This window comes from Macaca fascicularis, chromosome 3, assembly GCF_037993035.2.
Source record: "Macaca fascicularis isolate 582-1 chromosome 3, T2T-MFA8v1.1".
Classification (NCBI taxonomy): domain Eukaryota; kingdom Metazoa; phylum Chordata; class Mammalia; order Primates; family Cercopithecidae; genus Macaca; species Macaca fascicularis.
Genome location: NC_088377.1, coordinates 47152836 through 47224683, shown reverse-complemented (window position 1 = coordinate 47224683; position 71848 = coordinate 47152836). Strand labels below are relative to the sequence as shown.

At 46.1% G+C, this 71848-nt stretch overlaps 1 protein-coding gene across 2 annotated transcripts; it reads right to left on the bottom strand.

Annotated features, from left to right (window-relative positions):
• Positions 1-14521: 14521 nt before the first annotated feature.
• Positions 14522-41214, bottom strand: NPTX2 (neuronal pentraxin 2). 2 transcript variants are annotated; one of them, XM_065541687.2, is made up of 5 exons: positions 40612-41214; positions 38704-38920; positions 33386-33630; positions 30889-31068; positions 14522-14864 (listed from the first exon to the last, which is right to left on the bottom strand). In XM_065541687.2, exons 1-5 carry the CDS (start codon positions 41035-41037, stop codon positions 14817-14819), a joined length of 1116 nt encoding a protein of 371 aa, XP_065397759.1. In that variant the 5' UTR covers positions 41038-41214; the 3' UTR covers positions 14522-14816. The 2 variants fall into 2 exon arrangements, with proteins under 2 accessions (XP_065397759.1, XP_005549171.1); XM_005549114.4 differs by lacking the exon at positions 14522-14864 and adding an exon at positions 28348-29771.
• Positions 41215-71848: the final 30634 nt, after the last annotated feature.

Below are 71848 nucleotides of genomic sequence, written 5' to 3'. Positions count from 1 at the left end.
ATAGATAGATAGATAGATAGATAATGATAGGCATTTAGGTGATAGATAGATGATAGATGATAGATAGATAGATAGATAGATAGATAGATGATAGACAGATAGGTTATAGATAGATGATAGATGATAGATAGATGATAGACAGATAGGTGATAGATGATAGATAGATAGATAGATAGATGATTGATAAATGATAGATAGATAGATAGATGATAGACAGATATGTGATAGATGATAGGTGATTGATAGATAGATAGATAGATAGATCGATAGATAGATAGATAGGTGATAGATGATAGATGATAGATAATAGGTGATAGACGATAGACAGGTGATAGATGATAGATGATAGGTAGAAGATAGATAGATAGATAGATAGATAGATAGATAGATAGATAGATAGACAGATAGGTAGATAGATAACTATACACATATTAAGACACATATTAAGTTTATATTAAGTTGCAGAGTCAAACCCATCCTGGTGTCAACCTGCTTTTAGTGCTTCCAGATTCCTAAGTCAAGAAATCCTCCTTCCTGCTTGCACCAGTTGGCAGTGGGTTTTCTGGCATTTGTACCTGGTATGTGTAGCAGGTGGGTCGGGTGTGGTGGGAGTTGGTGGTGGGAGTGGGGAATTGTTCGCCTCAATCTGTTCCCCTCATATGGCTGCAGCTGCTCCAGGCCCTACACCAGTACCCACAAAGTCCAGAAGAGGAGTGAGATGATTTTTGTTCCCACACACTGAGTGAAATCTCCAAGGCTGATTTTGATCGAATGTTCTCAATCCAGGGGAAAGGCCTATGCCTTCCCAAGGTCATACACTTCAAACCTCCTGCATCTGGTGACTGAACAAGGCTAGAGAGGTCTGGCGATGGTGCACTCTGACAGGCCGTCCTCTCTCCAGGGTCCCTCCAGGTCAGCCGAGGCTTTGTTGGACCTGTGGTTACAGCTCCTCTTTTCCTTCAGCTCAGCCCTGCTTCCTCCTCCTTCTTTTCACAGCTGTTGCTTCCTGATGAGTCCCTAGTTCCCCAAACTCCATATTAGCACCTGCATCCAGAGAACCCACCTGCCACGTGTGCTTTTTTCTTCCAGCTTTACTGAGGTATAATTGACAAATAAAACTTGTGTATATTCAAGGAGTACAGTTTGATGTTTTGATACACGTATGCACTGTGGGATAATCACCAGCATCAAGTTAATTAACAAAGCCATCGACACTCCCTGTTACTGCCTTTTTTTTTCCTTTTTGTGGTTAGAACACTTGAGATCTATATCTTAGTGAATTTCAAGTATACAATACAGAGTATTAACTAGCATCACCATGCTGTACCCGGGCTGGAGTGCAATGGTGCGATCATAGTTCACTGCAGCCTCAAAACCCCAGGCTCAAACAATCCTCTTGCCTCAGCCTCCCAAGTAGCTGGGACCACAGGTATGCGCCACCATGCCTGGCTAATTTGTAAATTATTTGTAGAGATGGGGGTCTCCCTATGTTGCCCAGGCTGAGCTGTTTGGAACTTGTTTGTCTTGCATTATTGAAAACTTCTACCCTTTGACCACATTCTCCCCATTTATTTTTCTTCCCTCCCCCTAGCAACCACCATTCTACTCTCTGCTTGAATGAGTTTGAAACATCCACATCTGAGTGAGGTCAATGCCGGTGAATAGAGAGACAGAAGGAAAGAGTTTCAGGATATCCTTCAAAATAGCAGCACCTGGCAGATCCTACCTCACACCTCAAGGGCCTGTGTGGGGTCCTAGGTTCATCCCTGATCCATCTCAGAGGTGAGGCGATCACTGATTCATCTCAGAGACCTTTGAGCTTGGACCTGACATTTGCCACTTCCTCTCCTCCTCACTGGAGACAGAGTGCAATCTGTTTCTGCAAAGGAAGAGCATTTTAAGAGGGTGGAAGGGCACTCACCTGTGTCAGGGTCATGTGTGTGTGTAAATCTCCCAAGGTCATTGTCGAGAGAAAGGAGAAGATACTGCAGAGGCCAGGCAAGCATGTGCCGGCTACCCTCACACTAGCACATAACATACGTCAAGTCACCTAAAGGAAACCTGAATGATATGATCAGAGACTCTAGGATTGCATAGGATTACTAGCGGTGCCCCGGGTTGAACATGGAGGTCTCCAAGGCAGGACCAGCCATCATGGCAATAGATGCCCCATGCAGATAAGCCCTGTGCATGAAAAATCTAGGATTTTTGAACAAATTGAGAAGAAGGTCAGGCGTTCAAGACCAGCCTGGCCAACATGGTGAAACATCGTCTCTACTAAAATACAAAAAGTTAGCCAGACGTGGTGGCGGGCGCCTGTAATCCGAGAACTTTGAGAGGCCAAGGTGGGTGGATCACATGAGGTCAGGAGTTCGAGACCAGCCTGGCCAACATGGCAAAACCCCATCTTTACTAAAAATACAAAAATTAGCTGGGCGTTGTGGTACACTCCTGTAATCCCAGCTACTTGGGAGGCTAAGGCAGGAGAATCGCTTGAACCCAGGAGGCGGAGGTTGCAGTGAGCCGAGGTCGTTCCATTGCACTCCAGCCTGGGCAACAAGAGCCAGACTCTGGGGAAAAAAAAAAAAAGTTACTTACAAAGATATCGCTGTCAAGGCAACTGTATTCTTTTTCAGGGTCAGCATTCTATATCCACACCGGGGTGATCATGAACACGTGCCTGTTAGACTTCCCACTGCAGGGAGGACAACTGGCCCACAGCCCCAGCTGCCTATTCTGAAATCCATCACCATGTTCACGCCAAGGCCATATGTCTTGCAGGCTGCTCCCAGCCCATGATGGAGTGTGCCGGGAACACTGAGGCAGGCCCGTTCCTGGGCCATGCAGGACTCCTCTGATGAATAACTTTGCCAAGGACACCCCACCTGCTTTGGCAAAACTTTCTTAGTTTAAGATTTTTTATTTTTTATTTTTTTGAGATGGAGTCTTGCTCCATCCCCCAGGCTGGAGTGCAGTGGCACGATCTTGGCTCACTGGAACCTCTGCCTCCCCGGTTCAAGTGATTCTCCTGCCTCAGCCTCCTGAGTAGCTGGGACTACAGGCACCTGCCACCATGCCTGGCTAATTTTTGTATTTTTAGTAGAGACGGGGTTTTACCATGTTGGTCTCGAACTCCTGACCTCAAGTAATTGGCCCGTCTCGGACTCCCAAAGTGCTGGAATTACAGGCATGAGCCACCTCGCCCTGACCTAAGATTTTTCCTACTTGTATTAGTTTCTTTTAGGTGCTGAAACACATGACCACAAACTGAGTGGCTTCAAACAACAGAAATGTATCATCCCACAGTTAGGAGGCCAGAAATCTGAAATCAAGTTGTGGGTGGGGTTTGTTCCCTCTGGAGGCTTTCAGGGAAAATCTGTTCTGTGCCTCTCTCCAGCCTCTGGCAGCTGCCCTCCATCCTTAGAGTTTCTTGGCTCCTCCGCCTCCATCTTCATATGCCTTTGCCCCTTTGTGTTTGTGTGTCTGACATCTCCCTCTCCTTCCTCTTATAAGGATGCCAGTCATCGACGTTAGGGTTGACCCCAAATCCAAGATGATCCCATCTTGAGATTCTTAATTTAATTGCATCTGCAAATAACCTATTTCCAAGTAAAGTCATATGCACGGGTACCAGGGATTAGGAATTGGATACATCTTTTTTGGGGGACAATATCCAGCCCTCTTTGTGACCCAGCCATCCTTCCTTTTACTCCTCCATAGGGACTGTCCATACCCCCAGCTTCCTCAATGCCCCTCCTCCCTGCCATCTTTCCTTGCAGGCATTTTCTGCAATAAATGTCTTGCGCATCGAATCCCATGTAATTCCACATTGCAGCCTGTTTCTCAGAGGACCTGAGGTGACACAGATAACACAGATGTGATTTTTACTTAAAAGGGATTATATGTATATTGTCCTGAAGCTTGTTTTTATTTCACTACCGAGTGTCTTGGACATCTTCCCATGTCAGTACATGCAGATCTACTGATTGTTTGGAAGAGCTGCAGAATCTTCCATCTTCGTTTTTTTTGCAGTGTTTCTCGGTGCACATCTCTGTCTAGTTTTTGTAGTGGTTGCCCTGGGTATTACAATACACACATGTAATTTATTATAATCTCCTAGTAAGACCTCATTTCAATTTTGGTCTTTTTCTCTTTCCCACTTTTAAATACCTTGGTCTTGAGTATTGGATGGTTTCATAATTTTTGTTCCAATCGTCCAATATGATTATAAAGCTCAGGAGGAGAAGGACAGTCTATTGTATGTGACCCAGATCCCTGCTCTCCTCATTGCTCCTTCTCCCTTCTGATGCTCCAAGATCCTTCCCTCCCTCCCTTCCTTCCTTCCTTCTCTCTCTCTTTCTCTCTTTCTCTTTCTCTCTCTTTCTCTCTCTTTCTCTCTCTTTCTCTCTCTTTCTCTCTCTTTCTCTCTCTTTCTTTCTTTCTTTCTTTCTTTCTTTCTTTCTTTCTTTCTTTCTTTCTTTCTTTCTTTCTTTCTTTCTTTCTTTCTTTCTTTCGACAGAGTTTCACTCTTGTTGCCCAGGCTGGAGTGCAATGGCACGATCTCAGCTCACTGCAACCTCCGCCTCCCAGGTTCAAGCGATTCTCCCGCCTCAACCTCCTGAGTAGCTGGGATTACAAGCATGTGCCACCATGCCTGACTAATTTTTGTATTTTTAGTAGAGACAGGGTTTCACCATCTTGGCCAGGATGGTCTCGATCTCCTGACCTCATGATCCACCTGCCTCAGCCTCCCAAAGTGCTGGGATTATAGGTGTGAGCCACCGCGCCTGGCCAGATTCTTTCTTTTATCTTTTATCTTTCTGTTACAAAAACTTTTTTCAGCTAAATATTAAGGGTAAGTCCACTCGCAGCACATTCTTTTTATTTTCCTTCATATGAGAATGTCTTTGTTGCCCCTTCATTCCCAAAGGATGGCTTCACTAAATATAGAACTAATGGCTCACCTCAGACCTTGTTATTGTTATACCTAGAAGTACAATATGAACCTTTTTTGGGTATATCACCCTTATCTCTACCTAAAATGCTCAGTCTTTTCTCCAGCTTCTTGAACACATGGAACATGACCTTTTCTGGCCATTCTACAAATTCTGGCTCAGCATTAATTGGTTGCTTTTTGTCCTCATTTTTGATTGTATTTCTCTGCTTCTTTGAATGTCTGGTCATTTTTGACTGGGTGCCTGGCATTGTGAATTTTACCTCACTGGGTTCTGGATAATTTCGTATTACCACAAATGTTCTGTTTTATTTGGGGATATCTTTAAGTAGTTTGGGGGCTCTGCATGGTGGCTCATGCCTGTAGTCCTAGTGCTTTGGGAGGCTGAGGTGGGTGGATCATATATATATATATATACAAAAAAATTAGCCAGGCATGGTGGTTGTATGTCTGTAGTCCCAGCTACTCGAGAGATTGAGGCCAGAGAATCACTTGAGCCTGGGAGGTTGAGGCTGCAGCAACCTCATGCCACTGCACTCCAGGCTGGGCGACATAGCAAGACCCCATCTCAAATAACTGAATAAGTAGTTTGGAAACCATTTTGTTACCAGAAAAGGGGTCTCCATCTGGACCCCAAGAGAGCGTTCTTGGATCTCACCTAGGAAAGAATTCAAGGCAAATCGCAGAGTGCAGTGAAAAGGGAGAGGTTACTGAAACCTACTTCCCTAGGGAGTAGGGCGTCCTCAGAAAGCAAGAGGAGGAATGCACTGTCTTTGTTCTAAGTTTTTCTTATATAGAAGTCTTGTCTATGTAAAGACTAAAGCAAGCTGTGTCTACATGTGGGCGGGCAAACAGCATGACACAATTCTATTGATTTAAAGAAAACTATCCTTGACATTTTAGTGGATAAGTACATCAAAGCATAACTGTAATTATTTTGAATGCAGGTATTGTTATGGGTATTGGGACATCGGGACTTTCTGTTGTTGTAGGTATTTGTCCTTGCAGGCATTACTAATCTGCTTTCTCAGCTGTAAACATCTTATGACCATGGGTCGTAACTGGCAAGGAACGTGCCTTGTTAGTCTCAAGATGGAGCTGAACTTTTAAAATGGCACTACTCTGGCTCTCTGAGGCTCTCGCTTCCCTAACCATCTCATCCTTTCAGGGCTTGCTCTTTAAGATTTGGTAGGTAGAATCAGAGAAGTGTTTAGTGTGGGGCTAATTTTCCCCCACTACTGAGGCAAGACCCTTCTGAGTATTCTCCCTGATATCCTGTGAATTATGAGGATTTCTACTCTGGCTAGAGGGAGCAGAAAGTATTCCCATTCCTGCGTGAGCTCCTTGAATTGTTCTTTCTAATCCTTTTGGGTGATTCTTCCCCTGGCCTCAGGTAATTTTCTTTCTTTTTTTTTTTTTTCTTTTTTTGAGAGAAATCTCACTCTGTCGCCCAGGCTGGAGTGCAGTGGCATGATCTCGGCTCACTGCAACCTCCACCTCCCAGGTTCAAGTGATTCTCCTGCCTCAGCCTCCTGAGTAGCTGGGACTACAGGTGCCCGCCACCATGCCCAGCTAACTTTTGTATTTTTAGTAGAGACGGGGTTTCATCATGTTAGCCAGGATGGTCTCGAACTCCTGACATTAGGTGCTTCTCCTGCCTTGGCCTCCCGAAGTGCTGGGATTACAGGTGTGAGCTACCACGCCCAGTCAGTAATTTTCTCACATACATGTGCTGGCCAGTACTCAGCTAAAGATGGCTAGAATCCCTCCTCTCTCTCTTGTTTCCTTGTGCCTGGCACTGTATTCCCCATGGGAAGGCCTACTTATTTAAGGGACAAAGAATAGCTCTTGGCTGCCTTTGAAACCAAGAAATTGGTCTTTAACTGGAACAAAAACTGAGACCAGGGCAGATAGAGCATTGCCTACCCACTGCGGGTCCAGGAGCTTACTGTGGAAACAAAGAGACCCTCCAATAGGGAGAAGGAAGGCTGAACCTGGGCTTTAGACATTGCCCGGTTGCTGGGTTGGGAATGGAAGGGGCATGGATCTGTCCTGCAGGCCGTGTGTGATGAGTAAACTGAGCCAGAGTTCATGGCTGAATTGCCCAAGGAGACATAGCTGGAGGGGACAGAGTAAGGCCTGACCCAAGCAGCCTCACTCCGGGGCACCTGCTCTTGGTCCCACAGCAGACAGCCTCTCCGAGAGTGCACGTTGCCATGTAGCCTTGGTATTTCACCAAGCAGCATCTGCCGTCATCCCCATAGGTCTCGGCTGTTTGGGAGGCTGAGGTGGGAGGATGGCTTGAGCCTGGGAGTTCAAAGCGGCAGTGAATCAGCCTCAGAATCATCTTGGAGTTCATAAGCAATGCAGAATCCTGGGCCCCCACAGATTCCCTGAGTCAGAGTCCCCAGGACGTGGCCTGGAAACCTGTAGGCAGGTTATTCTGGGCTGCGCTTTGACAGCAGCTGGATCTTAGCCAGTGTGCTTCATGGTGCAAAAGACAGAACGCCCGAAGCTCACATGGAATCGGCTCAGGGCCTTCAACCAGGACCGGGCTGCTGGGCGTGGTGGCTCACGCCTGTAATCCCAGCACTTTGGGAGGCTGAGGCGGGCTAATCACTTGAGGTCAGGAGTTTGAGACCCGCCTGGCCAACATGGAGAAACCCCACCTCTACTAAAAATACTAAAATGAGCCAGGTGTGGTGGCGCATGACTGTAATCCCAGCTACTCAGAGGCTGAGGCAGGAAAATTGCTGGATCTTGGGAGGCAGAGGTTGCAGTGAGCCGAGATTGCACCATTGCACCCCGGCCTGGGCGACGAGACAGACTTCATTTCTAAATAAATAAATAAATAAAATAAAAACTAGACTGGTGTGGTGGCACATACCTGTGGTCCTAGCTACTGGGGAGGCTGAGGCAGGAGGATCACTTGAGCCCAGGAGTTGGAGGCGTCAGTGAGCTGTGATTGCACCACTGCACTCCAGCCTGGGCAACAGAGCGAAACCCCGACTTTAAAAAGAAAAAAAAAAAAAAAAAAAAGAATGTGGAGGCCAGTGGTGTCCAGCACACACACACTATTAATTGCTATGCCAAGGTGGGTGAGAAGTCAGCCGGGTGGTCAGCCTGGAGGAGGAGGAGGAATGAACTGGGGCCTGAGGATGGGGGCAGAATACAGACAGATGGAGAAGAAAGGGCATCACCATTGAGCCACAGCCTGAGCAGAGACTGATGTCCTGGCATATTTCCAGGGACCTCCCCCAGCAGCTAGTACACAACAGGCACTTAATAATTACACAGCTGGCAATGGCGCCCACGTCAGCAGGGGAGCCCCTTCATTTCTTCCTGCTGAGCCAAGTTGTTGCCTCATATTTACAGTTAATCACTCACATCCACCCAATAGAATAGCCTGGAAATCACTCTTGGAGCAGGGCTCCAAGAAAAGACGTGAAAATTTCCATGTTCCTGCAGAAAACACGATTGACATTCCAGTTGGGCTGGCATCAGTCTCATCTTTTCCTCTGCTTCCCAGCTCATTAGAATTTAATATTGGGTTCATCCTTCCCTCAGCCTTCGCCTGGGCGTGCTTCTGAATCTAGCCGGATCCGGATCAATGGAGATGGAAATAGGGAGGACATACTTGTGCTGAAAAGGAAAGGTCGTCTGGGTCTGAAATTGCAGCTGGAAAAGCTGACCTGGCCTCTGGTCTCCAGGCACTGGGGAGCTGGAGCCTTAGGGACTGTGCTTGCCTGGGGCTCAAAATAGAATGGCCACTCCAGGCCAGGTACGGTGGTGGCTCATGCCTGTAATCCCAGTACTTTGGGAGGCCGAGGTGGGCAGATCTCTGGCCAACATGGTGAAACTCGTGTCTCTACTAAAAATACAAAAATTAGTTGGGCGTAGTGGCAGGCACCTGTAATCCCAGCTACTCGGGAGGGTGAAGCAGGAGCATCGCTTGAACCCAGGAGGCGGAGGTTTTAGTGAGCTGAGATCGCACCACTGCACTCCAGCCTGGGCAACAGAGCAAGATTCTGTCTCAAAAATAAAAAAGACTGGCCAGGCGCGGTGGCTCACTCCTGTAATCCCAGCACTTTGGGAGGCCGAGGCAGGCGGATCACGAGGTCAAGAAATCGAGACCATCCTGGCCAACATGGTGAAACCCCGTCTCTACCAAAAATACAAAAATTAGCCGGGTATGGTGGCAGGTGCCTGTAATCCCAGCTACTCAGGAGGCTGAGGCAGGAGAATTGCTTGAACCCAGGAGGCAAAGGTTGCATTGAGCTGAGATTGCGCCACTGCACTCCAGCCTGGTGACAGAGTGAGACTTTGTATCAAAATAAATAAATAAAATAAAAAAGACTGCTCACTCCCTCAGGCCTCTTAGCCTCTCCCCCAGCCTAGAAAGTGAGTGTCAGCTGGATTGATCTAGGGGTCATTTTCCCTCTTCATTCTCCTCCACTCACTCTCCAGATACTCATGGGAGAAGTTGCTGAGCCCTGGCACCGGGCTGGGCTCAGGGAGTGCACAAGGAACAAGGCAGACCCAGTCTGTGCTTTCAGTCCCACATATGGGGACAGAAAATACACAAGTAGGCCAGGAGCGGTGGCTCACGCCTGTAATTCCAGCATTTTGGGAGGCTGAGGCAGGCAAATCACCTGAGATCAGGAGTTCAAGACCAGCCTAGCCAACACAGAGAAACCCCATCTCCACTAAAAATACAAAAATTAGCCCGGCATGGTGGCGTGCACCTGTAATCCCAGCTGCTTGGGAGGCTAAGGCAGGAGAATTGCTTGAACGAGGGAGGTGGAGGTTGTAGTGAGTCAAGATCACGCCACTGCACTCTAGCCTAGGTGACAGAGTGAGACTCCATCTCAAAAAAAAAAAGAAAGAAAACAGAAAAAAGAAAAAAAGAATACACAAGCAGTCAAGAGACACACCAGAGGCCAAGCATGGTGGCTCACGCCTGTCATTCAGCATTTTGGGAGGCCAACGTAGGAAGAGTGCTTGAGGCCAGGTGTTCCAGACCAGCCTGGCCAATGTAGCGAGATCCCAGCTCTGTAAAAAACACAAAAAAATTGTCTGGGCGCAGTGGCTCCCGCCTGTAATCCCAGCACTTTGGGAGGCCGAGGCAGGTGGATCACCTGAGGTCAGGAGTTCAAGACCAGCCTGGGCAACATGGTAAAATCCCGTCTTTACTAAAAATATGACAATCAGCTGGCACAGCAGCATACGCCTGTAATTCCAGCTCCTTGGGAGGCTGAGGCAGGAGAATCACTTGAACCTGGAAGGCAGAGGTTGCAGTGAGCCAAGATGGTGACAATGCACTGCTGTGTGACAGACTGAGATTCCATCTCAAAAAAAAAAAAAAAAATTAGTTGGATGTGGTGGTAGGCACCTCTGGTCCCAGCTATTTGGGAAGCTGAGGTGGGAGGATTGTTTGAGCCTGGGAGTTCAAAGCTGCAGTGAACTGTGATTACAACAGTGCACTCCAGCCTGGGCTACAAAGTGAGACCCTGTCTCTAAATATAATAATAGTAGTAAACACACCAGATGATGATGGGAAGTCATTGTGCTCTAGAGATCATAAAGCAGGTGTGGTAATAGGGAGGGAAGGATGGGGCACAGGAGAGCGGGAGGTCTGGGAAGGCCCCTCTGAGGCTGTGTCCCCTGAGCATTTTCCTGGGTGGCAGGAAAGAGGGAGTCAGTACATGGAGATAATCTCATTCTAGGCTCTTTGCACCTTCCAAGTGCTTGGCTCCAAAGCAGGTGAATGAAGCAGTGGGAACCCAGGTGAGTAAGGAGGCAATCAGTGAGGTGCAGCAAAGGAGACAGCTCAGGAAACCCCACAGGGGGTGTGAACAGAGCACACAGGACTGGATTCTTACAGGGTGATGGCAGCTTCGGAGGGAAATTCCAAGGACAAGAGTGCCCAGGGTGCCCACTCTACCCACTCCAGATGCCTCCCTGCTCTGCGGGGCAGGGACAGGCAGGGTGCAGGGTTCAGCCGGATTCCCGGCCACTGAGTGACCCAGGCTGCCCTGGCTCTGAGCTGGTGGCCTGGCTCCTGCAAGCTCGTATCCTCGCTGGGGTCCTCCTCCTGCCGCTTCTCCACCTGGCACGGCAGGGCTGGGCACCAGGTCTCTTTGCCTGGTCCAGGAAATGTGTCTCCATTGGGGCCTGAGGTCCCACTTCTGGGTCTGGTCTCTTCTCTGCATTTCCTTCTCCAACCCTGAGGCATTCTAGGTTCTGGAGTTGTGTACTGTAGAATAACTGTGTCATCTCCCATACACTGAGTATTTGCTGTATGCCGGGTCCTGGGGGAGTCCTTTCCTTACCATGATAGCCAACCTTACAGCAGGAACTGGGGGCCAGAGATGGCCTCAGCCGTCTCTGCCACCTGGTATTCACAGCCTCTCACATATTGTAATAAGGTTAGTCTGTGTGAGCGGTACAAGACAGCAGAAGTGAGGGCGTGTCTTCCAAGGTTAGGTTATAAACCACATTACGCTTTCTCAGATCGCTCACCCTGGGAAGCCAGCTGCCCTGTCATGAGCAGCCCTTTGTGCGTGTGTGTTTTTTTTCTTCTTCTTCTTTTTCTTTTTAGAGACAGGGTCTCTCTCTGCAGCCCAGGCTGGAGTACAGTGGTGCAATCACGGCTCACTGCAGCCTCAACCTCTGGGCTCAAGCGATCCTTCTACTTCAGCCTCCTGAATAACTGGGACCACAGGTGCTCCACCATGCCTGGATAATTTTTTACTTTTTGTACAGATGGGGTCTCCCTGTGTTACCTAGGCTGGTCTGGACCTCCTAAGCTCAAGCGATCCTCTCGCCTCAGCCTCTTAAAGTGTTGGGATTACAGGCGTGAACCGCCACACCCGGCCATGAGCAGCCCTTTGGAGAGGCCCAGGTGGTGAGGAACTGAGGCCTCCTGCCGACAGCCATGCACAGAAGCCATCATGAAAAGGACTCCTCCAGCCCAGTCCAATCTTCAGAGACTGCAGCCCTGGCCAACTTTTTTTTTTTTTTTTTTTTTTTGAAATGGAGTCTCACTCTGTTGCTCAGCCTGGAGTGCAGTGGCACAATCTTGGCTCACTGCATCCTCTACCTCCCAGGTTCAAGCAATTCTTGTGCCTCAGCCTCCCAAGTAGCTAGAACTACAGGCTTGCACCACCATGCCTGGTTTATTTTTGTATTTTTTTGTAGAGACGGGTTTTCACCATGTTGGCCAGGCTGGTCTTGAACTCCTGACCTCAAATGATCCACCCACCTCGGTCTCCCAAAGTGCTGGGATTACAGGCATGAGCCAACGCATCTGATCCTGGCCAACATTTTGATTGTGACTTTATGAAAGATCCCTGAGCCAGAACTACCCAGCGAGGCCACTCCTGGACTCCTGACCCACAGAAACAGTGAGATATTAAACATTTGTTGTCTTTAGCTGCTAAGTTTTCGAGTCATTCATTACGTAGCAACAGATAGCTAATATGCTCAGCTCCTTCAGTCCTCAGGAGAAGCCTCCGCTATGCAAAACGATTGTTCTCCCCTGGTCCAAGCAGAAAATGGCAGCTCACAATCACCCAAAGAGGAAGTTGTGCAGAGAAATACAAACTTGAGGGTTTGCATCTGTTGGAGCCGGTGCCGCATCAGATCTCTGGGCTTTCCATCCATCAGCAACCACACCACCCTACTCAGCAAGCGTGACCTGGGCTGAAGGCTTAACTCCTCGAAATAAGCACACAAGGGTTCATCGCCCTGATTTCACAGATGAGCAACCACATCAGACCACCATGACTCACTCAGGGTCGCACAGCTGGCGAGGAGGGGCGCCCTGCAGGAACTCAGTCACCTGGGGTTATTGGAGGCTGGTGCCCTGCTGTGCAGGAGTGGCACCTCTTCAGGGCTGGGAGGAATGCTGGGGTGTCTCCCCAGAGTGGGTCTTTGTGGTCTCAGGCTGTCCCCCAACTCCACGGCTGCCGGGCCTGGTGAAAACCTGAAGCTTCCCCTTCCACTTCCCCAAACCCTCAGCTGGCAAAGAGCCTACAGTCTGGGGTGATGAGATGTGGTCACCTGCAGGACCGGGGTTTTAAAAAGCAGCTGTTTACCGTGGTCTTGAATTTTAAAGAGGTTTCAAGTCCAACTTGGACCCTCAGATCCGGGGATGCCTGTAACCATGGCAGCAGCTCACAACAGCAACAGCAAATATTTGCCGAAAGAGAAAGCAGGGAGGGAGGGAGACAGCGAGGGAAGCAGGAGGAGGGCTCAGCCCTGGGCACCTGCAGATGGCTGGGGGGCTATTCCTGGGTTCCCAGGGGGCACTCAGATGCCTCCAGTAACAACTCCTCTACCATCCTGTGCCTGGGTGGAGGGTGTGTCTGTGGGGGTGTCAGGATGTCTCATGCCCCGTCTTAAGCACTATTTCTCCAAGGTCTCTGCATAAAATATGCCCTCAGAACAGCATGTCCAGAGCCAGACCTCAGGTGGGCCTCCCTTGACGTAATTGTTCATGTGGACTTAGACAAGTCCTTTCTTTTACCAGAGCCTCAGTTTCCTCATCTGTGAAATGGGAATAGCAAACTGGCCTGTGTTTTCAGAGGTGTGTGGCTAAAGTGAATTCCAGGCCAGGCATGGTGGCTCAGACCTGTAATCTCAGCACATTGGGAGGCTGAGGCCAGAGGATTGCTTGAGGCCAGGAGTTTGAAACAAGCCTGGGCAGCAAAGTGAGACACTGTCTCTATAAAAAATAAAAATAGATTTTTTTTTTTTTAAGAGGGAGTCTCACTCTGCACCTAGGCTGGAGTGAGTGCAGTGGTGCAATCTTGGCTCACTGCAACCGTCGCCTCCTGGGTTTAAGTGATCCTCCCGCCTCAGCCTCCCAAGTAGCTGGGATTACAGGTGCCCACCACCGTGCCTGACTAATTTTTGTATTTTTAGTAGAGACAGGATTTTGCCATGTTGGCCAGGCTGGTCTTGAACTCCTGGCCTCAGGTGATCCACTTGTCTCGGCCTCTTAGAGTGCTGGGATTACAGGTGTGAGCCACTGTGCCTGGCCAAAATAAATAAAAATTTAAAAAATAAAATGAATTCCAGCCATCGCCGTCTAGAGCATCCTGTTGAGGGATTGCTGTAAAGACCCCATGGCTGGCTTCCAGGACAGAGTGATGTCGTGAGCTCCAGGCCACATTCCAGATAGCCCAGAGAGGAAAAGTGGCTTGCCCTGGGCCACACAGCGAATGCAACGGGACCCAGAACTTAGCTACCTCATCCTGCTGCCGTGTCAGACCATGAGGGCGCCTCCTGCCCAGCTGTCACCAGCTGTGTGGTTGTGAAGGATGGCTGAGCCAGGCTTCCCTGCAGATGTGCTCAGGGCTTAGCTACTATCTGGGTCAACGCCCTGGGTGAGCCACGTGCACGGACAGTGTCTGCTGAGCAAATTTCAGCAGAGAGGAGATGGAAATAGAACCCTGTAGGCCTAAGCCGCCGGGAAGGGACCTCGGGTTCTCCCAGTGGGGTGGTCCCTACCACCACAGGTTTCCAGGTTAACTGGTTCACATACAGACTTTGATGTATAAATAGGCCAGATGCTGTATTTATATTTAAATTACATCTCAGGGGTGAAAAATAGACTACATCTTATTATTAAGAGAATGAGGTATGCAGAGCTAGCATGTAGAAATACTACGGAGAGATCCAGGACGGAGCATCCATTTTTTCAGAAGTCTGGGGCCTTGGATCCTCACCTGTAAACGAGGGTGGTGTCCATGCTCCGAATGCCCCCCAGCTGGGAGTGAGTCCGAATATTCTCATGACACACTGGTCTGAAAGTCTCCTGGGAGGCATCTCCATCTGCCTCTTCTCTGCTGAAAGCTCATATATATTTCTCGTTTTCATTTCTCTGTTTTTGCACTGGACATCCCTAAAATAGAACAGGGAGGTAAGGCTGTGAGGAGAGATCCCCAGGCACAGACTCTTCTTGGAGGTCCCCAAGGGATGGTCCAGGCTTCAGGAGCAGGAAGCTGTTTGATGAGGCTTCAAATTTACCCTCCACATCCATGCCATAGAAAGACCTGCAACAAAGTGGCCCTTTCCACTGCAGAATTAAACCGACAGCCCACTAGGGGTGGGACACCCTCCTCATCTATGCCACATCTGGATTCCTCAGCTCTACAGGAGGCCCCTGCTTCTAACAAGCAGCTTGGGGACCAACTGAAGGGCTGCCCTGGGGAAAATGAATACCGTCTGCAGCAACTGAGCTAGTTCTGCACTTCAGGGTTGCTTGCCTAAGATGCTAGGCATGGTCATCTCCTGGGACCTCCCTACCACACAAGGCCAGCTCAGAACAGGCAGGAGATCCGGGGCCTATAGAGCATGCACCCTGAGGAAGGACATCAGAGAGTTCCTCCACTCAAGCCCACCACCCTTGGGGGCAGACAGCTTGCTCAGTCATTTCACTGTCCCTGGACAGATGTGCAGATGCAGAGTAAAAGATGGCAGACAGACCACACTCAGTTGAGGACTTATCCCCAGACTGGAAGCCACTGAACACTTGCTGGGATAAAGCTCCTGGAAGCCTCTGTCAGGCCCCTGGGGCAGGTGGCAGCTGGCAGACCTCCTCCTTGGTAGGGCTCTGTGGCCTCAGCCAGACCTTCCTTGCCTGCTGGTTGGGGCCTCAGGCCCCACCAGCCAGCTGACCTCAGCCACCTACCACCTGAGAGTGGAACTCTCTCAGCCTATCTCTGCCCCATTCAGCTGTAACACTGACCCAAGCCTTGACCAAAGGCCAACACACATCTTGACAAAGACATCATTATTGATTTGCCCAAAACCAGTAATCAATAAGCACAATAAGTGTAAATGGTCTAAATTCCCCAAGTAAAGGGCAGAGTGTGTCAGATTTCAACCCAGCCATTGCACTCCTAAGCACTGACCCTAGAGAAAATTTTTGCACACTGCATTAGTAGATATGCACCATCCAACAGTCCCTGAGTAGGAGAATGGATAGAGAACCATAGTATATGCTGTCAGAAAAGACTAGATAGCAGTGAAAAATGGTGAATTACAGCTACACACATCAGCCTGGAGAAATATCAAAAACATAATATCAAGAAAAAGAAAAGCAAGTCACAGAAGAACTCATAGAGTTTGATCAAGCAATGATATGCATGGCCAATTCTCTTATCTCCATCAAGTCTTGGATCAAATGTCATCTTCTCAAAGAGTCCTCCTCCATTGTGAACCCCCAACAATCACATTTCCATTCTCCCTTTGCCAGAGCACTTGTCATCTTCTAACAAATTACATAATTTACTTACTCATCTGTCTAGTAGTTGTCATCATTCTCCTTCCTCCGGAATGTTAGATCCGCAAAGTGAGGAGTCTTTTTCTTTTTTGTTCATTGATTTCAACAAAGTACCCAGCAAAGTACCTTGTATAAAATAGGCACTAATTAAATATTTCTTAAACTGAGTCATTGGTACACAAACATTCGTTTATGATTATTCTTTCAACTGTGCATATGCGTATACTTGGTCTGTTGTATCTATAATGTCTCATAATGAAATATACTTTAAAGATGATAAATAGGTGTGATATTTCTTGCAAGATCTGAGTCTTGAGCTGAGACACAGACTCTCCACAATCTATGCTGCCCTCTTAAGCACAGAAAGCCAGAGTTGACCATATTATTCCCAAAGGGCATGATGGCTTGTGTATGATGATGAGTGACAAGGAAATGTCAACCCGCCCCCCAGCTGCAGTCTTCTGCGATTTATTGCTGCTTGAACAGGGTTTTAAAATGTGCCTGTGAATATTTGCACTGACAACTACAGAGAGCAGAATCGCTTTGTAGAGAAAAGTAAAACAACCTGGTAAATTTGTCTTGTGCTTCTTTGAGAAAACAATGGGAAGCTCGCCGTTCGTCAAGGCCAAAGTCATATAACCCAACGTGCACGATCCCAGCCTTGACAAGCTTCTTTCCATGTTGAAATTCCCAGGAACAATCAAATCACTTCCGTGTGACTGCTCAATACCAACCCCTTGCAGAGTCATCAGCTGCTCTGTGAGCCACCAAGGTTGAGGTCAACAACTCTTCTTGACTAGTTTGGTGTGTAGCTGAAGGTAGAGCTATGGATGATTAAAGAAGTCACTATGGAAACTGCCCCTCCCTCAGCCTTAGCCAGGTGAAGACTTTCTGATATAGCAATTTGCTTAATTGGCTTCACTGTCTGTCTCTCATACTGGACTGTGAAGTGAAGACTGTGTCTCATTCGTGTAGACACTACACACAGTAGGATAATGCATGTTGAATTAAATTGGCTTATGCCTGAATGTGCTTCCTACCAGTGAGCAGTCAATGGTCTAATAAGGATGAACATGTCTGTGTCTGTGTCTTTACTTTCAAACTGTAGGGAGGCTGGGAGTACCTAGAGGCAAGGACTGTGCTTTTAATCCAGTTTTCAAAAATTCATCTTTTATTTGTTTTAGAGACAGAGTCTTGCTCTGTTATCCAGGCTGGAGTGCAGTGGTATAATCGCAGCTCACTGCAGCCTTGACTCCCTGGGTCAAGTCATCCTCCCGCCTCAGCCTCCTGAGTAGCTGGGACTACAGGCATGCATCACCATGCCTAGCTAGTTTTTGTATTTTTGTAGAGACAGGGTCTTGAAATGTTGCCCAGGCTGGTCTTGAACTCCTGGCCTCAAGCGATCCTCCTGCCTTGACCTCCCAAAGCCCTGGGATTATAGATGTGAGTCACTGTGCCCAGCCTACCCCATTTTTTATCTCTCCAGCCCTGACCTCTTCCTAAATCCAATTACCCACTTGACAGTTACACTAAAATACATTCTCACACTGAAGTCCAAAACAGAACTCTTTCTTTTTTCCCACCCCAAAACCTGCTTTTTGCCCGCTCCAACTCCCCATCAGTAAATGTCATCTACCCACCTGGTCCAAAACCTTGTTTTAGAAAATGAGACTGTGTCCAGTGGCTCATGCCTGTAATCCTAGTGCTTTGGGAGGCCCAGGCAGGAAGATAATTTGAGGTCAGAAGTTAGAGACCAGCCTGGACAACAGGGCAGAGACCTGTCTCTACAAAAAATTTTAAAAATTAGCCAGGAGTGGTGGCACACATGTGTAGTCCCAGCTACTCAGGAGGTTGAGGTGGAAGGATCCCTTGAGCCCAGGAGTTCGAGGCTGCAGTGAGCTATGATCACATCACTGCACTACAGCCTGGGTATCAGAATGAGAGTCTGTCTCTAAAAACAAACAACAACAACAAAACCTGAGATATAATTTACATGCCATCAAATTCACCTTTACTTTTAAAATGTATAATTCAGTGGCTTTCAGAATATTCACACCACACTGGCCCTGTCCTCAAACTACCATAAAAAACCCAAACCAGACTGCTTTTCCTGCTCTCTCAAGCCATTTTTGGACCTTCCTGGGACCCACCTGCTCTACTCAGAAATCCTCATTACGTGAGTGTATTAGTCAGGGTTCTCTGGAGGAACAGGACTCGTACGATAGATGTGTATATGAAAGGGAGTTTATTAAAGACTATTGACTCACAGAATCACAAGGAGAAGTCCCACCATAGCCGCCTGCAAACTGAGGAGCAAGGAATCCAGTCTGAGTCCCAAAAACCTCAAAAGTAGGGAAACCTACAGTGCAGCTTTTAGTCTGTGGCCAAAGACTCAAGAGCCCCTGGCAAATCACCCACTGGTGTAGGTCCAAGAGTCCAAAAACTGGAGAACTTGGAGTCTGATATTTGAGGGCAGGAAGCAGCCAGCACGGGAGAAAGATGGAGGCCATAGACTCAGGAAGTCCAGTCTAGGCCTTCCACGTTCTTCTGCCTGCTTTTATCCTAGCTTCGCTGGCAGCTGATTAGATGGTGTCCACCCAGAATGAGAGTGAGTCTGCCTCTCCCCACTCACTGACTCAGATGTTAATCTCCTTTGGCAACACCCTCACAGACACACCCAGGAACAATACTTTGCTTCCTTCAATCCAATCAAGCTGACACTCAATATTTACCATCACAGTGAGTAATCAGCTTTTTCACACTCTCGTGGTGTGTGTACATGTGGGGTCATCAGACTCAACATCTGAACACATTATTTTTTCCACTGAGTGTTCACACCAGCAGTCTATTTTTTTTTTTTTTTTTTTTTTTTTGAGACAGTCTTGTTCTGTTGCCCAGGCTGGAGTGCAGTGGTGCAGTCTTGGCTTACCGCAACCTTCACCTCCGGGATTCAAGCAATTATCATGCCACAGCCTCCCCAGTAGCTGGAATTACAAGCGTGTGCCACCAGGCCTGGCTAATTTTTGTATTTTTTAGTAGAGATGGGGTTTCACCATGTTGGTCAGGCTGCACACCAGCAGTCTTAACAATATTAAGTCTTCCATTAAGTAAACATGGATAACCTTCCATTTATTTTGGCCTTTAATTCTTTTTAATAATGCTTTATGGCTTTCAGAGTACAAATCTTTCCCTGGTTTTATTAAATCTATTCCTGGCTGGGTGTGGTGGCTCATTCCTGTAATCCTAGCACTTTGGGAGGCCAAGGCAGGAGGACTGCTGGAACCCAGGAGTTCAAGATCAGCCCGGGTAACATAGCAAGACCCCATCTCTACAAAAATTTTTTTTAAATTTAGCCAGGCATGGTAATGCTAACCTGTAATCGCAGCTACTCAGGAGGCTGAGGCAGCAGGATTTCTTGAGCCCAAGAGGTTGAGGCTTCAGTGAGCTACGATCACGCCACTACACTCCAGCCTGGGCAACAGAGTGAGATCCTGTCTCAAAAATAAATAAATAAATAAATAAATAAATAAATAAATGCATTCCTAGGTATTTGAATTTTTGACACTGTTGCAAATAGAAATGCTTTCTTAAGTTAATTTTAAGAAATTAAAATTTAAGATTGTTCATTGATCATGTATACAGGAGAAATACAGTAGATTTGGTATATCGCTCTTATTTTCTGCATCCTTGATAAACTTATTTATTAGCTCTAGTAAGTTTTTTTGTGGATTCCTTATGATCTTATAAAGAAGATAGTTTCACTTCCTTTACTTTTATATGACAAGAAAATTGTTTTACTTCTTACTTACAATCTGGATGCATTTTATGTATTTTATTTTCTTGCCTAAGTTCCTTGACTAAAACCTCCAATGCAGGAACAAATAGAGGTGATGAGAATAGAAATATCTGGTTTAATTCTGTTTTTTTTTTTTTTTCTTTTTTGAGATGGAATCTCACTCTGTTGCCTAGGTTGGAGCGCAGTGGCGTGATCTTGGCTCATTGCAACCTCCACCTCCTGGGTTCAAGTGATCCTCCTGCCTCAGCTTCCCAAGTAGCTGGGATTACAGGGGCCCACCACCACGCTCAGCTAATTTTTGAATTTTTAGTACAGACAGAGTCTCACCGTTTTGGCTAGGCTGGTCTTGAACTCCTGACCTCAAGTGATCCACCCACCTTGGCATCCCAAAGTGCTGGGATTACAGGCGTGAGCCACCATGCCCGGCCTCCTGATCTTATAAGAACAGCATCCAGTTTTTCACCATTAAGTCCAATGTTAGCTTTGGATTTTTCCATAAATGCCCTTAATCATATTGAAAAGTACCCTACTTTTCCTAGTTTATTGAGTGCTTTTCCCATGAAAGAGACTTGGATTTTGTCAAATGTTTTTCAGTGTCTATTGAGATTATCACTTGGTCTTTTTTCCTTCTTTTTATTAATGTAGTGTATTACGCTGATTGATTTTCTTATGTTGAACCACCCTTGAATTCCTGGAATAAATCCCACTTGGTCATGGTATACTATTTTAATTCCTATTAGGTTCACTTTGCTAGCATTTCATTAAGGATTTTGTGTCTATATTCATGAAGGATATTGGTCTAGAATTTTCTTTTCTTTTTTTTTTTTTTTGAGATGGAGTCTAGCTCTGTCGCCGAGACTGGAGTGCAGTGGCACGATCTTGGCTCACTGCAACCTCTGTCTTCCTGAGTTCAAGCAATTCTCCTGCCTCAGCGTCCTGAGTAGCTGAGACTACAGGCGCAGGCCACCATGCCCAGTTAAATTTTTTTGTATTTTAGTAGAGACCAGGTTTCACCATATTGCCCAGGCTGATCACGAACTCCTGAGCTTAGGTAATCCGCTCACCTTGGCCTCTCAAAGTGCTGGGATTACAGGCGTCAGCCACCACGTCTGGCCTAGAATTTTTTTCTTTTTCTTTTCTTTCTTTCTTTTTTTTTCTTTTTTGACAGAGTTTCGCTCCGTTGCCCAGGCTGGAGTGCAGTGGTACGATCTCAGCTCACTGCAAACTCTGCCTCCCGGGTTCAAGTGATTCTCCTGCCTCAGCCTCCAGAGTAGCTGAGATTACAGGTGCCCACCATCATGCCTAGCTAATTTTTGTATTTTTAGTAGAGACAAGGTTGCACCATGTTAGCCAGGCTGGTCTCGAACTCCTGATCTTAGGTGATCCACCCCCCTCGGTCTCCCAAAGTGCTGGGATTCAGGTGTGAGCCACATGTGCGGCCTGGTCTAGAGTTGACTTGTAATATCTTTGGTTTTGGTATCAGGGTAATGCTGTCCTCATAGAATGAGTTAGAAAGTCCTAACTGTCCTCTCCTACTTTTCGGAAGACTTTGTGAAGGATTTGTGTTAATTCTTTGATTGGTAGAATTCACCAGTGAAAACATCTAGTACTGGGCTTTTCTTTCTGGGAAGTTTTAAAATTACTAATTCAATTTATTTACTAGGTACATTCAGATTTTTTTTAAGTCAGTTTCAGTAGTTTATCATTCTTAGAATCTGTCCATTTTATCTAGGTTAGCCAATTTATTGGCATATAATTATTCATAGTATTCTCTTATAATTCTTTTTATTTCAGTAAGATCAGTAGTACTGCCCCCTCTTTCTGATTTTGGTTGTGTCTTTTTTTTCTCTTTCTTTTTCTTTTTGAGGCAGTCTTGCTCTGTCACTCAGGCTGGAGTGCAATGGCACTATCTCAGTTCACTGCAACCTCCACCTCCTGGGTTCAAGCGATTCTCCTGCCTCCGCGTCCCAAGTAGCTGGGATTACAGGCATGCACCACCACGCCTGGCTAGGTTGTGTCTTTTTTCCTGGTCAGTCTAGCCAAAAGTTTGCCAATTTTGTTAAATGTTTTCAAAGAACCAAATTTCAATTTTGGTGTTTTCCTCTATTGTTTTTCTATTTTCTATTTGATTTACCTCTACTTTAATCTTTATTATTCTCTTTCTTCGGCTAGCATTGGGTTTAGTTTGTGCTTTTCCTAGTTCTTTACTTTCTAAATATAGGCTGCTGATTTGAGATCTTTCTTTTTTAATGTAAGCATTTATAGTTATAAATTTCCCTCTTAGCTCTGCTTTTGCTACGTTCCATAAGTTTTGGTATGTCATGTTTTCATTTTAATTTCTCTCTAAGCTTTCTGATTTCCTTTGTGATTTCTTCTTTGACCCATTGGTTGTTTAAGAATGTGTTGTTTAAAGCCAGATGCAGTGGCTCACGCCTGTAATTCCACACTTTGGCCAAGGTGGCGAAGGTGGGAGGACCACCTGAGTTCAGGAGTTGGAGACCAGTTTGGCCAAAAGTGGTGAAACCCTGTTCTGCCTTTTAATTGGAGTGTTTAATACATTTACATTTAATGTAATTACTGATAAGGTAGGGTCTATATCTGCCATTTTGCTATTTTCTATTTGTCTAATTAATGTGTTTTGTGTTCCCTTATTCCCCATGACACTCTTCTTTTATGTTAAATGAGCATTTTGTGGTGTAGTATTTTAATTCCCTTGTTGTTTCTTTTAATACATTCTTTCAAGTTATTTTCTTAGTGGTTGCCTGAGGTACAATTAACATCTTAATTTATAATCATTGAACCTAGATTAACACCAACTTCATTATAATAGTAACAAAAAATTTGTTTTTACATAGCTCCATCCCCTCTCCACTCTTTTGTTCTGTTATTGTTGTACAAATTGCATCTTTATACATTTATGCCCATCAATGCAAATTTATAATTATTGCTTTATGCAGTTGTCTTTTCTTTTTGAGATAGAATCTCGCTCTGTCACCCAGGCTGGAGTGCAGTGGCATGATCTCGGCTCACTGCAACCTCTGCCTCCTGGGCTCAACCAATTCTCCTGCCTCAGCTTCTGGAGTAGCAGGGATTACAGGCGTGTGCCACCATGCCCAGCTAATTTTTGTATTTTTTAGTAGAGACAGGGTTTCACCATGTTGGTCAGGCTGGTCTCGAATTCCTGACCTCGTGATCTGTCCACCTCAGCCTCCCAAAGTGTTGGGATTACAGGTGTGAGCCACCGCGCCCAGCCTACAGTTGTCTTTTTTTTTTTTTATACTTTAAGTTCTAGGGTACATGTGCACAACGTGCAGGTTTGTTACATATGTATACATGTGCCATGTTGGTGTGCTGCACCCATTAACTCATCATTTATATTAGGTGTATCTCCTAATGCTATCCCTCCCCACCCCCCTCCCCACAATAGGACCCAGTGTGTGATGATCCCCTTCCTGTGTCCAAGTGATCTCATTGTTCAGTTCCCACCTATGAGTGAGAACATGCGGTATTCGGTTTTCTGTTCTTGCGATAGTTTGCTGAGAATGATGGTTTCCAGCTGCATCCATGTCTCTGCAAAGGACACAAACTCATCCTTTTTTATGGCTGCATAGTATTCCATGGTGTATATGTGCCACATTTTCTTAATCCAGTCTGTTACTGATGGACATTTGGGTTGATTCCAAGTCTTTGCTATTGTGAATAGTGCCACAATAAACATACGTGTGCATGTGTCTTTATAGCAGCATGACTTATAATCCTTTGGGTATATCCCCAGTAATGGGATGGCTGGGTCAAATGGTATTTCTAGTTCTAGATCCTTGAGGAATTGCCACACTGTTTTCCACAATGGTTGAACTAGTTTACAGTCCCACCAACAGTGTAAAAGTGTTCCTATTTCTCCACATCCTCTTCAGCACCTGTTGTTTCCTGATTTTTTAATGATTGCCATTCTAACTGATGTGAGATGGTATCTCATTGTGGTTTTGATTTGCATTTCTCTGATGGCAAGTGATGATGAGCATTTTTTCATGTGCCTGTTGGCTGTATGAATGTTTTCTTTTGATAAGTGTCTGTTCATATCCTTTGCCCACTTTTTCATGGGGTTGTTTTTTTCTTGTAAATTTGATTGAGTTCTTTATAGGTTCTGGATATTAGCCCTTTGTCAGATGAGTAGATTGCAAAAATTTTCTCCCATTCTGTAGATTGCCTGTTCACTCTGATGGTAGTTTCTTTTGCTGTGCAGAAGCTCTTTCGTTTAATTAGATCGCATTTGTCAATTCTGGCTTTTGTTGTCATTGCTTTTGGTGTTTTAGACATGAAGTCCTTGCCCATGCCTATGTCCTGAATGGTATTACCTAGGTTTTCTTCTAGGGTTTTTATGGTTTTAGGTCTAACATTTAAGTCTCTAATCCATCTTGAATTAATTTTCGTATAAAGAGTGAGGAAAGGATCCAGTTTCAGCTTTTTACTTATGGCTAGCCAGTTTTCCCAGCACCATTTATTAAATAGGGAATCCTTTCCCCATTTCTTGTTTTTGTCAGGTGTGTCAAAGACCAGATGGCTGTAGATGTGTGGTATTATTTCTGAGGGCTCTGTTCTGTTCCATTGGTCTATATCTCTCTTTTGGTACCAGTACCATGTTGTTTTGGTTAGTGTAGCCTTGTAGTATAGCTTGAAGTCAGGTAGCGTGATGACTCCAGCTTTGTTCTTTTGGCTTAGGATTGTCTTGGCAATGCGGGGCCTTTTTTGGTTCCATATGAACTTTAAAGCAGTTTTTTTCCAATTCTGTGAAGAAAGTCATTGGTAGCTTAATGGGGATGGCATTGAATCCATAAATTACCTTGGGCAGTATGGCCATTTTCACAATATTGACTCTTCCTATCCATGAGCATGGTATGTTCTTCCATTTGTTTGTGTCCTCTTTTATTTCACTGAGCAGTGGTTTGTAGTTCTCCTTGAAGAGGTCCTTTACATCCCTTGTAAGTTGGATTCCTAGGTATTTTATTCTCTTTGAAGCTATTGTGAATGGGAATTCATTCTACAGTTGTCTTTTAAATCAGATAGAAGAAGAAAAGAGTTATAAACAAAAAAATGCACTTACACTTTTATAATTACACACACAGCTACCTTTAACAGTGCCCTTTATTTCTTCAAGTAGATTTGAGTTACCGTCTAGTATCCTTTCACTTTCGCCTGAAGGACTCCCATTAGTATTTTTTTGTAGAGCAGATCTACTAGTGTCAAATCGTCAGTTTTTGTTTATTTGGAATGTCTTAGTTTTGCCTTCATTTTTGAAGGATAGCTTTGTCAGATATAGGATTCTTGGTTGACAGTCTTTTCCTTTCAGCACTTTGAATGTGTCCATCCCTCTGCCTTCTGGCATCCATAGATTCTGATGAGAATTCAGCTATAAATTTTATTGAGGATTCCTTGTACATCTCTTCTCTCTTCTCTCTTGCTGCTTTCAAAATTGTCTGTCTTTAGTTGGTTTTCAACAGTTTATGATATTTCTAGGTGTGAATCTCTCTGTTTATCCTACTTGGAGTTTAGGTTTTTAAAAATTGTATGTTATTTCTCTCCCCAAATTTCCAAATATCAGCAAGTCAGGATGACTACTCCCAAGTATATCCTAAATCCTTCCACGATTTTTTCTGTCTCCCCTGCTACTTCCCTAGTCCAAGCCATCATGACCTCTTACCACGACTAGTATAGTAACCTCCTCATGAGTCTCTCTACTTCTCTTTACAATGCTCTACAGTTTATTCTTCATCCACCAGGAAGAGTAGTGGGCTAACAATATTAATCACATTATCACATTCATCTGCTTAAAACGTCCAGACTTCCCATTTCACTGAGATCTCAACACAGGTTCTTTGTGATCTGACCCTACAATCTCTTTATCCCATCCACCCCTCCCCTCTCCAGTGAATGCAGCCACCCTGGCTATTTCTTCTCTTGAACATCCAAGCTCAGCTCTACCTTAGGCTTTCACACTTCCTGTTCTCTCTGTCTGTGGGTTCTGCCCACGATTGGTTCCCTCTCTTCAATTAGGTCCCAGCTTAAATGTGACCCTAGAAAGTAGTTCCCCAGTTACTCCCTATCACATCACCAGCATTTTTCTTGTTTATATATTTGCCTTCTATCTACACTTCCCACTGAAATTAATCTCCATTTAAAAGCAGAACTTTGCTATGTTGCTCACCATTGCATCTTGAGTGCCTGGAATATTTGCTGACACAAAGTAGGTGCCCCAAATATTTGTTGATAGAATAAATTATAACATCTGTGCTCAAAAGGAAGTCATCTTTTCTTTCTGAGAGCTTCTGTATAAGGAGAGCTGATGTCAAAGCCCCCAGAGGCTGGGCAGGATCTTGGTCTGCCTTTCCTATTGGTGGAGACGTGGTCCCAGGCTGCCTTTGATTTAGCTGCATTTTATTACTTTTCAATTCATTAATCATTGATCATTTGGCTACAGTTTCCATGACAACCCTTAACCAACCTGAATATTCCAACATCCAGGACAATCTCTACCCCACCCTTCTTGGAGAACCCAGTTTGCTATCAGTATTTTTCCAGCCTTGCACAAAGGATAGGAGTTTTGAGGCCGAGCATGGTGGCTCACGCCTGTAATCCCAGCACTTTGGGAGTCCAAGGCGGGCGGATCACGAGGTCAGAAGATCGAGATCATCCCGGCTAACATAGTGAAACCCAGTCTCTACTAAAAATACAAAAAATTAGCTGGGCATGGCAGGGGGTGCCTGTAGTCCCAGCTACTCGGGAGGCTGAGGCAGGAGAATGGCATGAACCTGGGAGGCAAGGTTGCAGTGAGCCGAGATCACACCACTGCACTCCAGCCTGGGCAACAGAGAGAGACTCCGTCTCAAAAAAAAAAAAAAAGTTTTGAGTGGGGGAAACTGAGGCCACAGGTCTCCTTCACATGGGAGGATCAAGGCATAAGGAACTTGCTGGATTGCATAAATGATTCTTGTTTCTGCTTGTATGTCAGGAGGACCAAACTGCCAGCAGGAGGACTGGTGTGCAGCTACGATATGGAGAGGTAGTTCTCATCTTCGGGTCAGATCAGCAAGGAACATTTTGATCCCATGTTGTGGGCTCAGAGCTCTTCCAGTTGCAGGAAGTTATCTGGTTCAGCAGGGTTTCCAAAGCCCTGATGCAAAGCGATGCTCTTGGGGGAGGCTGCGCCTGGGAAGCGAGTTGGGCCGGCTCAGCGCCTGGCATGCATATGAAATGAGGAAACCCCTCAGCACCTTTCAGGGGGAGATCTGAGTAGCTGGTGTTTCCAGCATGAAGGGGATTCAAAACAAACTGCTCTCCACCTGGTCTCAGCACTTTTGAGTTTCAAAGGTCCCTGAGCGGGATATCTGGCCTCATTTCATGCTCTACCCAACACCAGTGGTTTTCAGTTCTTGCCAAGTTATATTTCACAACATCAAAAATAGACTCCAGGAACCTCCATGATCTCCTGGTCTTGGTTTTAGAGGTTACGGCTTCCATTTCAGCCTTGGTATCAAGTACATCTGGCGCACGGTGTCAGTTGGCTCCAAGATTAGGCTCTGCTCTGCGATTATAATAGAAATTGACATTGCTACTTGGAAAAAGGACAAACTAAGTTACATTCTGCAGCTACCAAGACAGAGTAAAGCTACAAAAGTGGAAAGAGGTGGTGGTGGTGGTAGGGGGGAATCTAATGCTTGTGGAGGAGGAAAGACCGTCAACACACCTGCCAGGGCCAGGTGGCCACAGAGAGGCCGATCTGGGAGGACACAATGGCACTGGGCGCCTTGGAGTGAGCAGTGGAAGGGACAGAGCCCTCGGAGCCACGGGCCGGCTTTGAGCCCAGCTCCATCCTCTACCGGCTGCATGATCCCAAAATAGCTTTAATTGTTGTGTATTCACCTGTAAAATGGGATTCGCTCATTCAGGGAGGATTCAATGAGATGATGTCTAAAGAACACCTACACAGAGTAGACGCTAAGCAGGTACCACACCTGGAAGGCGGCTGCAGTTCTTCTAGCTAAGCTGGCTTTCCTGATTGAAAAGACAAGGGTGGGCTGGGGACAAGAAGCCCGGGCACAGCCTGCCAGGCACCCGCAGCGTGAGCCAGGCATTGAAACAGGAAGGATGGATGGCCGGACCACACCCTCCTCTAGCCATCCTCAGCGTCCCCAAACCCACCAGATGCAGGCTCCGGCAAACCAGAGCCATCATCCTTCTGCCAGAAGTTGCAAAGCCCTACCTCTTCCCACCTTCGCCCTTAGAACATGAGGAAGACAAACACAGAAGCATCTTTCAGTGCACTTTAATCGAAATTCCGTCATCAGAAGAGTTCTCGTAGCATACAATGTCAGGATGGGCATGTCGACTTGGTCCTACAAATGGAATATCCACAGATTTGCACTTCGAACATGTATGAAAAATAAAATATATAATATTTAGCTTTATAAATTTCCCCACTTTGTCACTTTATCTTTAAAATAAATGACCACCCCTGTCTAATACAGTGAGCAGCTTGGAGTCACTCAGCCAGTCTCCAGGCAAATGATCTGTTTTCTTGAGGAGTTCTGTAGGGAAATAGTTGATGAAGACAGTCCACTGCTTACAGGAATCAACATAAATTTAAAACAAGCACACTCTTCACAGTGGGCGGAACATCAGAAAATGGGAGCCTTCTTCTAATGGCTGTTCTTTTCTGTTGGGGAAAAAAAACAAAAAACAAATCCTCCGAACCACACCGGATGGTTGTAAAAAGCTGCAATGGAACCTTTGGCACCAGATGAGAAGAGAGACCTTTTAATGCCATAGCTAGTGATGATTCAGTCAAAGCATCCGTCTAAGGAAGAGATGATGGGGGAAGGGGCCGGAGATCACAGCCCTTCTCCTTTCTGAGCCCCGCCCCTCTGCTTTGGGGAGGGCAGGGCTTTGTCTGGGCAGGCTGGGCGTTCTTCAGATGGGAAGATTCACAATGTATGGAACACAAAGGGAGAGGCCCTTTTGCAGATCGGGGGGCAGCCGCTTGCCGCAAGTTTAGTCATCAACGGGGACGCACTCAATGCACAAGGGACACGGCCACTCCAGCGGGATGGCTGCACAGCCGTGAAAGGGGACAGACAGAAGGGGTGCACGGGACACCAAGGAACTGGAGGGCGACAGGGCTCAGGCTGCGATAGCTTTACATGGGCTCTGAAGAGGGGCTGCTGGAACTGCCTCCACTTGTAGCAGGAGGGCAGAGATCCGCCCACTCGTGGCTTGGGGCATCTTCCCAGGGGACCCCGGCACTACTTCAAACAGCAACAGAATCTTGGTAGGGAACAGATCAGCCAGTGACAGACACTGCCCTAGCCCTGGTCTTAGAGATTCCTGGGGAATGAGCTCTGGCGACCCTGAGCCCCGACTGGCAAAAGTTTAAGTGGGGGAGTCAATGGCCCTGAAGTTCCATGGCAACAGCCTGATCCCGGCCTCCTGGACAGAGAAGAAGGCGGCTACAAGTCAAGGAGACGCTCCTCGCACGTCTCCACGGGCCACTTGGAGGCCCCCCCGAAGACATCGACGTTATTGTCCACCCACGGGATGATGTTGCCCGGCATGTTTGTGGAGCAGTTGGCGATGTTGACAATTTCTTGTGCGCGAAGGACGCGGTCCCATATGTTGAACTGGCTGAGCTCCCCGACAAACGCCTGAGTGGCATCAAACCTACCCCCCACGGTGTCCTGGGGAATGGGAACAAGAGAGCTGCGTCAGGGCCGGCTCACAAGTCCCCCTGCACACAGGGTACAGACAGGAGATTTGGGCATTTCTCTGATGCCCCTCCAGCTCTGACCAACACTACCTGTTTCTGCAGGTTCTGAAGCTCCCAGGCCTGTCAGAACTGGGGGGAGGTGGCATTGCTCAAATCTCCCCATTTTACACAGGGGAAACTGAGGCTGGTAAGGGGAAATACTGCTCAAAGTCCCAAAGCCAGGATCACAGCCAGGTCTCATGACTCTCAGTCCCTCCCAGAGGAGATGTAGTGGGGGAAATTGAGGGAGGAGTGGGCCAAGGAGGAACCAGACTCAAAGCCCCCCAGTGCACCTGGCATCTACTCCCCACTGTCCATCATCAAAAACCCACACACAGACTGAAATGCCAACACTTATTTGTTCTAGACCAGACAGCCAGCTCAGCCATTCCCTCCCCTAGATGGTAAGTTTCTTGAGGGCGCTTTGAGGTGCCACCCTTTCCTCCCTGTCTCCCCCATGGGCTGAGCACCCAGCATGGATTACCTAAGTGCCCCTTGCTGGGTATCAGGGTGGAGACCCTGAGCAGGTACTCCTGGAAGACACCAGCCCCACAATCCTGAGTCAGTCCCACGAGCACTCCAGGAGACTCCCTCACTCAGCCTCCTCCCAGACAGAAGCTGGAGCCTGTGTCACGAGATGACCCATGACCACAGGGACACTCACACCCCTCTGTGCCAGGTTCTATTTGGAATCTGTTTGAACCACACCCACCTGGTCCCTCCCATGCAGGCCATGTCCCCACGCCCAAACTCTGACCACAGGACAGCAAGGGCCAGGCTGCTGGGGTTCTCGCTCCCCCGACCTGGCTGTCAGGACACTGGCCAGGTCTGTGGGGCCAACAGCTGGGGCCAGGAGCGGGAACAGCTGCAGGCCTGGCCTCGTGCTGCTCAGTTAGCCCCTCCTTGCACCATTCCTGGAAGGGTGCACGGCCACCCTGCACCCACCTGCGCCCACCTGCACCCACCCTGCGCCTACCTGTGTCCACCCGCACCCACCTTGCACCCACCTGCACCTGCTCTGCACCTGCCCTGTGCCCACCTGCACCCACCTGCTCTTGCCCAAGGATCAGCACTCCCCCAGGCTTGATGGGGTGCCAGGGAGCCAGGTTCTCCCCAGTGCCCAGCTTCTCTCCATCCTGGAACGCTTCCCACATGCCATCCCGTGTCGTCCAGGTGACACAGATGTGGTGCCACTTGCCATCACTGACAAACAGGGGCAGCTGCGCAACCTGCAGGCAGCAATGTGCAGGTAAGGACCTGCTGGGCCCATGCCCTCGGGGTTCGCCAGGGCAGGAAACAGGAAGGACACCCCGCAATCCCCCTGGGCCACACTGCTCCTCCTGTCACCTGGGGTCATACGTGGAGAACATGAAAGGGGGCAGCCTCGGTGGAAACCCTGACCCCAGAGCGGCCCTCACATTAATGGGATACCCTTGGTGCCTGGTGTGGCTGACAGCCGAGCAGATGTGAGGGTCAACACCCCCACGCTGGCCCCGAGCTCTCCATGCCAGAGAACCTCGGGAAGTCAGGGCTCCACTGGGCCAGTCTCCTTGGAAAACAGACCAGAGATCCTCATTTCTCATGCCAAGTCCCAAACCTCCATGGTGGCATGCAGGGATCTGTCTGTGTGCTGGGGGTGTCCCCTGTCCTCCCTGCATAGTGGCATGTGTGAGTATCTGTGTGAGCAGGGAGCTCACAGACAGCACGAGGAACTGGGGGGAGGACGCTGCCACAGGCCGGATCCCTGGCGGTCCTGCAAGCACTTTCCATGCGGGCTCGCCTGTGAACCAGCCTGTGAACCACCGCGTTGCTGCCGCTGGTCTCCTAGCAACCTGAAGCCTCCCTCCCAGGAATTCGATGTTTACAAGCAGTCCAAACCCAGAGGATAACAAGGCTCTCAGCCCCACTATGTCCTAGGGTGTTATTTAGAACAATTAACTCCTGGTTTAGGCAAGGGGGTCTATCTAGGAGGAGCCCAGCAGGCTGATGCCACAGCATTTCTTAAACTTCGACAAACTCCACCCAGGACAGTTCAGTGAAGACAAACAGAGTGAGGGACTGAACTGCCCCCACCTCCACCAGGGGTGGTCCGGGTGGCAGGGAGTTTGCATAGTCACTCAAATGCCCAAATCAGGCCAAGTTCTGAGAATCCTCTTTTTGTTATATGAAGTCTGCCATTAGAATGAAAGTTTGGAAGTAGGGCTGTGAGAGGTCCCCAGGAGGCCCAAAGTGGACTTTTTTTATTTTTTAAGAGACAGGGTATCACTCTGTCACCTAGGCTGGAGTACAGTGGTGCGATCATAGTTCATTGCAGCCTCGACATCCTGGGCTCAAACTCATCCTTCTGCCGCAGCCTCCCGAGTAGCTGGAGCTACAGGTGCACACCACCACACCTAGCTAACTTTTTAATTTTTTGTAGAGAAGGGGTCTTGCTACGTTGCCCAGGCTGCTCTCGAACTCCTGGGCTCAAGCGATTCTCCTGCCTCGGCCTCCCAACGCACTGGGATTACAGGCATGAGCTCCCATGCCCGGCTCTTGGAGCAGATCTCTCGAGAAGACCGCTCCTGAATGCCAAAACCAAGCAGTCTATTAAGAAGGGGCATTTGCTTTGGAAAGGCGATACTAAGGGTATATATAACAGGTCAGCAGTGGCCATGGGCTGGGGCTGCGATCAGAGCTAACTATGAAGGGCTATAAGGGGGTTTTGGGGGGCAATGGAACTGTTTTATATTTTTTCATCGTGGTGGTGGTTACACAACTGTGTGCCTTTGTTAAAACTTCCTGAATTATACATTAAAATGGGTACATTTCCTGTAATCCCAGCACTTTGGGAGGCCGAGATGGGCGGATTACGAGGTCAGGAGATCGAGACCATCCTGGCTAACACGGTGAAACCCCGTCTCTACTAAAAAATACAAAAAACTAGCCGGGCGAGGTGGCGGGCGCCTGTAGTCCCAGCTACTCGGGAGGCTGAGGCAGGAGAATGGCGGGAACTCGGGGGGCGGAGGTTGCAGTGAGCTGAGATCGGGTCACTGCACTCCAGCCTGGGTGACAGAGCAAGACTCCGTCTCAAAAAAAAAAAAAAAAAAAAAAGGGTACATTTTGCTGTATATAAATCATATCTCTAGAAACCTGATCCCCACCAAAATATGCTCGTGAGGAATGTCTTACACTGAGACACACATGCCCCCTTAATCAGTGTGGACCTGGGGAACAGCCCTCACTGACGGGCCTGAGGTCCTCTCTCAATCCAGGCCGCACACGGAGACCTGCTCCTTCTGCCCTTCCACAGCCTAGGTGCCTGGACCTTCTGCCGCTTCGTGGTTGGACTCACAGCTCAGACCCCCACAAGCTGCAGCTGCCCCTCCCTGCCCCGCTCCTGTGAGCCACCCAGCGTGTACAAAGCTATCCCCACCTCCAGGAGGACAGCCCCGCAGTCCCACGTCTGGGCCCGTTCGGTGTGGCGAGGACGGCCGGGGTGGGGACTGTGGCTCCCTCTGCCGCGCGATGGGTTCCGGGGAGGGTGGCGGTGCAGGCGGGCCTCACCTTGTCATTGATGAGCAGCTCGATGGGGTTGTTACCCCACTCGATCAGCACGATCTCGTTGGCCTGCCCCGGCACCGCGTAGGAGAAGGGGGTGCCAATGCCCGGCGAGGCGCTGGACCGCAGCCACAGGCAGATGGTGAAGGCATACAGCTCGGGCAGCGTCTTCTTGATCTTGCCGTATAAGTAGTTGGTGCGGAGCGGGAGGGACACCTTGAACGCATCTGGCGACTTAAAGGCGCTGTTGCCTGGGGGTGGGGAGGAAGAGAGGCCAGCAGCGCGTTAGGCCACCCACTCCCCCCACCCACCAGCACTGCCCAGAGCCACGTCTTGCTAGATCCTCAAGAAGGTCCCTCACACAGCCTTGCTGGACCCTCCAGCAAGTGACCAAAGACCGCTCCATGCCAGCCACTGATAAAAGGCTGAAGTCCAGCAGGATTCAGGACACTAGAAGGAGTCCTTGTCCTTAGGGAGCTTACATTCGGGCGGGGAAGGTGACATGAAACCAGCAGCAGGTATGCGAGGGAAGGCCAGGCGGGGGCTCCGGCTAAGATGGGGAGTGGCCGGGGGAGGGAAGGCAGAGGATGCAGGGAAGGCCTGGAAAGACCTGCAGAAGAGAACCCCAGACCCCAGGGACGCCCAGGAAAGGGAGGAAAAGGAAGATTTGGTGGGCACTGCGTGGGGCACGTTAGAGAATTTAGCTCCATCTTTTAGGACAGGAAAAGAGGCCTCTTGAAATCTAAAAGAAAAAATGTTCTTGGATGGGTGTGGTGGCTCACACCTATATAATACCAGCATTTTGGGAGGCCGAGCAGGAGGATCGCTTGTGGCCAAGAGTTCGAGACCAGCTTATGCAACATAGCAAGACCCCGTCTCTACAAAAAATTTAAAAATTAGCCAAGTGCAGTGGCTCATGCCTATAATCCCAGTGCTTTGGGAGGCTGAGGTGGGAGGACTGCTTGAGCCCAGGAGTTCGAGAACAGCCTGGGCAACACGGCAAGACCTCATCTCTACAAAAAATATAAAAATTAGCTGGGCAAAGTGGCACACACCTGTGGTTCCACCTACTCGGGAGGCTGAGGTAGGGATCACTTGAGCCCAGGAGGTCCAGGCTGCAGTGAGCTATGATTGCATCACTGCACTCCCGCCTGGGTGACAGAGGCTCTGTCTCAAAAAAAGAAAAGAAAAGAAAAGAAAAAGCTCTGGTTCCTTCTAGTTAATACTCTCTTTTCACAAGTCATATTAGATGACTAGAAAGCTTGAGGAAGGAGCAGAGGAAAGGTAGATTTAATTTTCTTGTGTTAAGCCAGAAACTGCTTCCTTAGCCACATCTTATCACTTCAGATATTTGCTTGAAATCTTGGCAGGATCTAGGAACTCTGGACTTGGGCTTAGAAGAAGGAAGTCTTACAGGGATCCAGGAACCCAATAAACACTTGTCGAGTGAGTGAGTCTGTGTCACTCCTCACAGGAAAGAATTACCACTGCCGAGGTGAAGGAGTCAGACTCCCGGGTCTTGACTCCACAACTTAACTCAGAAGTGGCTTTTTGCTCTAAATCCCTGACGAAAAGCACTTGGTCTTTTCCTCCTCAAGAGAAGATTGAGTTTGTTGATCATTTCCTGTCGTCTGGAGCCAGTGGGAGGCAGGGGAACCAAACCGCAGGGTGTCTGTCCTCATTTAGGGGGACACACCTGGCCAGAGCCTTGGCCCTTCCAGACCTTCCTGGAATTGGTGAGAATCCACCGGCCACCCCTATGTCATTGGCGCTTCTAAAATCCTTGAAAACAAATTCTAGAATGGGTTTACATAATTTCCAATGCAGCCTTGGTTGAAGTTCAAAATTAAGTAAACCACAGCAGTAGCCCTTATCCAGGCATCACAGATCCCAAAGTTTGTAGGACACCGTTTGATTGTGCCAGCTGTCATGGCAAAGGCTGCCCTCTTATTTGAGAACCAGACCCTGCCGTTGAAGGAATCTAAACGCCCTTCACTCATTCAACAAGTGTTGGTTAAGCATCCACAAGGGCTCAGACAGTCTCTGAGGCCATCAGAGACAGGCGGGCTCTCTGAAGCCAGAACTGCCTGTGTCACTGTGGAGTTAAATCAGTCCCTTCTGCAGAACATGAGCCAGAATAAACTTTTCTCCACCACAATCCCCCAAGCTCATTTTCCCTCAGAGTGAATAATACACATTAAAGGCTCTCAGGGGCCACAGTTCACATCTATCTAAGGAGGGTTTCTGCAAAGGAGCACAGCAGAACCCACTATCCCCTTTCTAACTTCTCTGGAACAGGCAGTGTACATTCTAGAATCTGGGCTTCACATGTTGCGTGTACTCTCATCTGCCAGTGGTGGTCTCCTGATTGCTCCTGACCTCCTAAGGACGGGCACCTCTCGATGCCACTGCGGAGCTGCTGGGCACCTGGTGAGGGCTAGGAAGATCTGCTCACCCAAGAAGCCAAGGGGCCAGGCCAGAGTGAAAGCTGGGACTAGTCCCTCATTAGGCTGAAAAGCAAAACTGAGAGAAAGAACCAGAATGTTCCTACTCTCCCATTTTTGCAGGTTGCATAGTTGAGGCTCGGAGGCTCGGTGAAGTGAGGTGACGTATCCAAGGTCACACAGCTAGTGAATGACAGGCCAGGGGCCACAAGTCCCTCTTTCCAAGACACGTAGGCACTCGCACTTAATCTTCAAGTGGCAAATGACCATGTCCTTAATGAAGGCATCATTGTCTAATAAAGAGAAATGGCTGCTATACTTGCGGGAGGGCAGCCTTGCCAATCTGATACGACTGTGTGGGTAATACTGTCAGCTTGGTGACAACAGATAGGTTTAATTAGAGCTGGGAGAGCCGAGGGGCAGAGGAGGGGGCCTGTACCCTGAGAGCCAGTGCCTTTTATTTAAATAAAACAGCTTGGTGATTTGGAGAAAACTTGGTTAAAACCAATTAAGGAATTAAAAGGCCTGACCAATAAATCAAACACTGCAGGTGGCGGAAAGGTTCAGCAGGGGGTGGGCAGCCTGGGGCTGGAAGAGATGCAGCTTTGGTTTTCTCAGCAGCAACATTTATTTCAACACTGAGCCAGGCGGTGCCTGGACAGCTGGCCCGGACTCTGGAGGCCCTTGCAGAGGAGCAGGTCTTGCAGCACAGAAAAGCAAGCAACCCTGGGCCCCAGGCGGCAGGGGCGTCCATATGCCCGGGGTCAGGTGTTTGCTGGGGGCTCCAAGGAGCCTCGATCCAGCAGGGCTGAGGCCCACACACCGCTCCAGGCTGCAGCCTCCGTTACTCCTCTGTGGGCTCCACCCACTTCACTCCCAGCTCTGCAATCTGCTGGCGACGTGAACGCAGGCATCACTTCAGCTCTCTGACTTGAGTCCCTCGTCTGAACTAATACCTACCTTGCAGGGTCGTGGCAGGGGTTACAAAATGCCAAGTGTGCAACTCACAGCTGAGCATCTGGTCCCCAAGGGGTGGAGGCTGATGGACCAAAGGCCAGAGTCTCCCCACCAAGGTCCCCTGCCTGTCATGAGGTTGAGGTCTAGCTACTCGGGATTCAGCTGGATGTGTCTAAGAAACTTGGCATCGTTTCCAATCATAGTACATTTGGGGGGCTGGGCGTTTACACATCTCTCTACAATTGTCACAAACAGGACAAATATAAACTCAGAATTGCCCAGAAGATAAACTGGTCTGCAGATGATCACTTTCCTTAAAGCACATCCCAGAGCTGAGTTGGTGGAGCTTACAGGAGGATTCTAGATTTCCCATGGCAGGGTGAAGAGAGACTGAGCTGCCTCTCTGGGGTGCATAAATGGCCAGTAGGGTTTTTGCCCTCGTAGAGGTGAGCTTCCCCTCTGTGCCAGACGAGCTCTGAGGGCTTTCTGGGAAACTAAAGGATCAACAGTCAGGCTGGCGGGGTCTGAGTCCGGACTGTTTCTTTCTGGCTGGTAACGGACAGGCTGGGGACGAAAGGGACAGTCACGAAGTGGCAGCTTCTGGGTGGCCAAAGCCGTGATGATTGCTTACCTTAGGAGTAAGCCCAGTGAAATGACATCGGCCTTAAGTCAGAGAAAGAGAAGGGAGAGGTGCAGGTTGATGTGATTGTCACTGTTTACCAGCTAGTGGCCCAGGCCCCACTTTGGGCCCCTCTCCCCAAAAGATACATGTCCCGCTGAGAACGGATTGTTTTTCTCATCTATGAAACGGGTATACCAGGAGTCTGAGCTCCCGCCTGGCATGACTGAGGCTCTGGCTCAGGATTCTGCTGTTAACCCACCTCCTTGTGGCAACTTGGCCACTGTGTAGAGGGAGATTTACAGCCATCAAAGTCTCTCACAGAGCCCTCCTCCCGTTCCACAGCTCCCCTTTCGAGAGACAAACTACCTTTAGTGTACCAGGTCCATAGCCCTGGCCGTCTTGAGGATCCACTGTGGCTCAGGCAGGGTCCACGGAGTCACGCTCACCTGTGCCTAGATGCTCCCTCCTCCTGTCATGGGAGGAGGGTCACAGCGGCGACTACTTTACCTTCAGGGATGGCTCCTGAGGCCACCCAGCAACAGAGGGGAGACAGAGAGGAAGATGTTTTGGAAACTCAAGAATCTAACAGGTAAGCCATACTCACCTTTTTCTGAGAAGGGCAAGGAAGAAAAGATGGGTTTTTCTGGAGGACGAGACTGGGAAAGGGATGAAAGAGACCTGTGGCTTGTGGATGCTGGCTGTAAGATGGAACAGTAACACCAGCCCCTTCTCCATCTGCCCCACCATGGTCAAAGTCATTGGATGTTCTGCTATTGGCCATCCTCCTATCAGTGGATGGAACGGGGAAGTGGCTTCATCAGGTTAGTGCATCTGGGAAAATGCCAGTCCTATAAACACCCACTACGGGCAAACCTACAACTTCACAGCCAAGCCACCCAGTGGTTTGGGGGTTGATGATGCAATCTGAATTATCCCCAATCCCTCCCTCTCTGTCTCCTGTAGGAGAAACTTACTCACCACAGTGTGAGCAGAGAAGAGAAAGATATGCAGAATCTGCTGCCAGGACTAGTTAAGAAGGGACTGAAATGCCCCTGTGGTTGCTTATCGAAGTTGGTCCCAGGCACATTCGCTTTTCCCTGGATAATGCCAGTGGGGCTGGGGGCTGGCAGCTCATTCCTGAGATGACCATGCTCAGTCACCTTTATTATTTGCTTACACACCCAGGAACCAGGCCCATGTGGTGTCACAATCCCTGCTGTCCGTCAACTGGAATCACATGTCTGACCACAAGTGGTGAAAATCAGGCCACTCCCAGACAGAGAAACAGGCCAGGCACACACCTCGCTCCAGCTCGGTGACCCTCTGCAGCAGCGCGTTCAGGGTGCTCTCGGTCTTCTGCCGGTGAGCAGACGTCTCATTGTGCAGCAGGGACTTCTCGTCCTCCAGCTCTGCCACCTTGCGCAGAAGCTGCCTCTCCAGCTCCCCCAGCCGCTGCTGGAGCACCTCGCGGAAGTCGCCGGGCAGCCCAGCATTGGACACGTTTGCCCTGAGCTGGTGCTTTCAGCCACCGGGGAGAAGGGAGGAGCACAGAAACAGTTAAAAAGAAATTGTGAAATGTGGTTGTGATGGCCCGACCACATAGGGAGAAGCTTCCAAAACTAAGAACTGAATCGTGCCACTGGCAGGCAGGGGAGCATCTCACTGATGCTTTTTTGGTATGGAAAAGATTTCAAAGTCAGACAAGAATTACTTTGCTGCAATATTTGAAACTTGTGAATCTCATTTTCCCTTCTCAAAAAGCCGTTTTTCTCCTCTTACTAAAAAGTCAACATTCTAACCAACACCTATAATTCTATGTTGGGTAGAGACCAAAACGCAGTTCTAGGATTTTTTTCCTTTTTTAAGAGTAAATCGATGGTTACACAAAGCCAAGGAGCTTTCACCTACAAATGAAAACAGCCCCCAAGTTCCGGTCTGGCACGAAGGTAAATAACTATGCATGCAGAGATGTTTCTGGAAAATGACAGATCTAAAACGTTGCTATTCTGAACTCCAGCAATCTTTGTTTTTAATGCTGTTTCTAAATCCTCACTTCCTATTTCTTTTTCTCCTCTACCATCATGTGGTTCTGGAGGCTGTGGCAGGCTGCCTGCCCATAAGTTCATGGCAAGCTACTTACCCTTCTCCACAAAGTGTTCCAAATTGTGAAATGCACATAATGGGATCTGCCTCGTGCCATTCATTGTTCCAAGGATTAAAAAATTAAATAATGTGCCTGACTGTTATTTAGTGCTCCAGAAATGTTAGCTGTTAGCAATCACAATGAATCAGGGGATATACAGATGCTGGAAATACTGTATTCAGCTCTCACACCAAAAGAAACCCTCCAGTCATTTTTGCAATAATTACCACCTGTAATTTAAACCTAGTTTTGCTGAGAAGTATTTTCACAAAGGCTATTAGCAGCAATGCCCACACTTCTTAAAAAGGGTGGAGCCTAAAGATTAAAAATAATTGAAGATTCTTCTCTCAAAGTTCCAAACTGCACGCATCTTCCCTCCGTGGCGGGAGAGAGAGAGAAGGGAATAAGGTCCCCTCCCCTGAAGGGACCAATCCGGAAGAGCACCTTAATGTGACCCAACTCGTAGGCAGGGGAGTCTTTGAAGTTAACCAGAGGTTACCTCTAATGCGCGCTCTGGGGTCTCCGGTGAACCCCTGCGCTCGCCTCCCTGCAACCCCCACCTCCAGACTTCCGCCCCCTCTAGTCCAGTCTGACCTGATTTATAGAAAGAAACACCAGATGCCCGGGGCAGCTGACCTCTCGCGGCAGCCTCGCAGCAACCCGCACGGCCTGCGGCAGCGCATCCCGGCTCGCAGAGATTTGGACGTTTGCAAGAGGATAGAGGCTACCGCGTCCCCGGGTATTTGGCGCCCGCGGCTTGGCCGTCTGGGTTCGCCAGCCTGGACCTCGGGAAGTGCTCTGCGGATCCCGCCGGCAGTCCCGGCGCGCGGGGGTGGAATTTAAACGTTTCCTTCCAGCAAGAGCAGCGGTGTGGGAAGGGATACCACGCAGCGGAGTTCCCGAGCTGGATCTAGACCCCCGCCTTTCACCCTCAAGTCCAGCTCACCCCACGGACGATCACAGCCTCCCCAGGGCCAGGCCCGCTTTCCCCATCCTCCCGAGTCTTCCGCCCCCGACTCGGGAGCGTCCCCATTCCAGGTCCCCCGCACTCCCCGCGGGCCGCTACCTCGAGGCTCTCCAGGCGGTCCTTGAGGGTCTGCAGCGAGCGGCTGAGCTGCTCCACGACGTGGCCGGGGTCCCGCGGCAGGTCGCCCATAGTGTCCTTGCCTGTGGCCCCTGTGCCGCGCGCCTTACCGCCCGCCAGCCCCTCGCAGCGCGCTAGCTTGCCCGTGAGCTCGCGGATGGCCTCGCGCTGCGCGCCCAGCGTCTCTTTCTGCTGCACGACGGTCTCGCGCAGCTGCAGCACAGCGGCCCGCAGCTCCTCCTCGGGACTCAGCGCGCCCCCCTGCATGGGCATCGCGGGCAGCGGGCAGCCGGCGTGCACCGCCTCCTGGGGCAGTGCAGTGCACACGAAGCGGCTGCCGGGCGCCGGGCTGTCCTGGGCCCCGGCGGCCACGGCAAGCACCACGATGGCGGCCAGCAGCGCCAGCATCCCGCTGCCGCCGCCGCGCTCAGCTCCGCATGGGCTGGCGGGCGCCGTCGGGGCGCTCCGCGGGAGGCGCCTTCGCGGCTGCCAGTAGCCGCGCTGTCGTCTCGAGGGTCGCGTGCACCACCCGGCCGACGTCTCCCGCCGTCTCACAACCTCACCCTCCGCGCTGCTCTGCGCTCTGGCCCTGCCCGGTCCGCGCGCCCTTTCTTAAGCTGGGGGGCGGAGGGGGCCGGCGCGTGGGGCGCGCGCCACGAGCTCTGATTGGCTCGGCCGGGTGCGCGTCACGCAGTGGGCGGGGCGGGGCGGGGGCGCTTCCCGTTGCGCGCCTGGCGGCAGGGCGGGCGCGTGGGCCCGAGCCTGAAGCAAGAGCGCGAGGTCCCGCGCCCCACCTCAGGAAAGGAGACCTGAGGTGGAAAACGACCTTGGGGCTCTCGAGAGCCTCGGCTGGCTGTGCCCGGGCGCCCCTCGAACCCTCCCGAGGACGCGGGCGTCACAGGCTGAGGAGAAAGTGGGAACCCCTCGGTGCCCGGTGCCACTTCCTCAGGGTGGCTTCCGGCGCGGCGCTGGGCCTCTCTGTGCGTTCGCCGCGGCCCACAGGGAGGCGTTTTCTCCAGCAGGAGCAGCCCACCAGGCGGGACTCGAACCCCTACTGCCATCGCGAGCCACCCCCGCGGCAGGCGTGGGCCACCTCGTCAAGGCCCGGCCGCCTCACTCTCGAGGCGGGAAGGAGCCGCACGACGGCCGCCTCCGGATGCAGCGGTCCCCGGGACGCGCTCCATGGCCCCGCCTCCATCCCCCGCGCCGACTCGGAAAACGCTCGGGAAGAATCCCCGGGGCCTCGGGGACCGGGACCAGGACCAGGCACCGGACGCTGACGGAAAGGCGGGGACACCCGGAGTTGACAAAGTCACAAGGCCACTCGCAGAGTCCTCGCGCGCGTGTTCATCGACTGCCCCCTGGGCGGTGACCTTATTCAGCAAGACCTGAGCTCGGGGAGCGGGGTGACATCTAACTGGAGTCATGGCGATGGAGCCACGTGGTCAAACAGTGCCCCGTCCTTGTAACCAGGGGGCCTACGGTGTCACCAACTTCCTCAAAGTGAGGCCACTGACCTCAGCTTCTTGGAGACAGTAGATATGAGCAGAAACCCCCAAAAGTCAGGAGCAAATTTGTTTCAGAATCTCTCTAAATCTGTGGCTTAAAACAAGTTCAGAGAGATTTTGATGCACAGTTACAGACTGAGCTGGTTTACTGCACATTTATAAATGGAAATCTTTATTTCTTTTCCTCTCTCTGTTTTTAAGAAATCCTGTTGCAAGGTCATTAATCACGTTATCCATTATACCAGAAACAAATGGATTTGTCACTTGTGCGCAGAAGCCGAGGTTGATTCTGAAAGCAAATTGTATCAAAATAAATGAAATTATTATGATAATATAAACTAGACTGCAGTGATTAATCTCTAGAAACCAAATTCTGACCTGCTTTGCACATTAAACAATAGCTTCTGTTATGTAAATAGTTGTGGGGTTTACAAGGACATTATTGCTAAATTACAAGAAAAGTTCTATTCATGAAAATCTCTTCGTGGATAAAAATGAGAGACAGGAACCTGGTCTACAAGGTATCCAAAGCAGAGGACAATGGAAGTAATGATGGTCCAGGTAAGAATATTCATTAGCAGAAAAAGGTATGGATGGGAGATTTGGGGTGAGTAATGGGCTCATGTTTCTGTTAGCCTGCATCCCCAGGAGGTGTCAGTTTCACCTTGTAAGTATGACCTTGACTGGACTCATTCTTCCCACATCCTTTTTCAGCTGGATGAAAACTTGAAAAAGTTCAGATAAACCTACATATGCACAAATTACAATAATGAAGGCAACAGGGTTGCAAAGCGCTTTATGCCTTGTTACATTTCAGATGATTCATAAGGCACCAAATCCAGACGTTTTCAAAATTATTCAGATAACTATGTGACTTTTCCATTTTCACTCATAGCTTTGATGTTCGTCTTTACTTGTAGACCTAGGTGGCCCTTAATTGGATGTGACAGTAGAGTATTATCATTCCTATATTGTTCCATATATCTTTTCTTGACACACAGACTGATACATTCATATTTGCAACTACTTGAAATAGAAGCTTGTTCCTTTAATAATTAAACAAAATCAAGTGTATTTCCAGAATTCTAATTTCCTCCTAAACAAAGAAAGCAGTGTACAAGAGTAAAAATAGCATATATCCCAATATAATTACTCCTAAACGTCTTAAAAGAGATTCCAGTATGAGAAGTGATCAGTGAAATTGCCAAAGCTCAAATGGAAAGACCCAGACATTTGAAATGTTATTTTCTTTGGAGGCAGTATAATTAGAGGCTTAGTTAACAGAGTACCATGCTATTGACAGTTTTATCTTCTTGGTGCAATGAAAAGCCTGCTGGCTTAAGAATGAGGGATCCAGTGCTAATTCTAACTCTGTCACTAGCTAATTGGTTTGGGGCAAGTCATTTCTCCTCTCTGGACTTCAGTTTCCTTGCATATAAGATAAGGGCGGGGGTGGGGGGCCAGGCACAGTGGCTCACGCCTGTAATCCCAACACTTTGGGAGGCTGAGGCGGGCAGGTCACAAGGTCAAGAGATCGAGACCATCCTGGCCAACATGGTGAAACCCTGTCTCTGCTAAAAATAAAAAAATTAGTTGGGTGTGGTGGCACCTGCCTATAGTCCCAGCTACTTGGGAGGCTGAGGCAGAAAAATAGCTTGAACCCGGGAGGCCGAGGTTGCAGTGAGCCAAGATTGCAGCACTGCACTCCAGCCTGGCGATGGGGGGTGACTCCGTCTCAGAATAATAATAATAATTTTAATAATAATAATAATTTTAAAAAGGTAAGACGATAAGACTCAACTGTCTAAAGGTGCTTCAGCTGTACTCAAGAGCTTGGTAGTTTGGAAAAGAAGGAATCACTGTTGGTGTGAGGAACGTTTCAGAAACTTGTTTTTTCTGTGTGTGTTATGAACCACCTGTAGCCAAAGGTGAATGTGGAAAGGCAGGGTCGTTGTGTAGTATAGCAGGTAAACCTTCATATGCGAAGATGCTGTAGCTGTGGTTAAAACCTGCTCTCCACGACATGAAAGCTCATACTGGATTTACTCACAGCACAACAACTTTGTCTACCTGAAAGATCCTGCATGTGTGACTCATGCTACCCATGAGGATGGTTATGTGAGTGGCAGAGACCAGGGCCCACAGATTTTCCTCCACTTGAAAAGTCGTGCAGATCTGCAGCAGTGAATCAGCTCCACCTAATCTCTTAGTGTAACTGATGCTGCAGCATAGTAACCACCCACTCATTCACTATGTCGGCTGGTCCCAGGTCAGCTGTGAGCCCAGTATGGACTTAAACCGTGTGCTGGGAATCCTGATGAGCTCATTCCGCCTCCATTTTATTGCCCCATCTGTTTGGTTCTCTTGTTCTTCTCACATGCATTTTTATCTTGGTCTTCTGGGAAATGTGCTAATTTCCACCATGGTGTGAGAGGATCCCATCTCATACTTTCTTACATTTCCTCCTGTCTTTCTCAGTGCCACTTGGGAAGTCAAGAATGAGAGTGTGAGCTCTAACAGAATCCAAGGACAGCTTCCTGCAAACATGAATCGGGAACTGTCCTCGGTGCTGAATTTCAATAGGAAGGGGGGAAATAAGAGACGTGTGTGTGTGTGTGTGTGTGAAATTCAGTGCAGATAAAACAGAATTTGGAAGCTCCAGAGGATCCTTACTAACACACTTTTATGCTTAAAATGCTAAGACGCTTTCAAGAGTGATTTTTTTTTCACTAGATTGAACTGCATGATAGTGTAGAAAGGGCTTGAACTTCGGAGTCAGACAGCTTTACTTTCAGTCCCAGTTTTATGACTTGCCACTTTATCTCGAGAGAGTGATTTAACCTCTCCCCGCCTCAGTTTCCTCATCTCTAAAATCAAAGCTAAATTTACTACAAAATATTGTTAGGCTTGAGTGAGATAATGTAAGTGAACATGTTTGGCATATAGCCAGTTCACAATAGATGATAATTGTCCTTTTCTTCCCCTTTTCTCCATTGAATTTAGACCAGGATTATGTAAGTCCCTTTAAAAACAAAGCTGAAGAAAATTCTTCACTTTCTGCAATATTCTTTAGAATTAAATAAGGCAAGAATACTTGAGAAAGAACAGGCCAACCTCCCAAGAGGAAAGATAAGGGACGAAAACTTCAGGAAAATATACTGGTGTCTCAGCAAGATAAAGATATACTACTTTGTGGGGTTTTTTGTTTTTTGTTTTTTGTTCTTAAAAAAAGCATAAAGCATGATGTTATTGAACTTTAATCAGAGAATTCAGTCAAAGTGAACTATTTCACACCTCCACTTGGGATATATCACCAGACTGTGTGCCTGGACCCCACTAAAACATTTGTGATATTTAACATCTCAATGGTTCTGAATCTGTATTGCTACGAGATCCAAATAGATAGAAGCCCCTCGGATAAAGCAAAATGTTCTTTCTTCAGTGCATCTGGGTTCTTCTTGAATAACATATTTCTGGCTAAATTTTGGGAGCATGTGAGATGAGACACTGAGTTTCAGGAAGTGGTGTCCCTGTACAAGTATATTATCACATGTGGCTAGAGAGCCGTGATTTAGGGGAATTGGTTGTTCATATTACTCAACTGATTCAACAAACCAAAAAAGGCTTTTGGTGGCATCTTCTGATTTCAAGCAGTAGAACAAGTCACCGGATATACCAGGGATAATGTCTTACCTCAGTTTTTAAAAGTAAAAAGATAATAGACTGGGAGTGGGAGGAGGCTGAAGGAAGGAACATCATCAACTTGGTTTGCTTTGAGAAAATCTTCATGAATGTAGTCTCAATTTCTCTATATTAGGAAACACTAAGAAAGTGCCCCACTTTCACACAAGTTACAAGTGGTGAAATTGGCCTATTTCTGATAAAGACATGTGGCTCAATATCTCTGTATGATTCAGGCACACAGGTAGCTTGTATGAATCTTTGAAAGTGAGAGTTTGAAGATATTTTATAGAATTTTTAAGACTAGGAAACAGTTTGAGAAAGGTTAAAAAGTCATATGGCAGCTAGATAGGAAGATTAAGTTCTGGTGTTCCACAGCACTGTAGGGTGAGTATGGCTAATGATAATTTATAATGTATTCTCAAACAGCTAGAAGAGAGGATTTTGAATGTACCCAACACGAAGAAATGATAAATGTTTGAGGTGATGAATATGCTAATTACCCTGATTTGATCATTATGCATTGTATGCATGTATTGAAATATTACTCTGTGTCCTATAGATAGGTACAATTATTACATGTCAATTAAAATTATTTTAAAGTAAAGACTTCCCCTCCCCACAAAATAAGTTCAAAACCATGCTTAAAAGATCATATGGCTACTTAACAGCACGGCCATGCTGGAACTCAGGCCCTCTGGTTTCCAGTAAGGGCTCTTTTCTCTGTATCACTCCCTAACATACTCATTAACCTATTAGAATGCTTGGTTTCTTCTTCAATAACAACTTTCTTAAAAATCAATAATTTGCCATTAATTCCAATGACCCCTTTTCTGTCATTCTCCTGGAACTCATAGAGCATTGAACATTGTTGGCTAAGTCTTTTTTATTAGAATTTTCCAACATTGGTTTCTATGATATTGTATTCTTCTGGTTTTCTTCTTTGATTTCTGAACATTTTTTCCTTTATTTCTTATTTTCTGGATCTTCTTTCATTACCTGCCTCCTCAACACCCCTATTCAAAGTTGAACTGTCCATAGCTCTCTCCTTTCTCTCACTATACTCTCTACCTTAACAGTTTTAAGTTTTTAAGTTATATTAGTGATTCTGTCTTAGTTCATTTTCTGCTTCTATGACAGAATACCACAGGCTCAGTAACTTGTAAATTAAAGAAGTCTATTTGGCTCATGGTTCTGGAGGCTGGGAAGTCCAAGAGCATGATGCTGGCATCTGACCTATAGTGGAAAGGTGGAGGGCAGAAGCAAGTGCACATATCTGAGAGCAACTGTGGGAGAGAAAGCACCAAGGGCTGGGCTTGCTTTTATAACCACCCACTCTAGTGATAACCCATTCCTAAGATGATTGCAATAATCCATTCATGAGAGCTCCCTCCTCATGACCCAATTAATCCATACTTGGCCCCACCTCCCAACGTTGTTGCTTTGGGGGTTAAGTTTTTAACACATTAACTTTTTAAATTCTAATTTTAAGTTCTGATATACATGTGCCGGATGTGCAAGTTTGTTACGTAAGTAAATGTAATACAGGAATTTTGAGGGACACAAACCATAGCAGAAACTATCTATACTGAGTTCCAGATTATACTAAACCAATTGCATGTTGGACATCTCAAAGATAAACTACCCATACTTCTAACTCAATATGTCAAGTAAACTTATTGTTCTCTTTATTTTCCCTCTATTCTTCCTCCTGTTTCCTATTTCTTATGTCATTAATGCTTTCCAAGTCATTCAAATTCAAAACTTTGGAGACATCTGTATCTCCTCCACCCCCAATTTTATTCAAATTCTAGTTCATTTCTAAGTCCTAATTCTGCTTGTACAATATGCCAACTCTATTCTCACAGCTACGATCTCATTACTTCTGTTCTAAACTATACAGCTGCCTCTAACTGAACGTTCCAGCTCTACAATGTCCATTTCAGCTTGTATATTCTATTGCCAGGTCTGTTTTCCTGAAGTACAGCACTAAAGCATTGAGCTGCACTGCTCGAAAACCTTCATTATTTCTCTATGCAAATGTGTAAAACTCTTTAGTCTCCATCATTTTCCCCCACACCCTCCTATTCAGTCCAATTTTTACTATATCCTTTGATCTACCCTCACTCCAAAGTAAACTTATGCTTTTCATACATGACCCATATTTTTCATCCTCTGGCATTGGGACTCAGGTTGTTTCCCATATCTGGAGACAGATCTGGAATGATCTTTCTTCCATCTCTAGAACCACAAGACCCACTCATCCTTCACGGCTCTGCTTACACACTACTTCCTCCACAAAGCTTGCCCTGATTTTGTTCAGTTTGAAATGACACCATAACATTCTTTATTTCTCTTAGTACTTTAAGCCCTGTATTATAATTATCTTTTCTACTGGATTATGAGCTTTTTAATGGCAACATCTAAGTCTGATATACTTCCTTCTTTCAATAAATATCTCTTAGATGTCATTGTACACAGCCATAATAGCATTGTGGGAAAGAAATGAAGGTTTTGCTCAACATGTAATCAATCCATTCTGCAATTTCATAAGAACAAAGTCACTGTGTTAGAAAACAGGGGACATTTTCATGGAGAAGTTGGAAATTAGCCCTTGAAAAGGGTAATGGAGGGTATGGTAGATAGAAAGTGCTGGGTATCTGGAAGAGGGGGCAAAAGAAGGGAAAGTTGAAGCCATTAGAGAAAATCAAGATATGTAGTTAGTAATCTCTGACTTTCAGCCCTCTGTTCCAAATTGGTTTTCTGTTTCCAAGGATACCTTAGGATAAATTTATCTCATTTCCAGCAGCTATCACTCACCTACCATCGTAAGGAAGGACAGGGCCATTATTTTAGACAGGTGACCAAAACATCTACTTGCAAGAATGAACAAAGTGAGTAGTAACAATGTTCAGTTTTTAATTGAGCAAAGGGAAGTGGGAATTTGAGTCTGAAATGTCTACACATTCCAGACTTTCTGAAATTCTTCCATCTGGTTTCCCAGATGGAAGTGTCACAGAAATGGCGGGGAGATGTTTAGCTTTTTTTTTTTTTTTTTTTTTTTTCAGGCTCTATAACACCACTTGGTAGGGGTTAAAGTGAAATTATAAAGGAACAGACCTCTCTCCCAGCACTATTACAGGTTCTGAGACTGAGAAGCAACTGAAATTAGAGGGTCAGAGCCAAGACAAGTTCTCCAGTGGTATATTCTCAACAGATTAGGTTCAGTGCAGCTTTGAGCTTTGAGCTAAAATTCTTATTGGCCCTTTCATCTCGTTTAATCATTTATTCCCCCCAGAATCCTGATGTTCACACCTGGGATAGCCTTCTCTTAGCTGAATGAAAAATGCAGAAAGACTGCATACTTGAGACTTCTATCAGAGAGGAATTGTACCATCACCAGCCTGCATCAGGAAAATATGTTCTTCTATGTTCCAGATGTCCCATTGCCATCTCCACTCAGCCCTAGACCACAGGAAGTGAATTAAACCCCTCATGTACATTTGCTGCCTTTGTTGCAGAAGTAGCAGCTCATTCCATCCGGATTCTTTCTTCTTTTGCTCTGTGATTCAGTCTAGCTAGTGAACAGCCCATCTGGGTTAAAGGATGTAGGAGACATTTCCCTTAAATATAAGCAGCCTAAATAAATCAATTCTCCAACTATGACTTTCTTCTCTCTTCAACAAGAATCAGTTAAGCAATCTTTATTTTACTACCTAACTCAAATGAATCCCAGTTGGATTCATTAGGAAATAGTTTAAAACCCTTAGAATGAAGAAAAAATATTTTGCGTAAAGAGATACTGTGTTATGATTGTTTTTAAGTCTAGCTTCCTGAAAACTACATAAGATAGAAAAAGGATTATGAGAACAAAGGCATCATAATGTATTTGCAGCCTTGAGTCTTTGGGTTTGACAGAGAAGGTCAATTTAATAATAAAAAATTCTTATGGCATATGAAAGCAAAAAGAATCTGAGTCAATGTGTGGTATTTTAGGCCAAAGCTTAGACTTCATTCTTTTTATTGTATTTCATATTTTCCTTTGCCATTTTGGCACTAAAAAGAATTCTCTCAACATCGAAGCCCTGTAATAAAATAAATATGCATTAAGTATGCTACTTGAAACTGCAGTGAATGTTTTGATGTTTAATCTTTATCTTTAAACAAATAAGTGGTATCGTGAGTTCTGGTTTGAAAACCACCTAAGCCAGGAAGTATAAAGAATGTATGTGTTTGCTGGTGAGCGGGGAGAATGTCATTTCCTTTGCATTTGAAATCAACATTAATCCTCAGATTATTATATAATTGCAATTCATGATGCTTCAAATCTTGCTGAAAGTTATGCTGATAGAGTAAACTGGCCAGGAAATATTATCTCCACTGGTAGTGATAAAGGATAAATACTTTGATTTTGTTTACTTCTGTGTCTCCAGCACTAAAACAGTGCCTGGTATAGTGTAAGTGTGGCTTACACTTACACAAGTGTAGCACATTGTAAGATTCTGGTGGTATGGTGTCTTAGAGTAAAATGTTCCTAACTTCCTGGTCTAGAAGCTTACTTAATGACCTAATTTGCTTCTGAAAATTGCAGGTGAGACTACTATATTGGAATTTTAATTTTACATTGGAAATCTCTACATCTGGGAAAAACAACAGAAACAAAAGCCTGCCTTTTGGGGAATTAGACAATGAGGGAATGGCCTTGCCCCAGAGAAAGAATGAAAACCTTAACAGGAGATGTTATGAGGAGAAGCAGCCAAAAACAGAGACTATCCCTAAAAAGATCTTTCCATTGGAATAAGCCTCAGCTATTCTTTTCATATCATTGCAATTAACATTCCTTGTGGAACCTCAACCACCACCCAAGCCATACAGACACACACATACACACACAGTCTGCAGATGGAATCTTAGGAATACAAAGCAAAAACGTGAAGGCATTCATTTACCTCCCACATTGCTTATGTGCTGATTGTCATAATTCTAGAGCTATAATATTTGCTGTAAGTACAACACTTGCAGAATCTTTGGACTGGCCTGACTTGAACAGGAGTTATTTCTATGATGCTCCCACGCTTGTGGGCTGATATTGATAACTAGGTTACACAAAGGGCTTTTTGGTCCTCTTAGCCAAATTGAAAGTGACCCCTCTGAAGTTTTGTTGAATCATCAATCATCATTATAAGCATATGCCTTTAAAAGACTATTTTGACAAATCTAAAATAGAAACGGCTTTGTCAAAAGATAGCACATTGACCCACTCTGTGATCAGTATCTGAGCTGACGGATTGGAAAAGAATGAAATTGAAACTCAATTTCACAACAGGCCTTACTGTTGGAAGAAATGAGAAGCAACCAGGAACATAAGTGGCAGAATGAGGGGGAGGGCCTGCCCAGCACATTTTCACATCTTTTCTAGTACCTATGGTAAGACCAGAAAATATGGTTTAAGAAGTTCTTGTTGTGAAATAAGATCTTGGAGGTCATGTGAAATAGTTTAATGATCTAAAAACTCAGCTTGATCCCTATTCTATTATGATCAGTTTTATTCCAGAGAGAACATCCAAATCCTTAGACACAAGAAATATTGAATAAGGAATTCATTGTGGAAATGGATGCTGTTCTTTAAGTTACTATCCTACCCATTGGATGGCAATAAATTATGTCATGAAATCCCCAGTTCTAAAGATGGAACATCCCCATCTTTAGAAATTAAGAATTTTTTTTTTCTCTTTGAAAGACACTGTTAAGAGAATACAAAAACAGTTAAGCAAAAGACTTGGAGAAAATATTTTCAGATTACAGATTTCACCAAGTACTTTTATCCAGAATATATAAAGAACTCTCAAACTCCAGCACAAGAAAACAAACAACACAACTCACAAATGGTAGAAGATTTAAACAGATGCCTCACCAAAGAGGATCTACAGGTGGCTAATAAACACATGAAAACATGTACAACATCATCAGTCATTGGAGAAGTGCAAATTCCAGCCACAGGATACTGGTACACACCCACTAGACTATCTCAAATAATAAACAGAGGAACACACCAAGTGTTAGCAAAGATGTGGAGAAACCTGAATGCTTGTCTATTGCTGTAGGAATGTAAAATGGTACAACCACTGTGGAAAACAGTTTGGTGCTGGAAAACAGGTTTTAAAAAATTAAACATATGCTAACATTTCCTGACATTCTATTCCAATGTATTTACCAAAGAGAAATGAAAGCTACCTTTATGCAAAGACTCGTACATGGATGTTGATAGCAGCTTTATTTGGAATAGCTGGAAAGTGGAAACAATCCAAATATTCACCAATAAATGTGTGGATAAATAAATTGTGCTAAATACTCAGAAATGAGATGGAATGAACTATTAATATGTGTAACAACACAGATGAATCTCAAAACAATTATGATTGAGGGAAGGCAGAAAAAGAAGAGTAGTACTCATAATTCCACTTATGTGAAATTCTACGAAATGCAACACAAATCTGTATGTCTATAGGGACAGAAAGCAAATTAGCAAGGGAGGGTGGAGAACTGGAGAGAGCCTGGGAGGAATTACAGATGGCCAAAAGGAAACTTTCAGGAGTGATGAAATCTTAGTCCATTTGTGCTGCTATAAAGGAATGCCTGAGGCTGGGTAATTTATGAAGAAAAGAAGTTTATTTGGCTCATGATTCTGCAGGCTGTACAGGAAGCATGGCACCAACATCTACTCTGGTAAGGGCCTCAAGCTGATTCCACTCGTGGAAGAGGAGCTGGTGAGGGCAGAGATGACATGGTGAGAGAGGAAAGTGAGTTAGGGTCTTTTTTTGTTTGTTTTTTTTTTGAGACCGAATCTCATTCTGTTGCCCAGGCTGGAGTGCAGTGGGGCGATCATAACTCACTGTAGCCTCCAACTCCTGGGCTCAAGCAGTCCTCCCACCTCAGCCTCCTGAGTAGCTGGGACTACAGGCATGTGCCACCATGCCCAGCAAATTTTTTAAAACATTTTTATAGAGATTGGGTCTTGCTCTGTAACCCAGCCTGCAATGCAGTGGTGTGATCATAACTCACTGCAGCTTCAAACTCTGGGGCCCGAGTGATCCTCTGCCAGAGTCTTTTTAGCAGCCAGCTCTTGTGGAAACTAATAGTGTAAGAACTCACTCATTAGCCATTCATGAGGAATCCAACTCCATGACCCAAACACCTCCCATTAGGCCCCACCTCCAACACTGGGGTTCAGATTTCAACATGAGGTTTGCAAGGACAAACATTCAAACTATAGCTGATGGATATAGTCATTATCTTGATTGTAGTGATGGCTTCATGGATTATACATCTGTAAAAATTTACCAAGTTGTACACTTCAAATATGTGAAGTTTATTTTATGTCAATTATATTTCAATGAAACTTAACAAAAATAGAAAAATAAATAAGCCAGTGATCACCAAAGAAGATACAGAAATGACTAGTAAGTACATGAAAAGGCACTCAACATTGTTAGTCATTGGGGAAATGCAAATCAAAACCATTACACACCAATTCAAATGGCTAAAATAAAAAATACTTAAAGTCCTGAGGGCTGATGAAGACATGAAGCAACTGGAACCCTCATACATTGCTTGTAGGAACACAAAATTATGCAGCCATTTAGCAAAACTGTTTGGTGGCTTCTTATAAAGTTAAACACACGCTTGCCATGTGACCCACCAACCTCAACTCCTAGGTATCTACCCAAGGGAAATGAAAACATTTGCTCACACAAAAACTTGCACACAAATGTTCATAGAAGCATTTTTCGGAAGAGCCAAGAAGTAGAATGATCCAAATATCTATCAACTGGTGAATGGATAAACAAAATGTGATACATCCATACCATGGAATACTACTCAGTAATAAAAGGAAAGGAACTTCTATGACATGGATGAACCTTAAAAACATTACACTAAGTGAAAGAAACCTACATAACATGTAATTGTATGTATAGGAAGAGTCCAGGAAAGACATTTATAGATAGAAAGTAGATTAGTAGTTGCCTTGGGCTGGGGTGGGAATAGCAATTGATTGCAAATGAGCGCAGTGGTCTTCTGGGCGCAATGGGAATGTTCTGAAACTAACTTGTGATGATGGTTACGCAACTGTAAATTTATTAAAAATAATTGAATTGCACCCTTAAAATAGGTGAAATTTATAGTGTGCAAATTATATACTAATAAAGCTGTTTTTAAAAAAGGTGATATATCTAACCTGGGCAACAAAGTAAGACTCGTCTTTAATAAAACTATAAAAAATTAGCCAGGCATGGTGACGTACTCCTCTAGTCTCAGCTACTTGGGAGGCTGTGAGAGGATGGCTTGAGCCCATGAGGTCAAGGTTGCAGGGAGCCATGACTGGGCCACTGCACTCCAGCCTGGGAAACTGAGCAAGATCCTGTCTCAAAAACAAAATTGTTATCACCAGTAGCTGGAATGTAAGGCCCCAAGAACACCCGCTGGGATAACACCGTTATACATAGACATGTGTCCATGTGATGTAACACAAAGAAATGATTGTACAATTGAGATCACATACATGAGATCACATTTTTGTACATACGAGAATGTATAGATCTAAATAATGCAAGCTTATGATGTAACTGTACATATACGTTAACAGATACACCTGAAAAATTGTAATTGTGCATTTGAGATGACATATACACAATGAGATGGCATTTATTTTGTTCTGTTTTGAGACAAGGTCTTGCTCTGTCGTGTGTAGGATCGAGGGCAGTGGCGCTATCATAGCTCACTGTAACCTCAAACTCTTGGGCTCAAGTGATATTCCTACCTCAGCCTCCCGAGCAGCTAGGACTATAGGAGCATGCCACCACACTCAGCTAATATTTTTAATTTTTGTAGAGACAGAGTCTTGCTATGTTCCCTAGGCTAGTCTTGAACTCCTGACCTCAAGCGTTCCTTTCATCTTAGCCTACCAAAGCACTGGGATTACAGGCATGAACCACTGCACCTGGTCATGAGCTGACATTTGTAATGGCCTAGCATGGAAATGTAATATAATTTTAGTGGAGGAAAGACCAATAATACATTTTCATCTATTAAACATTAATTTATTTCCTCCCTTCTGACCATAGAGTCCTGGCTTATGACATGAGTAACCTATTTTTTGCTCTGAACCATCTCGTCTTATTACTCACTTTGACCTCAATAAGAAAAACATAATCGTTAAGCCTTCTGTGGCTCTCAGACTCATAAACTCGTAGTCCAAGGCCTTGTTTATTCAGCACTCCATTTATTCTGGGACATTTCAGGTGAAGCCAAGAAGATTTCTTTCTGAAACAAGATACTTTCAATAAAACTGCAAAGAAGAAAACCACGACCTCTTAAAGAAGTAGATTGGGTAAAGATATAGAAATTTTAAATGTATATATTCTTTACTTTCTGCAAGAGGCCAAGGCCAGGGCTGGAGCTGAGTTAGTAAAAATCCACGAGGAAGAACAGATGAGCAATTTTCAACAATTCATTTGGACCTTGACTGCTTTTTTTTCAAGGTTAAGTAAAACTGATCCTTAGAGAACCTTCCTGACGTAATATAGAATAAACCAGCTACATAAACCTGTAAAAGTAATACAAGTATTTTACAACACTCATTCTCCCGCCCTCCTCTTCCTCTTCCTCCTCCTCCTCGCTCTCTCTCTCACACACACAGACACACACACACACACACTCTCTCTCTCCCTCTCTTCCCTCTCACCCACCCTCAATACAGTAAATCTGTGAAAGAATCCTCCTGGGTGATATTTCCTCATCTGTAAAATGAAGACTTGCATGATCTCTAAGGCCCATGAGAGAGCATCTGTTTCAAAATGCTATGAGATATACTGCTCGGTTGATCACTGTGGTTCTAGCAAAGCCAAAACTAGGCTATATTTTAAGACTTAGACTAAAAACTTGCATGGTATTGTGCTATACAACATCAGAACGTTGAATAATTTTTAAAAATCTAGTAAAGCAATCTGTTCATAAGGTCTGAGTGACACCAGAGTGCCAACGTCTTAGTCCATTTTCTGTTGGATATAGCAGAATACCCGAAACTGGGTAATTTATAAATAAAAGGAATTTATTTCTTACAGTTATAGAGGCTGAGGAAGCCCAGGGTTGAGGGACTGCATCTGGTGAGAGCCTTCTTGCTGAGGGGGACTCTCTGCAGGGTGCCTGGATGGAGCAGGGTATCACATGGGGAGGGGGCTGAACGTGCTAGCTCAGATCTTTCTTCCTCTCCTTTATAAATCATGGCCACCAGTCTCACTCCCATGACAATCCATTAATCCATTAATCCATGAATGGGTTAATGCATTCATGAGGACAGAGCCCTCGTGATCTAATCGCCTGTTAAACACCCCACTTCTCAACACTGCCTCATTGGAGATTGCATTTCAATGTGAAATTTGGAGGGGACACACGTTCAAACCATAGCAGCTGGTTTAACTGACTTTTAAACACTGATCAAAATTCCATTCATATAAATGAACATCAACCTTGGCTGGACATTAGAATCACCTAGGGATTTAACCAGTCTGAGGCTGGGGCAATGAGGAGTTTTGCTGTCTTTGGTGCTGTGATTGTTGACGAGTTCAGGCTATGCAGTCAGGTGTGAGAACTCCTCATTTATACTGTACCAGTATCAAGATGGAAACAGGCTGAAGTCCAAGCTTCACATACTTGAATATTTGGATTTAGCTGGTTAGGGGTAGGTCCAGCCTAAACCTGAGACAACATCAGGGAATTAGGAATTTTTCTTCCCTGAACTCCTAGGTCTGCCAACCCCTGGGTGGGGTCACTATGTGAATTTTTTTTAAATGGCCACTTGTTGCAAAGCAAGTATATTTTCAATATTTTTAATTATACAAGCAATACTCACTCTTCATAGCAATTTGAATAGTTAAGAGGTAAATAGATCTTAAAATAATAGTCTCTTCCTCGTTTCTCCTCTAATACAACTTCCTGGAAGCCTGAGATAAGTTACCTTAACAGTCGGGAGTATATATATCCTTCCATTCTGTGTATTAAAATACATGCACAAACATATACAAATATATAAACTCATATATCATGGTTTTGTGATTTTCACTTCCTTTCTTTGTGATATACGGAAAATAGATATTTCTGTATTTTTTTTTTTTTTTTCTGTAGTGTTCTTTATTCACTCAATCTGTATCGTGAGACTTTGGGAAAACCTGGTAGATTAAATACCCTCCTGCAACCTCACTGAAAGTGGCAGAAAAGGGATTAAAACGGATATGAGCTGCAAGGATAAAGAGAACTACAAAGGAGAAGAGAACAATAACACCTTAGAACAATAAAATCTCAGAACAGGAAAGCAGATGGACTAGCTGAAATTGTCTTAGGGGATGAAAGAAATAAAAACTGGACATTGGAGAGAGACCCCAGTTCACTGCTTTTTTTTTTCTTTCTTTTTTTTTTTTTGAGATACAGTCTCACTCTGTTGCCCAGGCTAGAGTGTAGTGGTGCAATCTCGGCTCACTGCAGCCTTTGCCCACCATGTTCAAGCAATTCTCCTACCTCAGCCTCCCAAGTAGCTGGGATTACAGGTGCCCGTCACTGTGCCCGGCTAATTTTTGTATTTTTGATAGAGATGGGGTTTCACCATCTTGGCCAGGCTGATCTTGAACTCCTGACCTCTTGATCCACCTGCCTCGGCCTCCCAAAGTGCTAGGATTACAGGCGTGAGTCACCACGCTCAGCTTTTTTTTTTTTCTTAAGACAGGATCTTGTTCTGTCACCCAGGATGGAGTGCAATGGTGCAATCTCGGCTCACTGCCACCTCTGACTCCCGGGTTCAAGCGATTCTCATGCCTCAGCCTCCCTAGTGGCTGTGATTACAGGCATGTGCCACCATGCCTGGCTAATTTTTGTATTTTTAGTGGAGACAGGGTTTCACCATGTTGGCCAGGCTGGTCTCGAACTCCTGACCTAAAGTAATCCACCCACCTCAGCCTCCCAAAGTGCTAGGATTACAGACGTGAGCCACTGTGCCCGGCCTACTGCTTTCTAATACAAAATCTCAGATGGAGGCACTGGGGACCCAGACACCTCTCACAGTGGATGTGGAGTTCAGGCTGGACACTGGAAGATCAGCTGAGACACTGCAGGAGAAGCGCTTGGATCCTCAAATGCCATTCCCCAGTTTGAACTGAATGGCTGTGCTCCGTCCCCAGTGGAAGACTAGAGGAGTAGTTCTCAAAGGCGAGCCAGTAGCCCAATGCCTGGAAGGCTTGTCCAGGGGCAGGTGGCTGAGTCCCCACCTTCCAGAGCTTCTGAGGCAGCAGATCCAGGGCAGGTCCCAAGAACTTGCATTTCTAGCAAATTTCTAGGCGCTGTTGATGCTAGTGCTGGTTACACTAGATATTTACACTCCGATTCTAGGCACAGGCACGCAAGGCACAGTTAAGTGTGCTTCTTTTTCTGGTTTTGTTTTTTTGAAATTTATTTTAGAGACAGGGTCTTGCTCTGTTACCCAGGCCGGAGTACAGGGGCACAATCATAGCTACCTGCAGCCTCCAACTCCTGGCCTCAAGTGATCCTCCCATCTCAGCCTCCCAAGTAGCTGAGACTGTAGGCACGCACCACCATGCCTGGCTTATTCTTAAAATTTTTGTAGAATGAGGTCTTGCTATGTTGCCCAGGCTGGTGTCAAACTCCTGGCCCCAAGCAATCCTCCCTCTTTGGCCTTCCAAACTGTTGGTATTACGGGCATGAGCCATCGTGACTGAACAAATGTGCAACTTCTATACAGACCACAGGAATAGCACGAGCATCTACTTACCTATTTTTTTTTTCTTTTTCTAGACATGGAGTCTCACTATGTTGCCTGTACTGGTCTCAAACTCTTGGCCTAAAGCAATCCCCTCACCTCAGCCTCCCTAAATGCTGGGATTACAGGCATGAGCCACTGCACCCAACCCCAGCATTTCCATACCTACATACTGATTAAAGAGACCCTCAGCCACTTCCCCCAATAGGGTCATAGAACCTTAGACACCTACCCATAAGGTGGGAGATTGAAAGATTCTCTTCCAAGGAATCTGATAAGCCTGAAGAAAAAAAAGCATATCCTGTGTATTGGTAGTTGAGGTCCCTCCCAGTGAAGGGGACCAGTCCCCCAGCTAAGGTTCTCCCCCCTGGACAATGGAACCATCGGAGATGCTTTTAAGTATATGAATGTCAGGGATCCAACCAATTAAACCACATGCTCCAGGGCCAGGGCCCTGGCATTTGTGTTGGTTTGAAAGCCTCCTGGGTGATGAAAACATACTGCCAGGGCGGGCTTGGAACCACTCCTTTGCGGGAAAGATCACCAGCCAATGAGTCACAGCCACATAGACCGGAGGACTTCTGAGCGCTTCATTCCCAAGCATGAGTCTATAGTCAAATATCACCTCATATTGAGGAAGCTCTACTATGAAAGTCAGAGACCAAAATAAATAGAAGAAAGGAAGAGCTTAAAGGAAACAATGCAAGGAGCAGAAGAAACCTTCAAGTGAGATCTTCAGAGACTTTAAAAAAAAACAAAAAAACCAAAAAAAAACAGGATAGTACATCTATGAAAGAAGAACAGGCAGTTACTAAAGGACATTCAGAGAACAAGAAAACAAGTTAAACATTTCATAACAAATAAAATCTTCAATGGAAGGTTTGGAAGCTAAGTTGGGGAACTCGATTTATTTATTTTATTTTATGATTGTTTTTTAAAAAATAGAGACAGGGTTTTGCCATGTTGCCCCAGGCTGGTCTCAAACTCCTGGGCTCAAGCGATCCTCCCGCCTCAGCCTCCCACAGTGTTAGGATTACAGGCGTGAGCCACCGTGCCCGGCCAGAGGTCTCCTTTCGAGCAGAACAGATGAAAGGAGAGAGATGGAAATTGGAGAGGAGATAAGAAAATTAAAACATCACTTGGGAGATCCAATACCTGAATAATAGCTGTTCTAGACAGAGGAGAACGAAAATGGAGGGCGTGGTTATTAAAGTAATAATTCTGAAGAATGATTCCCTAAGTAGTTTGGTGGTTACTTAGGGCTGGTGATGGGGAGATTGGGAAATTGTGGCAAATGGGTAAAAGGTTTGTTTTGATGATGATGGAGATATTTTGAAATTATGATGATGGTTGCACAACTCTGTAAATATATTGAAAACCATTGAATTGTACACTTTACATGGGTGAATTTTATAGTATATAGGTTGTATCTCAATGAAACTCTTTTATAAATGTCCCCAGAGATAAAGGACATAGGGGCTCAGATTGAGGGGGGCCACCAAGGGCCCCGTGCAAAATAGACCTTCGGTAAGACTCGTAATAATGTAATTTCAGAACACTAGAGGCAAAGAGAAGTCCCCAAAGCAAAACTTCCAAGACAGTAAAAATTCACATAGGAAGGATCAGGGATTAGAACGGCATCAAGTATCTCAGCAGCACCACTGAACTCTACAGGGCAGGGTAGTGATGCCTTCAGAATTCTAACAAAAATCTAAAACTAGAACTACCATAGAACCCAGTAATCCCACTACTGGGTATTTATCCAGAGGAAAAGAAAACAGTATATCAGAGGGATACCTGCATTTAAATGTTGATTGCAGCACTGTTCACAACAACAAAGATATGAAACCCACCTAAGGGTCCATCAATGGATGAAAGGTTAAAGAAAATATGGTATACCTGTCTCCACCCACACAAAAAATTGAAAATTATCCAGGTGTGGTGGTGTACACCTCTAGCATCAACTACACCAGGGAGGCTGAGGCAGGAGGATCTCTTGAGCCCAGGAGTTGGAGGCCGCAGTGAGCTATGATCATGCCACTGCACTCCAGCCTGAGTAACATAGTAAGTCCTTGTCTCTAACAAATGAAAAATAAGAAGGGAATTCAGGGTTTAGATCAAACAAACCTGTGTTCACTACTAATCTTATAACTTGAGCTGGTGACCTTAAAAACAGATTTAATTTCCTTTTCCATAAGATGGTACTAATCATATCTTTTCATGGGGTCATTGTATTAGATGACATACTACTTATTTGTTAAGTGATGACTGTGGGACTTGGTACACAGCAGCACTCACTAATGATTATTATTAGTGTCATGATAAAAACGAAGAGGTCTAATAAAGTGATGAAAATGATACATTTGGTGATTCATAAATATCAGACTTGTACATGCTCGAAGTTCAGTTTTCCCTGTATCATACTAACACTGTGTCCACACAAAAAATCCTGTTTCTTACTTTTCTTTCATCCATGCTGAGATAGATTTTTCATTCTACTCACGCTCTTTTGGGAAAAGGCCTAATAGCTTATATCTCTATCTGTAGCTATTTCTGAAATGCAGCTTCAAGGTTTAAAAGACTTCTCTCTTATCGGCTTCTCATTGTTAAACATCATACTTATGGCATCTGGAAAAAATTCAAGTTTAATTTACAGATGTGACTTGTCTACACCAGGCATATATATTCATTCAGAGAGGGGCAGAGAGGTAGCGTGGATTCAGAAGAGGATTCTAGGCCTTCATAGCAATTCATGCTTTTAGAGTTTGTCCTTGTCTAAGTTGCAATACTGAAAGTGTCACCAGCAAAATAACTGGTTAATGTTGTGGAAGCAATTTAGGTACAAATATCTATGATCAAGAGGTGGCAAAAATGCCAGGCGTGGTGGCTCATGCCTGTAATCCCAGCACTTTGGGAGGCCAAGGCAGGCAAGTCGCTTGAGCCCAGGAGTTCGAGACCAGCTTGGTCAACATGGTGAAACTTCATCTCTACTAAAAATACAAAAATTGGCCCGTCGTAGTGGCACGGGCTTGTAGTCCCTGCTACTCAGGAGGCTGAGGCAAGGAGAGTTGCTTAAACCTGGGAGGTGGAGGTTGCAGTGAGCAGAGATTGCACCACTGCACTCCAGTCTGGGCAACAGAGTGAGACTCTGTTTCAAAAAAAAAAAAAAGAGGTAGCAAAAAACACCCTAAGTAAGAGTGAGTGGGCCAGGTATGGTGGCTCATGCCTGTAATCCCAGCACTTTGGGAGGCTGAGGAGGGCAGATCGCCTGAGGTCAGGAGTTCAAGACCAGCCTGGCCAACATGGTGAAACCCTGTCTCTACTAAAAATACAAAAATTAGCCAGGTGTGGTGGCAGGCACCTGTAATTCCAGCTACTTGGGAGGCAGAGGCTCAAAAATTGCTTGAACTCAGGAGGCAGAGGTTGCAGTGAGCTGAGATCACACCACTGCACTCCAGTCTGGGCGACAGAGTGAGACTTCGACTCAAAAAAAAAAAAAAATCCTAGCATTTTGGGAGGCTGAGACAGGAGGATTGCTTGAGGCCAGAAATTCAAGACCAGCCTAGGCAACATAGCAAGACCCCATGTCTACCAAAAAAAAAAAAAAAAAAATTAAATCTTAGCCAGGCATGGTGGCACATGCCTGTAGTCCAGGCAACCTGGGAGACTGAGGTGGAAGGATCACTTCATACCAGAAAGTCGAGGCTGCAGTGAGCTATGATTGCGCCACTGCACTCCAGCCTGGGTGATAGAGCAAGACCCTGTCTGTCAAAAAGCAATACAAAATAAAAATAAAATTTAAAAAACGGGGTTGCAACAATCCTCAGATGTCAGACCATGCAAAGCCTTAATGAAGAACCATTTGACAGCAGCTGGGCTTGACTCTGAGGGCACTGGGAAGCCAGGAAAGGGTTTTAGGCAGGACAGTGGTCATGTGATGAGATTCGCTGCGGTTTCCCCACTCTGGCTGCAATAAGCAGGGGCCCCGGGTGGAGGGAGGTGATGAGGGGTTGTCTGCTGCTTGGGGAGTGGCAATCATCAGTCCCTATCTGGAAACTGTCCTCACCCAAAGTCACACTGCCTCCCCAGGACAACCACCTCCCATGACTGGCTCATGGGACAGTCTGAAGATTCAGGCCCCGTCATCTCTAGGACAGACAGCCCTGAGGGGACTGCACTGCTCTGGAGCTTCCGCAGAATGTGTTGAAGCATTTGTTGCAACTGCCTTGTAGTTTAGCCCCTTCAACCTTCATTCTCCCACTGGTGATGGACTCTAGACCTCCCCAATCAACATCCTGCATGCACATTTCAGACTCAGAGCCTATTTCTGCAGAAACAGACTTCAGACAGTTGGCATCAGGAGCTGTCCAAGGAAGCTGACTCAAAAGTAGGCTATGGGGCTGGATGCAGTGGCTCACACCTGAATCCCAGCTGTTTGCGGGGCTGAGACGGGAGGATCGCTTGGGCCCAGAAGTTCTAGGCTGCTGTGAGCTATGAACATGCCACTGCACTCCAGCCTGGATGACAGAGTGAGACCCTGTCTCAAAAAAAAAAAAAAAAAAAAAAAAAGCAGGATATTTGAATCCCAGCCCCCCAGGTGAGGCTGTGTCAGTGGCAAATGGGGTGTTGGTAACGCTTGGTGGGCTGTAGTGATGCAAGGGTGAAACTCACACAGGTGGTGAAGGGAAAGGGGCATTCTGGCTGGGGCAATCTCTCTGGCTTTTGAGAGGTTAAGGGAATGAAGTAATATAATGAAATGAATGATCCCAATGAAATGGGATGCTTTTTAATGAGCACCCACCGATGGCTTGGAGGAAGATCATAAGGGTCGAAGTGTGAGATGTAGAGGGCTTTCTCCATAGCATAGAAAGAGACTCTTATCTCCTGCAGCCAGAAAACAGGAAAAGTCAAGCCCAGATCTTCACTGTTCGATCAGCCCCAATCTTCCAGAATGGATTGTATTCTCAGTTCCAGCAAGTCTGCTGAGTCAGCTCAGAGCACGAATGGGAAGGGATGGGACCCTGAGGATTGAGATGGGATCACCTGGGTTGATGCACTTGAGAATCTTGAAGCCCCAGACCCCTCTAAACCCCTAGATCCTGAACCTCTAACCCCTTCCTTGTTAGAGGCTGCTGGAAGACTGTAGAGAAGTGTCAACTTTTCAGGGTGATGTGCACCCTGGTGAGGAGGTGCCTGATCTCCCCCTCCTGGCACCAGACACATGTCAAGGATTAAGCCGTCACAGCGCCATCTGAGGAGGACTGGACCTGCTAAGGAACCAGAGGGATTGTTCCCAGGGGGTGAAGAGTATGCATGGGATTGGATTCTTGGGGTGCTGGACCAAGGGGAAGGATTGGATGTGGGAGAGTTTGTTGGTGTGAAAACACTGTCCTGTGTATGTATACTGCATCAGACACCCTGCAAAGATCCCTGGAAAAGGTGCTAACGTGCTGCTAGGATAAATCTTGGAATCTTGGAGAAAGTAGAGGCTCACATTAAAGGAAGCAGAAATGTCAGAACTACTGTGGCAGATGATGAAGAAAAATTCAAAGGCTCAGAAGTGACAGTCCCCAGTAAACTACTTGAATGCAGAAATCTGGCCTACGACAGTAATAAGAAGGTGTCTTTCTTTTCTCTTTCTTTTTCTTTCCTTCTTTCTTTCTTTCTTTCTTTCTTTCCTCCCTCTCTCTCTCCTTCCTTCCTTCCTTCCTTCCTTCCTTCCTTCCTTCCTTCCTTCCTTCCTTCCTTCCTTCCTTCCTTCCTTCCTTTCTTTCTTTCTTTCTTTCTTTCTTTCTTTCTTTCTTTCTTTCTTTCTTTCTTTCTTTCTTTCTTTCTTTCTTTCTTTCTTTTTTTCTTTCTTAGATGAAGTCTCACTATGTCACCCAGGCTGGAGTGCAGTGGCGTGGTCTTGCCTCACTGCAACCTCCGCCTTCTGGGTTCAAGTGATTCTCCTGCCTCAGCCTCCTGAATAGCTGGGATTACAAGTGCATGCCATCACACCCTGATTTTTGTATTTTTAGTAGAGATGGGGTTTCTCCGTGTTGGTCAGACTGGTCTCAAACTCCTGACAGGTGATCCACCCACCTCGGCCTCCCAAAGTGCTGGGATTACAGGTGTGAGCCACCACGCCTGGCTAATTTTCTCTATTCTTTTGGAAACTTTTGTTGTTTTTGTTGGCGTTGTTGTTTTAGGGACAGGGTCTCACTCTGTCATTCAGGCTGGAGGGCAGTAGTATGAGGATAGCTCACCACAGCCTCAACCTCCAGGGCTCAAGCAATCCTCCCACCTCAGCCTCCTGAGTAGCTGAGACTGCAGGCATGCACCACCATGCCCGGCTAATTTTTAAGTATTTTGTAGAGACAAGATCTCACTATGTTGCCCAGGCTGATCTTGAACACCTGACCTCAAGTAATCCTCCCACCTCGGCCTCCAAAAGTGCTGGGGATTACAGGCGTGAGCCATTGCAGCTGGCTGAAAGTTTTTAATTTACAAGAAACTTTGTATCTCAATTCACTAGAGAAAAAATGCCCCCACCTCCGTTTCTGGCTCATGATCATTTTGAATATGAATTTGGTGAAGGAAATATTCTTTCCTAAGAGTTTTTACTAAGCAGATTGTTCAGTTTTTCTTTTTCAGAGAAAGTTCTATGCCATATCTTTCTTGAGACCAAATTTGCTTAATTCTTACCTCCCTGACTGGCGAAAAGATTCACCTTGGATAGCATTACTGCTTGATTTTCATGATTCATTTTTTCTGGCTGGGCCATGTAATTTCTCTCCTTGTAATTTTCCTTGATATGCGGTGTGATTCACATACTAAGCTTGTTTTTAGTCATTTCCTTGTTTTCAGGCTTCTGGGGAACATTAGTGTTTTACTAATGGTGTTTTGGACCACGCCATATCATAATACCGATACAGCAACACAATAATAATCAACACTGAATGAAAGCTTCGTCTGCATCTGGCACTGGTCTAAAGGCTTTCATTCTCATCTCATTATACTCTCACAATAGCCTCATCTGTGGAATCCCCATCCTATAGATGAGAAAGCTGAAAGGTTAAGTAACTTGTCATGGACATATGATAGATAAATGGGAAGTTTTTGGGCCAGCACGGTGGCTCATGCCTGTCATCCCAGCACTTTGAGAGGCCAAGGCAGGGGGATCACTTGAGGTCAGGAGTTCGAGACCAGCCTGACCAACATGGTGAAATCCCATGCGACTAAAAATACAAAAATTAGCTGAGCGTGGTGGCACACAGCTGTAATCCCAGCTACTGTGGAGGCTGAGGCAGGGGAATCACTTGAACCTGGGAGGTGGAGGTTGCAGTGAGCTGAGATTGTGCCACTACACTCCAGCCTGGGTGACAGAATGAAACTGTTTCAAAATAAAAAGAGAAGCTTTATCCCCAGGTTACAGAAGATGGAGAAACTGAGCCACAGAGCCACCCAACTTGGATTTGCTCAGGGCCAGCAGATCTGAAGGTGTGGAATTTACAGGTCTAGCACTCTCCATTTACTGCCCCCAACAAATAATGAGGTAGGCTTTGTGGAGTCACCAGCCATGGTTGGAAGTTCAGGTAACCTGGATTCGGGTCCTGCCCCAGAAACAGGTCACTTTTCACCCCGCAGCTCAGTTTCCCCATCTATAAAATGAAGAAGGCAGACCAGAAAAGGAATGGCATGTTGGGGCTGGGCATGGTGGCTCACGCCTGTAATCCCAGCACTTTGGGAGGCCAAGGCAGGCAGATCACCTGAGGTCAGGAGTTTGGGACCAGCCTGGCCAACATGGCAAAACTCTGTCTCTACTAAAAAATAATAATAATAAATAATTAGTCAGGTTTGGTGGCACGCACCTGTACTCCCAGCTACTAGGGAGGCTGAGGCACAAGAATTGCTTGAACCCGGAAGGCAGAGGTTGCAGTGAACTGAGATTGCACCACTGCACTCCAGCCTGAGTGACAGAGCGAGACTCCATCTCTAGAAAAAACAAAAAAAAGGAATGGCACATTGGTAGCTTGAGGGCCTGTGGAAGCCACAGGATATGTTTGGTGTGCTTGAAGGGAGTCACATACATTTGAATTCCTTAAGATGGCCAGTTTAGACACTTGACCCCACAACTCCTTATTGTATTAAACAATCTAAGGCAGGTGCCAGGGGTTCATGCCTGTTGTCCCAGCTACTTGGGAGGCTGAGGAGGGAGGATTGCTTGAGCCCAGGAGGTCGAGGCTGCAATGAGCCAGGATGGTGCCACTGCACTCCAACCTGGGCGACAGAAGGATACCCTGTCATAAAATAATAACAATAATAATGTATAAACCAATCTGATGCATACATTTTTATCCTTGCCTGGCCCCTGTCGGCTTCTGAGATTGCAAATTCAAGATGAAATTATCCCTAAGACCAGTGTCAATTGTGCTTATTTTCCCCTGGAGTCCTCAAACCAAGGGGCGATGTGAGGCCCCAGAAGGGCAGGGTAAATGAGAAAACAGGAGTGGTTTGCTGGCCCTGCAGGTTCCCAGTGTCCTGGAATCGTAGGCACTTGGCTGGCCTTGCCCTGAGCTGCCACAGTCCAAAAGAGGACTTCGTTTCCTATAGCACCTTTATGCTGACTTTTTCCATGCCCGGCTCTCTGATGGACATAATCAGGGTTGCTATTATCTCTCAAGCAAAACGACATTGCAAAACACCCAGGCATCAGGTGGACCGAGATAATGTCAGGGCAGCTCAATAGGGTTCCTCTCAGCCCTAATGAGAAACACAAAAGGAGCAAATCATGGAGACTTTCTATAGAGCCTTTCGGAAAGTGTGGGGAGGGAGGCGGGGGGAAGAATCCCAGCAGTAATAAGAGCCTTTTTGAGAGGAACTAGTGTTATTCCTCTGCTCTCAAGCCCAGATTGAGTTCCGTGGGTGAGAGAACTCGCCTCTCTCTGGGTGGATTTCTTCATGGGCGCTCAGGGAAAACATCTCGAGCCAAAGATAGAATTAAATCAGCAAATGATGGTGGGAATGTGTGTGTACCCCTGGCAGAGGAACCCATACATGAATTCTGTTCCTTTGTTTTGGCTCTCAGCTAGAACACCTTGGCTCAATTAATGTTTTTAAAACAACATTATTGAGGCTCAGCCGACATTTTACCTTCTTAAGGTTGGAACTTTTGTTTATGTCTACAGAGCTCTTCTGACGTACAGTAGGATTAAAATTATATATAGAAGAAGTGGAATCCTTGAAGATAAAATGCATGAGCTACTTTTTCTTAAATGCTATATATTTTTACATTATTGTGATATGAAATTCTTAAGAAGCCAGAGCACCTTGACAAGCTATTTTATTCTTTTTTTGTAAACCTTGTAGCATTGATTATTATGCCCTTATATGTACATGTTAGGCACCCCATGAAGATAAGCTGAATTGAGTTTATCAAATATTTATTAAGTCTTCTACATTTAATGTAATAGTTTTGCTAGATTAGGGAACCTCCTCTAATGGTTTTATCCCAATTCAAATTTTGCAAGGTAGACTTAATTTTCTCAATTTATCTCAAATAGCTTGAAAAGTATGAAACATTTCACCATGAGCATAAGTCACTGTGAAATAGACCTAGGCTGAACCTTTTTTTTTTCTTTTTTAGAGACAGGGTTTCACTCTGTCACCCAGGCAGGAGTACAACGATATGATCATGGCTCACTGCAGCCTCAATATACCAGGCTTAAGTGATCCGCCTGCCTCAGCCTCCTGAAAACCTGGGACTACAGGCACGTGCCATCACGCTGAGCTAATTTTTAAAATTTTTGTAGAGCTGGGGTCTTGCTATGTTGCCCAGGCTGGTCCCAAACTCCTGAGTTCAAGCAATCCTCCCACCTTGGCCTCCTAAAGTTCTGGGATTATAGGAATGAGCCACCGTGCCCAGCCCATTTTTCTTACTTAGTACACCCCATGTGTAGTTAAAGTTAAGCTGGCAGAATCCTTAAACAGATCTTTAAATAACCTTCTCCTTGATTATCAAAAAGCATTTGTCTGATCCTTCAGAGTCCCAGCCATCTTAGAGCTTAAAATAGGTTTGTGAACAGTGCAAAGCAAAAGACAAAAAAAAAAAAAAAGCAAAGCAAAGAAACTCGCCATCTAGCCAACTGCGTCAAGAGGAAATCCATTCCCACTTGTCTGCATTTGATTGAACCTTGGTGAACCGCCAACGCCACACACTCTGGAGGAACCAGATTAAAGACCTACAGGAGACATTTGATAGATCTTCTCAGACAGGTGCTTCTCACACCTCCGCAGTTTATCTAAGGCTCACTTCACAAAGGCTTGGAGGAAGCTCTGCCCTTCCAAAAGTATATGAAGTAAGAGAAACTCAAAGCTGAAAAATGAGATGCTCAGCTTCAAGCTCAGAATTGTGTGAATGGCAGACAGAAGGGGGACAGCAAGCCTCTTTTTATTAAAATCCTAGGTATTGGACATTGACCACATTCAGTGGAAATCATGGTCGTTCACACACAAATTCATTTGTTCATTTATTCAGCCAATTTGGATGGAACACCTACTATGTGCAAGGCACAAGGCTAAGACTGTGTAAGTGACTTTCTACCCAACCAGTTTATGAGTACGTGCTACAGGCATGGCTACTTTGTGACTCCATCTCATTGCTCTTGTCTCTTTGGAAGAATAAGGATTTTTTAACCCAGTTTTCCCACTTGTTCCACAGACTAGGTGATCGCAGATGTCTTGGCCAATAGGCAAAATCTCACTTGGACTCAAAATACCTGTGATCTCAACTCTTTTTTTATTTGGAGACAGAGTCTTGCTCTGTCACCCAGGCTGGAATACAGTGATGTAATCACAGTTCACTGCGGCCTCAACCTCCAAGGCTCAAGTAATCCTCCCACCTCAGCCTGCCTAGTAGCTGGAACTACAGGTGTATGCTACCATGTCCAGCTAATTTTTAATTTTAATTTTTTTTTTTTTTTTTTTGTAGAGACAGTGTTTCGCTCTATTGCCCAGCCTGGTCTCAGACCCTTGGCATCAAGCAATCCTCCCACCTCAACCTTCCAAAGCATTGGGATTACAGGCCACTGCATGAGCCCCAACTCTTTTTCAAAATCTTAAAATTCCAGAAAGAAATCATTACAGTGTGAGTTGTGTCCCCCCCAACCCCCAAATTTATATATTGAAGCCATAACTCCCAGAGTGACTATATATGGAGATAGGGCCTTTAGGAGGTGATTAAGGTTAAATGAGGTTATAAAGGTAGAGCCCTAATCTAATAGGAAAGATATCTTTATAAGAAGAGTAAGATATATCTCTTTCTCTACCCATGCACAGAGGAATGTTCATATGAGGACGCAGCCAGAAGGCGGCCCTCAGCAAGCCAGAAAGAGAGCCCTCACCAGGAACAGGTCTTCTGGCATCTTGATCTTGGACTTCCCAGCCCCTAAAACTATAGAAATAAATGTCTGTTGCTTAAGCTGCCCAGTCTGTGGTATTTTGTTACGGCAGCCTGAGCTGACTAAGATAGAAACAGAGCAAACGTCCCCTAAACTGTTTTTCAGGTAATGGTACCTCATACAATGCCAAGCACGCAGGGTAGACAACAGGCATTTGCCAAGTGAATGGTGGAGAGAAAACCCAGGGGACCTCTGATCTTTGAGGCCAAGCAGTGGGTGGGGACCAGTTACCATGTGGCTCAACTCTCAGCTTCCTTTTCCGTGTCTGAAAAATGCAGTTGCTCCTCAATTTAGACCCTTACTATTTTATGGGAAGACACTGTAAAGGTTGGCTGATGACCCTAAAACAGCTGAAACTTGAAAATAAAAACTAAAAATGAAAACACTTGATCTTTTCTTCCACATGCCTTTCCCTGACCTACTTCCTCCCTTTGCTGGTACCAGGGCAGGATGACAGGTCAGGATCACCTGAACTCCTTGATCTATTGTGTTCATGGCAACTCCCTCTTAAATGAAGAAGACACCTGCCCAGTTCTTTGGTACAATGGAATGTTAGAAATAACAATATCTTTGGATATCAGGGGAAGGCCTGTGTTGGGGGAAAATTATAAAGAAGGATTTGCTTGTATTCAGTGTGTCTTCTTCCTACCCCCAAGGGGCCGATTGCTCCAAGCTACCTGGATGCTGCTAGCACGTCTGCTCTGACAAAATAATTCTTAGCAAGGCCTTAGAGATGAGTAATTCTCAGCAAGTCCTTAGGGACTAACACCGGCCATGTTATAGGTCAAATTTGACAAGGTTTATATGCATAAGCCATTTCTTTCTTTCCAGGGTTCATGCCTGAAATTTGGGTAACTTCCAGCAAATCAATGATGGCACTTAAGCTAGCGATATGGTCCAAATGGGAAAACTTTCTATAGTGGGGTCAAAAGTTAGCAGGCAACAACCAAACAAAAAGTTAGCATGCTATTCTTCCTCACCGTGTGATTTCTATAAAAACAGCAGTATTTATTTAAATGTTTGGTCTATTACCTAACAGTAATCAATATGTAATATAACTAATATTAGCGTAATAATTTACCTTTGGAAGGAGGATATATAATCCAGAACATAATGTAGGAGAATACTTCAGGCATGGTGGCTCACGCCTGTAATCCCAGGGCTTTAGGAGGCCAAGGCAGGAGGACCACTTGAGGCCAAGAGTTTGAGACCAGCCCAAGCAACATAGCAAGATCCCATCTCTAAAAAATATTTAAAAATTGCCCAGGCATTGTGATGCATGCCTATAGTCTCAGCTACTCAGGAGGTAGAAGTGAGAGGATCCCTTGAGTCCAGGAGTTTGAGGCTGCAGTGAGCCATGATTGTGCCACTGCACTCCAGCCTGGAAAACAGAGTGAGATCCTGTCTCAAATAAAATGTATAAATTAACTACATGAAAAAAGACTTCTCTATATATCCAAAGTCAAAAGACAATGAAGAGGCCAGGCATGGTGGCTCGTGCCCGTAATCCTAGCACTTTGGGAGGCCGAGGTGGGTGGATCACCTGAGGTCAGGAGTTCTACACGAGCCTGACCAACATGATGGAGCCCCATCTCTACTAAAAATACAAAATTCTATTCTATAATACCACCTACTTAGGAGGCTGAGGCAGGAGAATCACTTGAACCTGGGAGGTGGAGTTTGCAGTGAGCTGAGATTGCGCCATTGCACACCAGCCTGGTCAACAAGAGCAAAATTCCATCTCAAAAGCAAACAAACAAACAAAC

Bases quoted from the DNA above. Each gene is read 5' to 3' on its own strand.
- NPTX2 (XM_005549114.4), bottom strand. From the start codon at position 41,037: ATGCTGGCGCTGCTGGCCGCCATCGTGGTGCTTGCCGTGGCCGCCGGG. The intron at 33,631-38,703 runs GTGTGTGCCTGG...CCCCACCCCCAG, and splicing joins GGTCACCGAGCTGGAGCGAG to GCAACAGCGCCTTTAAGTCG. The intron at 29,772-30,888 runs GTGGGTGCAGGT...CCCATTCCCCAG, and splicing joins TGATCCTTGGGCAAGAGCAG to GACACCGTGGGGGGTAGGTT.